General features: G+C 42.9%; 1 protein-coding gene across 1 annotated transcript; it reads right to left on the bottom strand.

The window, feature by feature from the left end:
* Positions 1-21,666: 21,666 nt before the first annotated feature.
* Positions 21,667-68,362, bottom strand: LOC126267811 (glucose dehydrogenase [FAD, quinone]-like). Its single transcript, XM_049973116.1, is given in 3 exon segments — positions 21,667-23,328; positions 41,757-42,106; positions 67,945-68,362. Coding segments are annotated over 3 exon segments (2,430 nt in total).
* Positions 68,363-72,089: the final 3,727 nt, after the last annotated feature.

Here is a 72,089-nt window from a genome sequence, read left to right as displayed (position 1 = left end):
GAGGGCTCTCTCTCTCTCTCTCACGTAGTCATATGTATTACGCAAGCTAGTAATCAGTTTAAGGTGCACTGTGGGAGGTACTTCATATCAGTATTAGCAGATCTTTCCACCGTCCGACGACCAGCGGCTATAGGGCTGCATAAGGCCAGCAAAAGTATTCTGATCACCATTAAAATTTGAACACCGTAATGATGGCAAGCAAAAGTGTTACATGAGCATAAAATTTATGTGTTTGGATATGCAAATGATTAATATAATTGCAATATTTGTTGAAGACATGAAATCAAATACTTAAAAATCGCAAAAAAAGCCGAAACCTGGGTTGTACTTAAATAAACAATGAAACAGTCAAATGATGTTCTCCTTTAACAAATATTGTATGATTTTTGCCCAGTAACATTAAAAACTGTTCATTAACGTATCAGTTCAGCCTCTTGGAGTAGGCACCTAAACTACGAAAACAAAACTGCAGGTTTCTTATTCAAAAACTGTGATTGAATGTTGTCTGTTTTTGAGAAATTCGTATTAGACCTCAGGGATCCCCGTGCGACTAGTCCCTGAGAGGACACACATATAGTTCACTCGGACGTTCAGGTTCTTGCAGGCACATCACGAATCTGGGATCGTGGAAGTGGCTTTTTTCCAGTGAGACAAGCCTCCACATGGACAGTGTTATGAGTCCCGAAATACCGTGGACTAACAACACGGCGACCATTGTCACTTGTGGTGCGTCAAAATATTTATCACCATTGCGTCATGGTTTCTCTGCTCTACCTCCCTTATTACGAATTATAATTTTCGTTAGGTTGCTTTACTCTGTGTGTTTATTGTGCTTTTTACATATGCCATACAGATGTTCGTATGCAAACAATTGTTATAGGTGTATAGTGAGTAATCTGGCTGGCCGCTGAGACGTGTAGGCATTCTCCTTCCTAAGCAGATATGGTGGCCTCAAAGAATAGCGAATGAGAAACAGCTGGCCATCTTATCAGCGACCAAGGGCTTCGATCAAAACTGCACTTATAAGGACGGAAAGCAAAGCTCTTTTTGTTTAATGGTCCACTGATGAGTTCTACATTAGCGTAATAGAATGGCTATTCGTGCACGTCCACCGCTGTGTCTGGTCTGTATTATTGCCTGGGGGTTGCGTTCTATATTTACCTGGTTAGAAGAATACCAATAGTACACCGAAAATCGAAAGTGAATGGAAAAATGCGGTGAGTAAAACTTTAGATCTGAACATAACAAATTCGTGAGATCGTTTTTAATGGCAAATGACCAAGTATACTGTGTTCAAAGACGTGTGGATACTTTTATGAGTCCATGTGTAGATGTTGTCAAGTCTGGTTTAATGTTATTGAAGATCTGACATTTCAGTGTTTGACACTGATGACTGTGAGTGGATAGCACAACCTATTTTCTAAGAGTCCTTTGATGGAAGGCATTCTTGAGAGAATTTGTGATTATTGACAATTAATCGAACAGACAAGCATTTCCTGGACCTTCATCCGACTTTATCAGGAGTGTCTTTTCTTCAGTAGTAACAGAGGAATTTTAAATAGCATAGTTCCCACCACCCGATGAAAGAAAATGAGTGTCACTGTCATAATTAACTTAAGTGTAAAAGTGGCGTTGGCACCAGTTTAAGTTTTGAATAGGCGAGGTGTATGACTAGGTTTGTGAATACTACGGTTTTTGACGTTCTTATACAGCTACAGTTTCTGTAAGATACAGCCAAAGAAAGTAAGAAATCAATAAAGGCTGAAAAGAAAGAAAGAAGGAAAAAAGATATAAGTGGAAGCCGAAAGAAAATTTTAGTTCCCATTATTTACTTATTTTTGTATCAAAAGAGAATTGCCTATTTTACGGCGAACAGGCACCTAATAAATGTCATCACAAAAGTGTCTGTAATCCTCATGTAGTATTTGAGGGAGTATTTCAAGAGGGATAGCATCAACTATTCATTTATTAAAGAGTCAACTACCATTAGCGAATTAATGCTGAATGAAGTGATCTCAAAAGGACTGATATTGCTTCGAGCGGGAAAGAATATTGATAATTCACATTTTGCTAAATAACTTGAATTTTGAAAGAGAAACTATCAATACGTTTGTCACCTCAGTACGTAGTGACAGATTAGTGAATTTTCGTAATACCTCTGAATCAGCTGTTGCGACATAATCGCATCTGTGGTTGTCAGTAGTTTGTCGAATAATAAGACAGCCACGCGATGTATCAATGCGATTTATGTATCAGAAACGCAGAACAATAACGTTCAAGAGTATATGAAAGTTACTATTTACTTATTATGAAACGTCCCCTTAGAAAAATTAATGGACTACTGTGCTGGTAAACCCCTTACGTTATTAGCTTTTCAAACAGCTGAGCAAAACTCAACGTACTCAGACATTTCTCTCTTTACTTATTCTGGTAAACCCTAAACTGACAAACAATATTTTTACCGCAACGCAATCTGACTTTCAAAAATCCCTACAAAAGAATGGCCCTGACTAACAATAACCTATACCTTTCATGAATCACCTACCTCACAAAAATCTTCGTTACTCGAACTACTGGAGTACATCGAGCGCCACTACTGCCATCTAAATAAAAGATTCAAACTACTGAAGGCACTAACTACTGATAGGCATAGTTAGCAAATGAAATATTTTGATAGAGAACAACAATGTATTTACCTTAATAGTGTTCAAAAGTCAGAATATATATAATCAGTTCATGACATCCAGTCTTACAAACTTACTCTCTCTGATGGAGACACGTCCAGATCATCCGCTCTCAAAACTCCGCCATCTCCCTCCCCACATCCATCACTGCTGGCGGCTCACATCCAACTGCACAACGTTACACGCTCTTCACATCCAACTGCCCAACACTACAATAGGGAATTTTACAACAACGCCAAACGGCCACAGACTGCACACAGCACAGCCAGTGATTTTCATACAGAGCGCTACGTGGCGTTATCAATATAAAAACCTGAACAGCCTACTTACACCTAAACAGCCTACTTACAATTCCCTTAACGTAATTACCTGAATATACTCCATTTATTTTACAGTGAGTTAATAGCTCTACTCAGATATTGCGATTGAGTCTCACGCCATTGCACCTAATTAGATTAAGATGAGTTTAAGTTCGAGAAATAACGGCTGGCGGAAACAAAAACCTAAATAATTTAAAATTTATTTGGAGATTATTTTAGGATACGAATTAGTGGTAAATTAAAATGAGTAAATAATTTCTTGAATTCAAACGAGACATTGGCTTAAAAAATCGAGCTCTAACATGTCTGATAGTGGTTCCTATACTGATTTAGTCAATTATCAGGTGAGTTATTTTCTCTTTGATTAATCCTTTTAAGATGCAGAACGGAAAATACATGTAGGGAAGTAATTAAAGGCAATAGCTATTGAAATACTGAAAAGCATATGTAATATTTAATTATTTGGTTTTGTTTACATGTTATTAATACAATTAAAATCTTTATATAGCCACTCAGTTGGGTTACATAAGCGTAGTGGCTCTGAACAATTCGTAGGAGGTCTTCTTTTTTTTAAAAAAAAGTCTTGAACGCTAATCTTTGGAGTTTTATGAGCCATTCTTTATGAAGCCAATATAGCAGCGCAAAAATTGCTCATTATCTAGGTAAAACTGACCAAAAATAAAATAGATAATGGGAGAAGAACAGCAATCGATCGCGAAATCCATCGTTTTATTACAGCCGATCTAGATTTCAACTATTGCATAGTCATCTGCAGTGCTAAAGATTATAAAACATTACAGTACTATTTTCAGCTATTTATTTTAAGATGATTTATGCGCAACTGGCTAGCTTCACACTTTTCCTATGCGCCGCTGGCTAGCTTCATACCTTTCGACACTGAAATGATACTGTTTATACTGTAAGTACAGAGATGGTGCTAGTGTACTTTTACGAGTCGGACGATGAAGTTTAGGCCCTGAAAGTGCATAGCTTGGTTTATTGCGCTCTCTTAATTTCTTTTATATTCTAATTGTATTGTTGCATTACTTTCACACTGTACTTTTGGTATTATACGGAACAGTAAATGGACCCTCTTCCATTACTTTGTAATGCAAAGTACGTGGCATTCTATCCTGCACTTAGTGTCACTGAATGGGTTATACTTGACTCCTCATACGTGCTTTGTTTCCCATGTTTAACCCTTATTTGTCGTTTTATTGTTCAACACATTAAAGAAAACTACATAGGTTTACTGTCAAGTAACTATTCATCGGTACCTCGACAGAGGCACCACATTAATCTGTTCGTCACTTTTTCTTACTGTTCGACAAGGTAAGCAATGGCTTCAGTTCATATAAGGCTCCTCCAACGTCTACACCAATTTCATTTACTACATGACAATTTGGACTAATGTAACCTGTTGTTGTATGGTATGTGACTGTGTGGTACTTATGTTTCCATTTATGATATGGTGTGGACTATCTTATATTTTTCTCTGGTTTTCCGCTTTTGTAAATTTTGCTCTGGACTATGAAATAGTTGAAACCTAAATCTGCTGTAATTGAACGAAGGGTTTCGCTATCGATTGCTATTCCTTCTCCATTGTCTATGTTCGACGATCGCTGCGCACAACGGGATCACATATATTCCAAACTGACTGAAAAATAAAGCAGTCTGCGGCAGAGTCAAGAAGGGTTTTATACACAGATTACACCTGGCAGATTGTTGTAAACAATGTTGAACAGAGTTAGTTGCATGGCTGGTGAACTTTAACATATCCTGAGGGAGACACTTTATTGCAGATTTCAATAATTCTGTCAGTTCACATACTGCGATTCCCTGATTTGCACCATTATAGGCTTCCCTGAGTGCTGACAGTGTTACATACAACGTCAACATTGTGTACAGGACTCTCGATTCCTGCGTACAGAATCACGATGGTCGCCTCCGTGTGTCAATGCTTCGACGACTATAAATGTTGACAGACTGCGCTGGTTCTCTTCATATGGGCCGGCCGGGATGGCCGAGCGGTTCTAGGCACTACAGACTGGAACTGTGCTACCGCTACGGTCGCAGGTTCGAATCCTGCCTCGGGCATGGATGTGTGTGATGTCATTAGGTTAGTTAGGTTTATGTAGTTCTAAGTTCTAGGGGACTTAAGTCCACTAGTGTTCAGAGCCATTTGAACCATTTTTTATTCATATGGGCGCAGCACTTTGCATCACATAAAGGGTGCCATCTGATACACGATCACCTCTGGTTGTCACAGCTGGTAGTATGGAGAGCAGGCGTTACAGTCCTGACGTGCTAAGGCCGGTGGCTGTGCCCTGCCGTCGAGGTTTACGTAAAAGTATTATTCAACAAGATAAAGGAAGAACCCTTGTTGCCCGACCTATGTTCACGTAGGTCGACACAGACGTCGAAACAGACGTCGACACAGACAGTGTGTCATTGTTTCCCTGGTGAGAACGTTACCCAGCTCTCTGACGTCTACATGACCTGCAGCAGCATGGAATGAATGACGTAGCAGATCAGATGTCCAAGTTCACTTCGACTCGATGCTAACACTGGAAAGAGCCATTGTCAGAAATGGCAGCACTGTGTATCGAATTTCACACCCTGTTTGCTCCCAAACCACATACATATGTAATCATGTTTTCTTTCTACCACACTGTACATATTCAATAAGTAAAATTTTCGTCATTACTATCCATCCCGGCCCAGATATTTTAATGGTCAGCAGAACCATCATCCTTTTAGTAATAGCACGTGGAAGAGAGATAGCAGATATCTCATACCCAGATGACAAAAGTCATTGAATATCTCCTAATAACATGTCGGACCTCCTTTTTCCCAACGTATTGGATTAACTTGAAGTCGCAAGGACACAAAAGTCTGGAAGTACTCTGCAAAAATATTGAGCCATGCTGCCTCTACAGTCGTCCATAATAGCACAAGTGTTGCCGTTACAGGATTTTATGCACGAACTGACCACATAATTATGTCCCATAAATTTTCGATGGGCAAGCTGGGTAACCAAAATGATTTGCTCGAATTTTCCCGAATGTCCTTAAACCAACCCCGAGCAATTATGACCCGTGACATGGCACAGTGTCCTTCATAAAAATTCCATCGTTGTTTGGAAACATGAAGTCCATGAATGGCCGCATAATTGCCTCCAGGTAGCCGAATCTAACCATATTCAGTCAATTACCGGTTCAGTTCGACCATAGGACCCAGCCCATTCCATTTAAACACGGCCCACACCATTATGGAGTCACCATCAGCTTGTATCGCCCTTCGGACTCCAACGTTTCGCTGTGTAAGCGCGAACACCGATGCTTGGGAGGACAGAGACGCAGTATCCAACAATTGCTGAAAACGTTGCGGTATAACCATCTATGACCTGCTGGATAACATCGCTGGAATAACAACACCAAACATGTGCCTACACTTCGTTGGAAATATCGATGACTGCTAGAGAAACATACCTGCAGCATGACGAACTTCGCCACTTCTAACAGTACCGATTCTTACTAAATAAGCAGTACATTTTTAATGTTACTCCTGCGAAAAGATTTGAGAATGACCGTCACTGTGCATAATAAATAAGGTATCGGACTGAATTTCGTTCGTCGAAAAGATTACTATTGAAAGAAATCAATAACAGAACAATTGAGATCCGAAAGAAGGTTCTATTAATTTTTACGTAAACTGTAATTACGCAAAGAAAACTATCGATAGCCTACTTAGGCAGATTTGTACTATGCTCTGCTCATAAAAAATTAACTATAGGTATTTACTTTACTTGATACTGAAATATTAGTTTTGCTGAAGTGACCCGAGACAGTAGTAAAAGTTAGTAAGTGATAATTTATTGTAAGTTAGTGGTTTGACGTGAATTGCTCAGGAGTAGAATTGCATCGATTTGTCAACAAGTGGCTCAGAATAGCACTTAACCTGTACAATGAATCAGCAAAGAATTGATACTTATGATTTACTTACGATGGAGCACTACTAACTTGGACATGAAGTTCTTTTTTCATTCTAATTATTATTGAAAAATACTGTCACCAAATTGGTTTTGAATGTTTGTACTGATTGTTATTTGTATTCTCTAGGAGCATTCACTTATTTATGATATTTCGTTCCAATGGAACACGTGACACCTGGATCTAGTTTAGTTTCAATAGTTTTAATTATTTAATTATACGGTGCTTGGAACTTTAACAGTGGTAACTATTAATTTACAGCTCGTACAAAATAGATACGTGTTTAAAAGTTTTACTGACATTCAAAGTAGTCACCAACACTGTGTATAACCCGTTGCCAGTGATGTGGAAGTCGTAGGATACTCTTATTAGTGCCAGTTGTGTTGATAGTTCTAACGGCGCGGTCTATTGCCCCACGAGCGAATGCAGTGAAGTGTTTCCTTTAGTTTAGAAATAGAGTTGAACTCACGAGGCCTTAAGTTAGGGGAGTGCAGTAGGTGGTATAGCACTTAGCAGCCCCATCAGTCAAACAAATCAGTAACAGCTTACACTGTCCGTGCTTGAGCATTGTCCTGCAAAATGATGGTCAGGTCCTCCAGAAAGTGTCATCACCTCTGTCTCTAAACTGGTCGTAAGTTGTGTTCCAAAAATGAACAGCATAGAGACATTCCTTCCACATCCGAGGCTAAATTATACAGTTTTGCTGTTTTCTTGTCTAGTTCAGTTCACACTTTGTCTGCTAGACACCAGATATCTCTGGACGCAAAGGAGCCTTGCAGTTAGACAGCCATATCCATCTCCTCTATTCCCATCAATCCAGTTTTGATTCGGAGAGAGTTCCCTCCAAGTTTTTTATGAGTATAAACGTACTTTCCCTATACATAATCCAGTATAACAAGAAAAGTTTTAACATTTCCATTCTGTTACAGAACACTGTTTTTAAAATTACATCCAAGGATTAATTGCACTGACATAAACTGAAATAAACAGTGAATAAAACATTTATATGGATTTTACATCAAAGAGTTCGATGATACAAATGTCACATAAGTATAAACACACAAAGAAGTTAGGTAAGACAAATATACGTAATATCGATAATAATGTTACACACTGTATTGGCTGCATAATTCTGGAGGGGGGCGGAAATTCCCGTGCAAGTACAGTCGCCAGGTCATGAATGGGAGAACCCGATGTCTTCTTAACACCATCTCAGTCTATCTCCCCAGGCGTGGTAGAGAAATTTGTGTTATTTAAGCAATATGTAATTGTCTCCGAAGTGAGCTACCTAATAACTAGCACAAACAATTCTCACTCATTCAGGGACCGGAGATCCCACTACAGTGAAACCTGTCGTAATTCACCAACAGCTTTACAGCTAAACGTTGGTAACAACTTAAGCTCCACTTGGGTAGACATAGGTAAAGCTCTGTGACACTGATATAAAATGATTTATGGTTGAACGACACTGTCGTACACAGGGCGTTGTCACAGCTCTTACTGCTCTGACACAAAAGAGACACACGAGAGACAATCGAGGAGGATTCTATGTAAATCATGACATTCAGCATTTGCAACAGGCCTATTTTATTGCGATAAAGGGAAACCAGGAGGAGCCGGAAGTCGAGCATGGTTATGTATGAAGGCAGTTCACCTGTCGTCACAAATTATCTGCCTCATACAAACACCTAAAGGAATTTCATGCAATCCTACTACACTACACTATTGGTAAATGAGCCTGCGTAACATGCGTACGAGTATACTATAATCCTGCAGTATCAGACGCCCTAATGCAACCTTATCGTGATGTAAACAACACACTAATGATTCAAATGGCTCTGAGCACTATGCGACTTAACGTCTGAGGTCATAGGTCGCTTAGAACTTAGAACTAATTAAACCTAACTAACCTAAGGACATCACACACATCCATGCCCGAGGCAGGATTCGAACCTGTGACCGTAGTGGTCGCTCGGCTCCAGACTGTAGCGCCTAACACACTAATGGTGCTGGGACTAGATTGGTACGTATTTTTCAGAGTGGATTAATCGGTATAGTCTAGTATTTAGCTATGCTTTTCTCAAATGATCATTTTCTCAACTGATTGTAAGAACTTTCAGAGAACGGTGGCAACAACGCGCTTGAACTGATGCAAGAAAGATTGTCAACAGCCGCTCACGGAACTGCTCCAGACTAGATGTCTCCAACAGTTGTCTTAGGAAAACCAAGTCACGTTTCCAATAGCGTACACGCTTTATTTCTGGCCCTTATGTGGACGACTTCTTAAGTGGCTCAGCAACCAAAGCTGAATCTCAGAACCTTCAGGCGCAAATGAATCAGCTACAAGATTATGGAACAAATTACCGTGCAAGACACAGAAGACTCATTGCTATGGCATCCCATTGGCTATGAAAACGTTAGAAGTATTATCGCATCCTAGCACTGAGTCATTTCAGCGTCATATCCAGATGAAGAGTAATTAATTCTCAAATGATAGCAAGCACAATGTGCTGTCTATAATAGCAACTAATTTTGACTAGTACGGCTTCTGGCCCCAGTTGTCATAAGATACATGCTGTTCTTACAGCGGTTGTGGTAACTAAGCCTTGATTGGAATGGCGTCCTTCCATAAAACCCAACTGATGAATGGAATACTCTTCCTTGTTTGACAGCAATATCATTGCTTGACCTCAATACGTGAAAATGGAAACTTATGGTTCTTGTTGTACTTCACAGTTTGCATATGGTGATTGTGTGAACATCAGATGTGCTCTTTCTAATAAGAATATTGTAGACCCATTGGCTGCAGAAAAATCTCAATCCACAGTCTCTTCCGCGACCGGAATTATATGGTGATGTGCTTCTTGTTAGACTCATTCAGATGGTGACGAAGACCGTAGACATTGTAAACAATAGCGATATGACTCCATTGACGGACTCCACAACAGTTCTTCGCTGGGTGAAAAACAATCAAAAATGTTCAAATGTGTGCGAAATATTATGGGACTTAACTGCTAAGGTCATCAGTCGCTAAGCTTACACACTACTTAACCTAAATTATCCTAAGGACAAACACACACACACCCATGCCCGAGGGAGGACTCGAAACTTCGCCGGGACCAGCCACACAGTCCATGACTGCAGCGCCTCAGACCGCTCGGGTAATCCTGCGCGGCTGCATAGTAATCGTTATCTTTGGAAAACCTTCTTGCCAACAGTCTCAGTAATTCATGAAATGAAATCAGTTCCCAACCAGAGACATGTCAGATCAGAAGGTAGTTCTTCTGAACGCCTTTCACGTGATATTCATACAGCATCTTTGAGCTCACTGATGGTGTAGGCATTGATGGCTATCTAGCTACGACCCGGATTGCAACACTTGTCCTGCACTTACTGTAGAAGATGCACAGGGAAGAAGGTGCCTGCAAATATCTATTGTTAGTCATTGAATTTGATGTTGAACTGTTTTGTAAGTATTCTTCACTCAAGTAAACTTACAGGGTTTTGGCCTACACAAGGTACTTCCATTAGAGCGTGGAAAAGTTTAACAGGACACAGAGGATGCTCCACTGAGCAGTTTGGGGTAGGGAACTTGGACACAGAGAAGCCAGGTTAAGGCGATAATAGGACTAAAATCACATCACTGTGCACTTTTTTATCTATGTTAGTTCCAATTAAATGCATATACCATCATTGACACAATGAACGAACCATTTGTACAGTATCTTACATAATGTGCTGAAACTTACGGCCATCAACCTCAATGCAAGCGTGATATCGGCGAACAATATTCTGACGCACTATGACAAATATTCCTGGTGTGTTTCGAATAATATGAGAGACAGCTACAATTCTGGCAGCTAATACCATCTCCGTGTCCACTGGGGTCTCATGCGCAAGTGACCTTAGATATCCCCGTAGGAAATAATCCACCGCGTTCAGGTCAGGTGAAGTTCATTGAATGGGACTTCCCCTTCCTATCCAACGACCAGGACATACAGCACTGAAACGGTTGCGGACATCCACACTGAATTGAGGCGATGCACTATCATGTTGTATCCACATCACCTCACGAACATGCAAGGATATGTTCAACAAAGCAGGTAGAGCTCTTAGAGAGTGATCCTCAAGTAAAGGCGGCCATTCAGACAGACAGGTAGATGATACGGCCCAGTTAGACTGTCGCCTACAGTCCCGGCCGAGATGTTCACAGCAAAACATATTTGATGGTGTGACTCTACTACAGCGTGACAGTTTTCCTCGCCCCACATGTGGCTACTCCTTCTGTTCGAAGTACTGTAACGATCAAATGAGACTTCGTCAGTAAATAGTACTATTTGGAGGAAATATAGTCGATCGATTCATTGTTGGGGCAACCGCTGATACAATGGGATCCTTGGTGCAAGGTCAGTTACAAGCATTGCATGGACTCGTTGTGAATGATACGAGTGTAATTGGTGTTCGTGGAGTAATCGCCACACGCTAGTGTAAGCAACGCACATTTCACATGCAATACGACAAGTACTTGTAGTGGTGTGCGCTGCAACACTTTCCAGAACCTCCTCTTCAAAATGGGGTGTGCGAGTGGTCATCATGTTGCCAGGTTCCTCATCACTTCTCACCAGTGGACCAGTCTCCCGCATTCCTCGATCGAGAGGAATGAACTCTCGTCGTGACGAATGATTCCTGTCTTGAAATCGTTCCCTGTACAGCCTTTGAGCAGCGAGGGCATTGCATAGTACTTCTCCATACACAAGGTGCATGTCGGTGAATTCTGCGAAACTGTGCCGGTACTGCTCCACCCTTACGTCTCTGAACAACCCTGAGTAGTTAATGGGGTGGTAGTTGATTAATAAAATATTATGTCATGAGACAATGTAAATACGTTACAACAAAGCCACCTTATGGAGAAGTAAAGTAAACAAATCTCCACATGAGTTCCTAGTAATCATGGTCGTTCTCCTTGTGTTCTTGAGCGAAATAAAGAATCTACATGTAAATAAACAGCACAGTGCGTGTGAACTGGTAGGCATGTGAGTTGTAAATAAGCTGGGAAACAGTAATGGTAGACAAAGTTGTAGACAATTTTACTTCCATACCTCCTTAAGCAGGCTTCTCCAACACCAGGTTTCCTACCTCAAATTCTTCAGTGGAGCATATTCTGTGTCCTGTTACATTTTTGCACGCTCTTACGGAAACACCCTATATACTGAGGTTTGTTAAGCTACGACTCACCCCATAAGAATGCAAAAATGCTATCAAAAGGGACTTTGGTACGGCTCAATATAGTGAGTATTCTAATGAGATCGTTTCGTTAAAGACCAGTTCCTCTGAACCACATAATATTAAATTACGCCAATTTGCACCCGTTTGTTGACGTGGATTGTATTTTACGAAAGGGAGGTAGGTTAATCAATACTGAAGTACTGTATGATGAGCGATATTCAAGAAAGGTAGGAGTAAGCCACTAAATTAAGGGCCCATATCGTTAACGTCGATATGCAGCAGGATTCTAGAACATATATTGTGTTCGAACATTATGAATTACCTCGAAGGAAACGGTCTATTGACACACAGTCAACATGGGTTTAGAAAACATCGTTTTTATTAAACGCAACTAGCTCTTTATTCACATGAAGTGTTGAGTGCTATTGAATAGGGATTTCAGATCGATTCCGTGTTTCTGGATTTCCGGAAGGCTTTTGACACTGCTCCACACAAGCGGCTCGTAGTGAAATTGTGTGCTTATGGAATATCCTCTCAGTTATGTGACTGGATTTGTGATTTCCTATCAGAGAGATCACAGTTCGTTGTAAATGACGGAATGTCATCGAGTAAAACAGAAGTGATTTCTGGCGTTCCCCAAGGTAGTGTTGTAGGCCCTTTGCTGTTCCTTATCTATATAAACGATTTGGGAGACTATCTGAGCAGCCGTCTTCGGTTGTTTGCAGATGACACTGTCGTTTATAGACTAATAAAGTCATCAGAAGATGAAAAAACTACAAAACGATTTAGAAAAGATATCTAAATGGTGCGAAAAGTGGTAGTTGATCCTAAATAACGAAAAGTGTGAGGTCATCCACATGAGCGCTAAAGGGTACTCGTTACGATAAATCAGTCTAATCTAAAAGCCGTAAGTTCAACTAAATACCTAGGTATTACAATTACGAACAACTTAAATTGGAAAAAACTCATAGAAAAATGTTGTAGAGAAGGCTAACCAAAGACTGCGTTTTATTGGCAGGACAGTTAGAAAATGTAACAGACCTACTAAGGAGACTGCCTACACTACCCTTGTCCGTCCTCTTTTAGAGTACTGCTACACGGTGTGGGATCCTTAATAGTTAGGACTGGCGGAGTACATCGAAAAAGTTCAAAGAAGGGGAGCACGTTTTGTATTATCGCGAAATATGGGAGAGACCTTCACATAAATGATGCAGGATTTGGGCTGTAAATCATTAAAAGAAAGGAGTTGCTCGTTGCGACGGAACCTTCTCACGAAATCCCAATCTCCAACTTTCTCCTCCGAATGCGAAAACATTTTGTTGACACCGACCTACGTAGGGAAGGGAAATCAGTACGGAAATATATAGGTGTTCATTCTCTCCGCGCGCTATACGAGATTGGACGAGATTCGATGAACTCTCTGCGAGGCACTTGAATGTGATTTGCAGAGTATCCATGTAGATGTAGATATCCTATTACTAAACCACCAAAGCATCATTTGAATAAAATTATCATTACGTGTGAACAGGAAAAATTGTTGCAAGCTGAGACACAGCTATTGCATTGTTATGGAGAAAGTTTTGGATTCAGAACGAGTGCAGTACAGTTAAGGGAGATACTGGAAAACGTTTAAAAAATGCTGAAGCTATAGACTACAATTCAAGCTATGTGTCAACTTCGAGCATTTAGAGTAAACCAGTCTAGTCCTTTCCAGTACTATGCAGAGGACTAAGCTGGCCGTGTTATTCTGTTGCATGGTGTAAGACAGAGTAAGGTTACTGCCAAGAATGAAATTGCTTTATTTATTTGCATGGCAACCGAGGCCATCTACGTAGAGTTAGTGACTTAGTGGCATTGTCCTTTCTGGCTACCTTAAGCAATTCACTGCGTGAAGAGGAAAACTAACTCGAATGTACGGTGATTGTGGCACTGCGTTTGATGGCTTTGCTGTCGCTTCAGACGGAGTGACTCTCAACGATATCTTGATGGTTGACCTCACTATCCAACCAGATCTATTTTCCATTATTATGAAATTTCATTCCCTTATCTGAATAGAGAACAGTGCGGCCTCTAGCAGTATACAATTAGAGCCTGAGTGTAAGAATGCAGGAGCCGGCGGCCTCCAGGTGAAACTGCGAGCAAAGGCTGTTTATTCCTAGGCCTGCTTGAGGTTATGCTAGTGGTGATATGAAGATGTAACATTCATCGAGGGAGGCTGTGATATTTACTATCTGAATCATCGTCGCTGTATATCTTAACAACTGAAACTAGTTTATCTTAGCAGTTAACACTCTCTGAAATGATGTAAACACCTGAATGTAAAAGTGTCAAGCTGTGATCGATTTGTTACTGTATTCTGTGTGCCAGACAAGTAAGTGGTTCAAATGGCTCTGAGCACTATGGAACTTAACATCTGAGGTCATCAGTCTCCTAGAACTTAAAACTCTTTAAACCTAACTAACCTAAGGACATCACACACATCCATGCCCGAGGCAGGATTCGAACATGCGACCGTAGAAACAGCGCGGTTCCAGACTGAACCGCGTAGAACCGCTCGCCCACAGCGGCCGTCTGAACTTAATCACACGTCAGAGTAATGTAATGCACATGTGATTGTAACGCACCTGATGATGGCAGCAAGCTCTGAAATATTACTTCCCTGCTAGCGACTCTATTCGCAAAACTCTTTGCAGTCAGTATCCTCATATACCGTTGAATGTACCTGCAAACTTATATAGTTGTAGGACGCAGATTGCAAGAGACATGTTTTCATAACATCTAAATGCGTGAAAAACTGTTTTCTGGTTAAAAAGGCGCGCAGTGATACTCCAAGATCAGACATCACGTTTTAATTTACTGCTTCTTTATTACTAACTGTACTCGCAAAGCACATTTTAGACAACTGAGAAGGTATGACATCATAAACATTGATATGCATGAAAAGCTTTTGTTCAAAGTGGAGCGCAGAGTACCCAGATTACATTAATCCCGTGTTTTATGATGAGAGCACGTTGCGACTGCCAACAAACTTTAGGCGTAAGTTCAACCTGTTCCTAAGCTTTTTCGCGCTTACATGCTAGAAGGCAATATTTAACACGTTAACTCTTTCATAATCAGACGTTGGAAGCTGTCTTATACAGATGACATCGGTTGTTCAAACAATGAAGGGTTTACTGGTTTATTGAGAACTTACTTACAAGTCGTTTGCGTGAAGACATAATTAAGATATCCTAATGGGTTCAGAAATTATTTCGGATGAAAATCTTAACTAAGTAAATATAACTTCAGTGTTCTGTTGTGCTGTAAGAAGCTGTTTAGTACATTCTTCAACATAAGCATTTACATTAGCAAAATTAGTAAATTAGTGTATACAATCCCATTGTAATATGGCAGGGAGTTAGTGTGTAGTGGGAGGGTACTAGTCCACAAATTTATTCCGAAATTTATTAAAAACACAAACCATTTTATTAAAATACAGAAAAATGATGCAAGACAATCCGAGCAGGAACCGCGGAATTAATTAAATTAATTTCCACAGCAACAACTGTTATTAGTTATTACATAACTTTCAGAAACGACTAAATGAAGTTAAAAAATTATTTTTGAGACCAACATGAAGTTTAAATAATTTAAAAGATGTTTAGTACAGAGTTATAATCAGATTACAAGGCTATTAAATTAACCTGCGTATTCCACATTATGAGTATTGAAAATAGCTAACACGTGTTAAATATTAGTCATCCACTATCACATGACCGTTTGCAAACCACTGGTTCCAAGCATGCGGAATAACCTGAAAACATTAAATTCAAAGTATGATACAAGTAGGAGTTGCAGAGTCAAATAATTTCTCTTTCTTCATGTTAAGTATGGATAGCGATCGCCGCTGGAAAGACAGACACTCTCCGTAAATGTGTTTATCGTACCCAGGCCTCTTTAGCTGGACCCATGATATCAATAATAGGTACATGAATCTATGCTGTAACATACGAACCACTAACTAACAATTTGCATTTACAACACAAGTATACGCTTTACATACACTTCAAAAAAGACGAACATTGCGCATGAAGCACGTGATTCCAAAGTAAAAAACAAATTTTAATTATAAGTGCCTCCTAACATAGCCAGCTCGAGCACCACTAGTTTACGTCACACACATTCACAGAAACGTAACTTGAGTGAGATCATTTAAAGTATTCGTGAATGAAGGTGTTTACATGTCACAACGGATAACCAGGATATCGAGTTAGAACAGCCATTGTGCGACATAACCCAATCATGCACACCGTAATCGGACGCTCACCGTAATTTATTGCAGAGCGAAGCGTAAGTTGAGAATCGCTCGACTAAGGGCTGCCGTCATGTAGGTGTTGCGACGAGTTTGCTAAGAATCAGCAACCAATGGATGCCATTTACATCATGCCCCTGCATCCGGTTCCTGAAACTGGCAGACAGGAACCCAACCTACAATACAATGGACACAGGCTTCTTACAAGCTCAAACGCCCAAAACAAGTTGGACTCCGTACATAGTGCAGAGATAGCTTTATCAAGATCAGTCTTCACGTCACCATCCGACACTCACTCCAACCGAAACCGCGGTTGAAACGAAGCTCTTCTTGCAGAAGGCCAAGGATACTGTCTGCCACAACGTCACAGCGTTATTTCTTTTTCCAGCCGCTGTCAAACACACCGCTGTCAAACACACCGCTCATCCGCCCGTCTCTTGGTGAGCGCCTCCTGGCTGTGACAGAGCTTAAATGCCGGCGCACAGATCTGCCCTCTTCCAGCTACAGGCCGCTCGAGAAGCTATTTACATCAGGATGGATAGCCAGAGAGGCTAATACCGAGTGGGAACTAGCGATATCAAAACGTGGCCGCACTGCACATTCATGTTATGCACATATAAATACAATTCTCATCTTTATTATTACAGTTTTTTTAAAGAAATTACCCAACAAATGTATTTCCGTGTGGCGCTTCAGCTCGTATTATTTTTCACGGCAGACTGAAACTTGGTGAAGAGTTAAAATACTGTCGGTGGCTTTTACAAAAGTGTCAATCTCCTTTTAAATCAACATCTTCACTTTAGCCTGTCCTTTTAAAACATGATATCAAGATCCATGCACTATATTTATATAATTTGGAAGAGGATGTATTACGAATAATCACATAACATACTTTCACAGCAATCGAGCTAACCCTGTTAAGCTTACCCTTGCGTGAACATGAGTCCCTGACTTGACGCAGTGATGTAAACGTCAGCGCAGACGGCGGTTCACATTCCAGTCTACTATAGACACCATTATTCATTCTGGATGTAGAGATGACTTTGTACAATTGGTACATTATTCTGCAATGTTACTGCTTTTTTATTTAATGGGAAAGTGCGATCAGATTTTACGTTAATATTCATGTTTGTACAACTGTTACAAGTTTTTAATCTTAGACATTTATGAAGAAGAGAAATTTATTAACATAGAGTATAGATTTAAGTGTTGGGAAGTCGTTTCTGAAAGTATTTGTATGGAGTGTAGCCATGTATGGAACACGGAAGATAAATAGTTTGGACAAGAAGAGAATAGAAGCTTTCGAAATGTGGTGCTACAGAAGAATGCTGAAGATTAGATGGGTAGACCACATAACTAATGAGGAGGTACTGAATAGAATTGGGGAGAAGAGGTGTTTGTGGCACAACTTGACAAGAAGAAGGCACCGGTTGGTAGGACATGTGTTGAAGCATCAAGGGATCACAAATTTAGCATTGGAGGGCAGGGTGGAGGGTAAAAATCGTAGAGGGAGACCAAGAGATGAATACACTAAGCAGATTCAGAAGGATGTAGGTTGCAGTAAGTACTGGGAGACGAAGAATCTTGCACAGGATAGAGTACCATGGAGAGCTGCATCAAACCAGTCTCAGGACTGAAGACAACAACAACAACATTGTCTGTTATAGTTGACGTTTTCTTCGTACACAGTACATTGTGGTATCTGTATATCCTAGTCCACCTAGCATGCACGTTTCCGTTCTTCAGTCAGCTGGAGAAAGTTGCTGTTGGTACATATTTAAGGACGTTTACTGTCAGTCTTTATGTTCTCTCATTTCTACATTCTCTGGTCCAGCTGTCATCCAGCATGGCTGGAGTGTTCCAGAATTCTAGTTTTACCTTCTTCCTCCGGTCCGTTATGGTCATTCTTCCCTGATGTGGCCCTGCAGAAGATAGCCAGTGTTGTTATCTGATTTTCTCCATGAGGTATGTCTTCTTCGTGAGTTTCTACGTCAGTCTGAATGGCGTTGTTTATCCTAGTACACACTTCACAAATATAGCTTTGACTTTTTCTATTCTTTTCATATGCAGATCTTCAGTGCATTTGTAATGTTATCGAATATCGATAGAAAATAGACCATACGCCATTTTCAGTCTCCAATGCAGGTACTCTGCAGTGACACGCGTTCATACAGTAAGAAATACCAGGCGTAAGTCGCTCGCAGTTTCCTCAGTGTTGGCACGCACACACAAACACACAGCTGTCTCTCCTACGTGTATAGTGGCACAACCAGACAGCAGGAAATCCAAAAAATCTTCTCTGTACGTTGATAACTAATTTTATAATCAGAAATTTGTTGTGAGCAATTAGAGTGTCGTAGCGTTACACAAATAATTAAATCAAATTTGGTACTTATAAGGTACGTCCAACTTAAAAGCAGACCTTTTCCTTGGTGGGTTTGTAATTCTATGTAATCCCATTGGACGAATGTGTTTGCCGGGAGATATCGTGGTGATTTTCCCACCTGGAGGGTTGTTTGCGCAGTTCGCTGTAGGAGGAAATTGAGAAAAAATGGTTCACACGAGGGTATGTACACACTGGAAGGAAATTTTGGTACATTTTTTGTTACATCCACCGTTGGTACTTGCCCTAACATGATTACAGGGGAAACACTCTTCCTATGCCAGTTTTTCAATAATAATTGTTTTTTCGACGTGGTTTTCGAACTATATTTGAACCAGCATGCTCAATAACATCTTTGGCAGTGATGTCAGATAGTGAGCAAACCAGTGTAAGTAGGCTGTTTAGGTTTTTATGTTGATAACGCCACGAAGCGGTCTGTATGAAAATCACTGACTATGCTGTGTGCAGTCTGTGGCTGGTTGGCATTGTTGAAATATTCTCTATTGTAGTGTTGGGCAGTTGGATGTGAACAGCGCGTAGCGTTGCGCAGTTGGAGGAGAGCCGCCAGCAGTGGCGGATGTGGGGAGAGAGATGGCGGAGTTTTGAGATCGGATGATCTGGACGTGTGTCCACCCGAAAAAGTAAATTTGTAAGACTGTATGCCGGCCGCGGTGGCCGTGCGGTTCTGGTGCTGCAGTCCGGAACCGCGGGGCTACTACGGTCGCAGGTTCCAATCCTGCCTCGGGCATTAGTGTGTGTGATGTCCTTAGGTTAGTTAGGTTTAAGTAGTTCTAAGTTCTAGGGGACTTATGACCTAAGATGTTGAGTCCCATAGTGCTCAGAGCCATTTGAACCATTTTTTTGTAAGACTGTATGTCATGAACTGATATACACTCCTGGAAATGGAAAAAAGAACACATTGACACCGGTGTGTCAGACCCACCATACTTGCTCCGGACACTGCGAGAGGGCTGTACAAGCAATGATCACACGCACGGCACAGCGGACACACCAGGAACCGCGGTGTTGGCCGTCGAATGGCGCTAGCTGCGCAGCATTTGTGCACCGCCGCCGTCAGTGTCAGCCAGTTTGCCGTGGCATGCGGAGCTCCATCGCAGTCTTTAACACTGGTAGCATGCCGCGACAGCGTGGACGTGAACCGTACGTGCAGTTGATGGACTTTGAGCGAGGGCGTATAGTGGGCATGCGGGAGGCCGGGTGGACGTACCGCCGAATTGCTCAACACGTGGGGCGTGAGGTCTCCACAGCACATCGATGTTGTCGCCAGTGGTCGGCGGAAGGTGCACTTGCCCGTCGACCTGGGACCGGACCGCAGCGACGCACGGATGCACGCCAAGACCGTAGGATCCTACGCAGTGCCGTACGGGACCGCACCGCCACTTCCCAGCAAATTAGGGACACTGTTGCTCCTGGGGTATCGGCGAGGACCATTCGGAACCGTCTCCATGAAGCTGGGCTACGGTCCCGCACACCGTTAGGCCGTCTTCCGCTCACGTCCCAACATCGTGCAGCCCGCCTCCAGTGGTGTCGCGACAGGCGTGAATGGAGGGACGAATGGAGACGTGTCGTCTTCAGCGATGAGAGTCGCTTCTGCCTTGGTGCCAATGATGGTCGTATGCGTGTTTGGCGCCGTGCAGGTGAGCGCCACAATCATGACTGCATACGACCGAGGCACACAGGGCCAACACCCGGCATCATGGTGTGGGGAGCGATCTCCTACACTGGCCGTACACCTCTGGTGATCGTCGAGGGGACACTGAATAGTGCACGGTACATCCAAACCGTCATCGAACCCATCGTTCTACCATTCCTAGACCGGCAAGGGAAGTTGCTGTTCCAACAGGACAATGCACGTCCGCATGTATCCCGTGCCACCCAACGTGCTCTAGAAGGTGTAAGTCAACTACCCTGGCCAGCAAGGTCTCCGGATCTGTCCCCCATTGAGCATGTTTGGGACTGGATGAAGCGTCGTCTCACGCGGTCTGCACGTCCAGCACGAACGCTGGTCCAACTGAGGCGCCAGGTGGAAATGACATGGCAAGCCGTTCCACAGGACTACATCCAGCATCTCCACGATTGTCTCCATGGGAGAATAGCAGCCTGCATTGCTGCGAAAGGTGGATATACACTGTACTAGTGCCGACATTGTGCATGCTCTGTTGCCTGTGTCTATGTGCCTGTGGTTCTGTCAGTGTGATCATGTGATGTATCTGACCCTAGTAATGTGTCAATAAAGTTTCCCCTTCCTGGGACAATGAATTCACGGTGTTCTTATTTCAATTTCCAGGAGTGTATATTTTTTATGACTTTTGAACACTATTAAGGTAAGTACATTGTTTGTTCTCTACCAAAATCTTTAATTTGCTAACTATGCCTATCAGTAGTTCGTGCCTTCAGTAGTTATTTGCTGGCGGCTCACCTCCAACTGCGCAATGCTATGCGCTGTTCACATCCAACTGCCCAACACTACAATAGAGAATATTTCAACGATGCCAACCAGCCACAGACTGCACACAGCACAGTCAGTGATTTTCATACAGAGCGTTAAGTGGCGTTACCAACATAAACACCTAAACAAAAATGGTTCAAATGGTTCTGAGCACTATGGGACTTAACATCTGAGGTCATCAGTCCCCGAGAACTTAGAACTACTTAAACCTAGCTAACCTAAGGACATCACACACATCCATGCCCGAGGCAGGATTCGAAACTGGGACTGTAGCGGTTGCGCGGTTCCAGACTGAAGCACCTAGAACCGCTCGGCCACACTGGCCAGCAAAACCCTAAACAGCCTACTTACACCAGTCGTTATAAGCTGCCCCAAGACCAAGGGACCTGCATCCCAGCTCTGTGCTGCTTAGTGCCCCCAGTCTTGGGCTACCATGTGGGCGCACTTCTCGCCGATCATGATTGTCGGCACGTTGGTGTTGCAGCGGACAATGAGCGGCATGACGGACGCGTCGGCCACGCGCAGGTTGCGCACGCCGTGGACTCTCAGCCTGGCGTCGACGACTGCGTCAACGTCCCTCGAGGGGCCCATTTTGGCGGTGCCCACGGGGTGGAAGGCCGGGCTGACCACAGAGGGCGCAGCGCAGCGCCAGTAATCCGGGGTCAGCCGCCTCCGGTGGCTGCACGCCTCCAGTGGGTGGTCCTCGACGGCGAAGCCTGCGCGCCGCATCGCCTCCGTGGAGCCCATGCGGTAGGCGAACGCCACGCCGGACAGCAGGTTTTCGAGATCGCGCGGGTCTTCCAGGTAGCCGGAATCGATCAGCGGCGGCTGCATCGGGTCTGCGCTCCTCAGCCTTATGCGCCCCCGACTTCTCGGTGCCACGAGCGCCGTCATCGGTATAATTGCATCATTTCGTGCTATCAGTTTGACCACAGGGTCCATCGCTTCTTCCTCGTAGTTGAATATTTTGGCCACTCTATCGCCACTGCCACTCGGCACCATTTCAAAGAATAACTGTATGTCTGGGTGGTTACTCCTGTCGGCTTCAACAATCCCAGGAGCATCACGCGACGCTGCATCTGTCCGTATAAATCCTACGTACGAAGTGATTCCGGTAGTTGAAAGAGGACCTGTCCTGTTCATTAGGTACTGAAATATGCCCTCTTCAGGCACCATTTTCAGCAGTGGCTTCCTTGTGAAATACATACCGACATATGTTACGTGATCCTGAAGATTGTAACCCACTTTGAGGTCCGCTACCACAGGTATACCAATTCCCTCCAAATGAGCTTTTGGTCCAATGCCGGAATGCATTAACAAGTGAGGTGTATTGACAGCCCCTGCTGAAAGAATTATTTCCTTTGTCGCTCTAACTTCGTGCATCTTCCCCTGCTTCAGGAACTGTACACCGTAAGCTACCTTTTTCGTGCATTCGACCAGCACTTTGGTTACGAGCGCAAACTTAACGACATGTAGGTTCGCTCTCTCTTTAGCTGGCACTAAGTATCCACGGGCTGTACTCCACCTCGACCCATTCTTGATGGATGCGTACGCCTGACCGAACCCGATGTTTGGCTCGGTGCTGAAATCTTCGACGAGCTTGTAGCCTAATTCCTCGGCTGCAGAGTCCAGTGCATCGGCAGCAGGGTCCAGACGCCGAGTCTTTGACACCTGGATGGGGCCGTCGCACCCGTGCAGAGCTGCCGTCTGCGGTCTCCTCCGCAGTTCCTCCCCGTCGAAGGCCTCCAGCTTCTTGAAGAAGGGCAGCACCTCCCGGTAGGACCAGCCGGGGTTGCCCAGCGCCGCCCACGAGTCGTAATCCTGCGGGCTGCCCCTGAAGTAGGCCATGCCGTTGATGGAGCTGCTGCCCCCCAGGACCTTGCCGCGGGGGCAGGCGCATCTCCTACCAGGTTGCAGTTGGCAGACACGACTGTTTACTTCCGTCAAATACGACCAGTCCACCTGGAACAAGGTCTTTTATCTCAATTTTTAGTTTGAAGAAAAAAGTTGAGGCTCAGGAACATGAGGCCTTAGAGCTAAAAGATCGACAACTCATCACATTTTTTGGCAAGAGCAAATAAGCAACAGAAAATGCTCCAAGCACAGCCTCCTTGCCTATCATTACGTACTTTCAGCAAATTCGTCGGCTTTAGAAAATGTGTAGGTGAATAAAAATAAACACAGCTTAAATGTAACATCAAAAATCGGAACTGACGAATTTTTAACGCTCGGATTTCGTTTTACAAAATGATTACGCCTAGGTTGTTGTATTTTACATACATTACCGCCAGAACAATATGGTGGCCAATAAATGATTATACACTCCTGGAAATGGAAAAAAGAACACATTGACACCGGTGTCTCAGACCCACCATACTTGCTCCGGACACTGCGAGAGGGCTGTACAAGCAATGATCACACGCACGGCACAGCGGACACACCAGGAACCGCGGTGTTGGCCGTCGAATGGCGCTAGCTGCGCAGCATTTGTGCACCGCCGCCGTCAGTGTCAGCCAGTTTGCCGTGGCATGCGGAGCTCCATCGCAGTCTTTAACACTGGTAGCATGCCGCGACAGCGTGGACGTGAACCGTACGTGCAGTTGATGGACTTTGAGCGAGGGCGTATAGTGGGCATGCGGGAGGCCGGGTGGACGTACCGCCGAATTGCTCAACACGTGGGGCGTGAGGTCTCCACAGCACATCGATGTTGTCGCCAGTGGTCGGCGGAAGGTGCACTTGCCCGTCGACCTGGGACCGGACCGCAGCGACGCACGGATGCACGCCAAGACCGTAGGATCCTACGCAGTGCCGTACGGGACCGCACCGCCACTTCCCAGCAAATTAGGGACACTGTTACTCCTGGGGTATCGGCGAGGACCATTCGCATTCTCCATGAAGCTGGGCTACGGTCCCGCACACCGTTAGGCCGCCTTCCGCTCACGCCCCAACATCGTGCAGCCCGCCTCCAGTGGTGTCGCGACAGGCGTGAATGGAGGGACGAATGGAGACGTGTCGTCTTCAGCGATGAGAGTCGCTTCTGCCTTGGTGCCAATGATGGTCGTATGCGTGTTTGGCGCCGTGCAGGTGAGCGCCACAATCATGACTGCATACGACCGAGGCACACAGGGCCAACACCCAGCAACATGGTGTGGGGAGCGATCTCCTACACTGGCCGTACACCTCTGGTGATCGTCGAGGGGACACTGAATAGTGCACGGTACATCCAAACCGTCATCGAACCCATCGTTCTACCATTCCTAGACCGGCAAGGGAAGTTGCTGTTCCAACAGGACAATGCACGTCCGCATGTATCCCGTGCCACCCAACGTGCTCTAGAAGGTGTAAGTCAACTACCCTGGCCAGCAAGATCTCCGGATCTGTCCCCCATTGAGCATGTTTGGGACTGGATGAAGCGTCGTCTCACGCGGTCTGCACGTCCAGCACGAACGCTGGTCCAACTGAGGCGCCAGGTGGAAATGGCATGGCAAGCCGTTCCACAGGACTACATCCAGCATCTCTACGATCGTCTTCATGGGAGAATATCAGCCTGCATTGCTGCGAAAGGTGGATATACACTGTACTAGTGCCGACATTGTGCATGCTCTGTTGCCTGTGTCTATGTGCCTGTCGTTCTGTCAGTGTGATCATGTGATGTATCTGACCCCAGGAATGTGCCAATAAAGTTTCCCCTTCCTGGGACAATGAATTCACGGTGTTCTTATTTCAATTTCCAGGAGTGTACATTATACTCACCGTGATTTGCAAAAGACCAGTCTAAAACTACCTCTACGTTTATACTCCGCAAGCCACCCAACGGTGTGTGGCGCAGGGCACTTTACGTGCACTGTCATTACTTCCCATTCCAGTTCCAGTCGCGTATGGTTCGCGGAAAGTACAACTGCCGGAAAGCCTCCGTGCGCGCTCGAATCTCTCTAATTTTACATTCGTGATCTCCTCTGGAGGATAAGTACGGGGAAGCAATATATTCGATACCTCATCCGGAAACGCACCCTCTCGAAACCTGGCGAGCAAGTTACACCGCGATGCAGAGCGCCTCTCTTGCAGAGTCTGCCACTTGAGTTTGCTAAATATCTCCGTAACGCTATCACCGTTAGCAAAGAAAGAAGACGAAACGCGCCGCTCTTCTTTGGATCTTCTCTATCTCCTCCGCCAACCCGATATGGTACGGATCCCACACTGATGAGCAATACTCAAGTATAGGTCGAACGAGTGTTTTGTAAGCCACCTCCTTTGTTGATGGACTACATTTTCTAAGGACTCTCCCAATGAATCTCAACCTGGCACCCGCCTTACCAACAATTAATTTTATATGATCATTCCACTTCAAATCATTCCGTACGCATACTCTCAGATATTTTACGGAAGTAAATGCTACCAGTGTTTGTTCCGCTATCATCTAATCATACAACAAAGGATCCTTCTTTCTATGTATTCGCAATACATTACATTTGTCTATGTTAAGGGTCAGTTGCCACTCCCTACAACAAGTGCCTATCCGCTGCAGATCTTCCTGCATTTCGCTACAATTTTCTAATGCTGCAACTTCTCTGTATACTACAGCACCATCCGCGAAAAGCCGCATTGAACTTCAGACACTATCTACTAGGTCATTTATATATATTGTGAAAAGCAATGTTCCCAGAACACTCTCCTGTGGCGCGCCAGAGGTTACTTTAACGTCTGTAGACGTCTCTCCATTGAGAAAAACATGCTGCGTTCTGCTTGCTAAAAACTCATCAATCCAGCCACCAAGGTGGTTTGATATTCCGTAGGCTCTTACTTTATCAGGCGACAGTGCGGAAGTGTATCGAACGCCTTCCGGAAGTCAAGGAAAATGACATCTACCTGGGAGCCTGTATCTAATATTTTCTGGATCTCATGAACAAATAAAGCGAGTTAGGTCTCACACGATCGTTGTTTCCGGAATCCATGCTGATTCCTACAGAGTAGATTCTGGGTTTCCAGAAATGACATGATACGCGAGCAGAAAATATGTTCTAAAATTCTGCAACAGATCGATGTCAGAGATATAGGCCTATAGTTTTGCTCATCTGCTCGACGACCCTTCTTGAAAACTGGAACTACCTGTCCTCTTTTCCAATCATTTGGAACCTTCAGTTCCTCTAGAGACGTACGGTATACTGCTGTTACAAAGGGGGGGGGGGGGGGGGGCAAGTTCTTTCGCTTACTCTGTGTAGAATCGAATTGGTATCCCGTCAGCTCCCGTGGACTTTCCTGTGTTGAGTGATTCCAGTTGCTTTTCTATTCCTTGGACACTTATTTCGATGTCAGCCAGTGCGAGGATTTAGAGAAGGGACTGCAGTGCGGTCTTCCTCTGTGAATCAGCTTAGGGGAAATAGGTGTTTAGTATTTCAGCTTTCAGCGTGTCATCCTCTGTTTCAATGCCATTATCATCCCAGAGTGTCTGGAGATATGCTGTTTCGATCCACTTACTGATTTAACGTAAGGCCAGAACTTCCTAGGATTTTCTGTCAAGTCGGTACATAGAATTTTACTTTCGAACTCACTGAACGCTTCACGCATAGCCCTCCTTACGCTAACTTTGACATCGTTTAGCTTCTGTTTGTCTGAGGGGTTTTGGCTGCGTTTAAATTTGCAGTGAAGCTCTCTTTGCTTTCGCAGCAGTTTCCTAACATTGTTGTTGAACCACGGTGGGTTTTTCCCGTCCCTCACAGTTTTACTCGGCACATCCTGTGGAGATGTAGAGTATGTAACCAGAATATTTAACAAGCAGATTAAAATTCGAATGAGATACTTGGTGATCGGTGAAAAAACTGAAGCTGTAATGGTAGAAGATGGGATAACAATACTGGCAGCTACTGACACACAGGAAAATGTAGGGGGAAATTATAAACGATGAGGAAAAAGACAGGGAAAAAATTAGGGAGATAACTATTCCTTCATTAAATTGAATTTATGTTAAAGGCATGGTAATGACAGATGGATCTTTTGGAATGTGGTGCTACAGAAGAACTAATGAAGAGATATGGAACAGAATTGGGGAGACAAGAAATTTTGGTACAACTTGATTAAAACAAGGGGTCAGTTAATAAGAAACGCTATGAGATATCTAAGGATCATTAATTGGGTACTAGACGAAAGTGTGTGAGTGTGTGTGTGTGTGGGGGGGGTGAGGGGGGGGGGGAGATGGGTGTAAAAGTTGTATAGGGAAACCAAGACATGAATACAGTAAGTAGATCTGGAACGATGTAGGTTGCAGAAGTTGTTCAGAGACGAATGCACAGGATACAGTAGCATGGAGAGCTGCATCAAACCTGTCTTTCGACTCAAGCCCACATCACTGCGACACACGACACCACATGGTAAGAAAACTTGTAATATTCAATAAAAATCAAGAATAGTAAAACAAACAGTTAGGAGTGTTATTACTTGTGGTTCAGAAGTTTGGATAACTAAGTTGTTCATAATTTCAAATTTACTAGATGCTGATGTAAATTTCTGAAGACATCAGAAAATATATATTAAAAAACAAAGTAATCAGAGTCAGAATACAGTAAGTAGATCTGGAACGATGTAGGTTGCAGAAGTTGTTCAGAGACGAATGCACAGGATACAGTAGCATGGAGAGCTGCATCAAACCTGTCTTTCGACTCAAGCCCACATCACTGCGACACACGACACCACATGGTAAGAAAACTTGTAATATTCAATAAAAATCAAGAATAGTAAAACAAACAGTTAGGAGTGTTATTACTTGTGGTTCAGAAGTTTGGATAACTAAGTTGTTCATAATTTCAAATTTACTAGATGCTGATGTAAATTTCTGAAGACATCAGAAAATATATATTAAAAAACAAAGTAATCAGAGTCAGAATGTATGTTAAAAACGGAATTACTGATTTTATTCGATAGAAACAATGCAGTATTATGAGAAAATTATGAGTATATCAAATCGATGCAAGGAGAAGTCTCTAACGTATGTTTTGGACTGGGTACCATCTGGAAGTAGAAAAAGGGCGGCAAGTAAATTCTTAGATTTATGAGATCCAGTCGTTAATAACGCAGAAGAGCATTTCTGAAGACCTATGGAAGATTGGAGGAGAGTGCAAATAGAGGATTTGACATGCTCTGTAAACAAAAATGATGGTAATATATGTAAATATTGTTAAACAAAAAATATATATTTTATATTTTGAAATGATATCCCAAACATATTTACACAGATGTCATTCACTCTGAAACAGGACTTAATAACAGGAATATAAAATAAGATTTTCCACTTGACTTATCTGCTGTGACGGGATGAAGAACTATGTTTCTACATCTACAAGCTACTCTTCAAACCATTGCAAATCGCATGGCGGACACTACTGTCACTTTACCTGTTATTAGGATTACTCTCGCTCAAGTATGGCAAAAAGCCACTGTTTAAACGCCTCTTCTCGTCGCCATCCCTAAGGGAGAGGTACTTAGCCGTATATATAGTATCGTCCTAGATTCATTATATAAATCTGGTTCTACAAACTTTCTAGTATGCTTTCTCGGAATAGTTTCGGTATACCTTAAACGCCTGCGAGTTCAGTTTCTTGAGCATCTCTGTGACACTCTCTCATGGATCACACAAATATGTGACCTCTTGTGGTGCCCGTTCTGTATCTCTTGCAATGCGTATTTGGTGCGGGTCTCACATACGTGAACAATATTCCAGGATGGATCTCACTGGTATTTTGTAAACAGTCTACTATGTTGGCTGGTTGTATTTCCATACTCTCCTATCACTGATCTGCAGTTCTACTATCGGCTTTACTTTGACTGCACCTGTGTGATCGCATCATTTCGTACCCCTGTAATTTGTTACTGTTGCTGTTGTGATGTTGAATCCGAAGACTTGTTTGACACAGCTCTCCGTGCTAGTCTATCCTGTGTAAGCCTCTTCATCTTCGCGTAATTACCACAATTTACATCCTGTTCAATTTCAAGCATTTTTCTCGCTTTACCATTCTTACCACCCACACTTACTTATATTTGCAAGTTCACAATTCCCTGATGCTTGAGCCACTGATGCTTTCATGTAGTCAAGTTGTGCCATCAATTTATTTTCTCTCCAGTTCTATTCATCACCTGCTCTTCTGTTATACTGTCCAGCCATCTATTCTTCAGCATTCTTCTTTAGTGCCAGATTTCAAAGCTTCTATTCTCTTCTTTTCAGAAAGACTTACCATCCACACTTCACTTCCGTGCAAGGCTACACTCTAGACAAATACGCCTAGAAAAGTTTTGCTAACAATTAGATTTATATTAGATGTTAATAAATTCCTCTAATTCTGAAATGCTTTTCTTACTACATGTTGTATGCAAGTATCCTCTCTACTTCGGCCATCGTCAGTTGCTGAACTGTCCAAATAAAAAATTCAGCTACTAATTTTGGTTTCTCATTCCGTGATTAATACCCTCAGCATTGTTCTGATTAGGTTCGATTACAGTCCATTACCTTTCTTTCAGCTTCGTTTACATTCATCTCACAATCTCTTTTCCATTCCGTTCAACAGTTCAACCGAATCCTTTGCCCTCTGTTTCAGAATTACAATGCTATCGGCTACCCTTAATTTTTTTTCCGTCATGAAATTTAATTTCCGTTCCATATTTCTCGTCTACTGGTTGTTCAATGTGCAGAGTGCTTCCCTTTCACATCCTTCTTCTCTTATGACTGCACTCTAGTTTCTAAATAAGTTGCAGGTATCATTTCCTTTCCTGTGTTGTATTTTTCTTGCTACCTTCAGAATTTGCAATAATGTACTCCAGTAAATATTGTCAAAATGGTTCTCTAAATCTGCAACTTTTATATTTGTAGGTTTGCCTTTCTTCAACCTGTGTTCTAGGATACGTCGCTAAAGTCAGTATTACTTGCGTGTTTCTGTATTTCTCTGGAATCGAAACTGATCTTCCCACAGGCTGGCTTGTGCTACTTTTTCAATTCTTCTATAAATAATTCGTGCCAATATATTACAGCCATGACTTATTAAACCGATGGTGCGTTAGTATTCACACCCATCAGCAACTGCCTTCTTTAGAGTCGGAACTATTATTTTCTTCTAGTGTTTCGAATCCCGTATATATAGTGCTACTCATATAGTGCAGCCTCAGCAATTCTCTCACCATCCTGTGTCAATGCCTTATATCTCACAGTTTGTCCTTATCAGTTGAATAATCTCGATGTAGAGAAATGTGGAAAGTGTGGTAATTATGACTATGAAGGATAGGTAAAACACATCCTTGCCTGATGCGAACCGGGGTGCGAATATATTCCAGCAGAAGGCAAACCGCTCTCCCTGCGGCTTCACTGCTAGCACTCTTTATTAGCACATGCATTCTGGGCGAAACCTTCAGCCTCACTACGTCTTTTATGGTATTAACGAAGATGGGAGGAGTTGGTCAGCCCCTACATCACTGAATTTGTCTTTTTGAGGTTCTGGAGGTAAAAACAGCATTTGTTTCTCTAAGATTATCAAAATTGTCGTCTGACTACCATTTTCGGCCTGTGGTGTCCTCCTTCGTCTACATCTACATCTACGTAGATACTCCTCAAGCCACCGTACGGTGCGCGGTGGAGGGTACCCTGTACCGCTACTAGTCATTTCCTTTCCTGTTCCACTCGCAAATAGGACAAGGGAAAAACGACTGTGTATATGGTCCCGTATGAGCCCCAATTTCTTGTATCTTATTTTCATGGTCCTTACGCGCAATGTTGGTGGCAGTTAGAATCTTTTGGTAGTCGGCTTCAACATATCCAAATAGAAGAAAACCAGAGTGGCGTCGCTAACAAATATAAACGAAATTAACTAGGCATCATCGAACAGAATTAATAATATTGTGCCAACTAGAAAATAGTCTTTTCAGAATCCGAATGTGAACTTTGCTGGCAGTGTGTCTTCGTTCGGACTATATTGCGAGACTGCCAATCGTCATCACCATAAGGCGCCAACACCTGGCGTAATGGTACTGGGTAGCACACGGCACACAACACGATCCCCTCTGGTTCTCATTGTTGGAAAGCTGGATGGGTTCCACACATTTCTGACGTGTTAGGACTGGCGGATGTGTCCTATCTTTAAGACCTACGACATGTTTCCATTCAACTAAATAACGCCAAACCACATCTTGCCTGTGCTGTACCGACTTACCTCTATGCAGAGCATGTTGGACTGTTTTGTGGCCAGGAAGCTCTCAAATCTCTCACTCAGTGAAAACACCTGGCCTCGTGATGACTGGGTGTTGTGTGCTGTCCTTAGGTTAGTTAGGTTTAAGTAGTTTTAAGTTCTAGGGGACTGATGGCCATAGATGTTAAGTCCCATAGTGCTCAGAGCCATTTAAACCATTTGAAAACACCTGTTCATGGGTTGCCAAGGGACTGGCATGCTACCAGTCATCAGCCACTAAAAGTGTTGAAACTGACATAAAATCGAAGCAGCATGCTGTCACATACCTGTATCATTAATCCATGTTTAGTTTCACTGGATGTCAAGTCAGGTTACGAGCATTTGTGCTGCTAGGTATGGCAGTTCTACATACTAAATTTTGCACTTTGTGTACCACCAAATCACATACAAATTTAACCATGCATTCTCGCTACTGTACTGTCTATATAGTATATACTACCTTGGCGAACGCTGCTTCGCTCGCGTGCTCTGTATGACCCGCATAGATTTTTTTTTATTTCATCGAATTCTTATGTTGTTCACAAATTGTAAAAATTTCTAAGCTTTCCATTCTAATTAAGGCCGTATAAACGTGGTATTTTCCGAATACACTTCCGACCAAAAACGATTCTGGTAGCTGGAGTCCAAAGTTTCCGTTAATCATGCCTTTTGCGTTCTTGTAGAGACATTTCCAAAGCAATTTCCATCGACTACCAAGTATTTCTTTAATCTACCAGAGAAGTGAAATACTAGTTTTCATTGGTTTAGTTTTTAATTTTTTTAATGAAACGAAATATTTTCTTAAAAATTTTCATCCTCTATTGCGCTGCCTTGGTGACTGAATTTCCAAAACCAAGGAAAGATGTTTTAAATTTCTAACAAAGAAGTCAAATACCAGTTGTCAAAGATGAAGGATTAAAAATCATTTAGTAGTTCTTTAGTAATTACTTATTTTCCAACAATCTTTCACCCACTATTTTACCCCCTTAGTGGTTGAATTTCCAAAAATGCTGAAACAAGTATTTCTTTTTCTTACTGAGAAACCAAATACCAATTTTGGTAGATGTAGCTTCAAAATTACCTTAACAGCAACGAATTTTCTAAAAGCCTTTCATCCCCTATTTCATCCCCTTAGGAATGGAATTTCGGACTGTCGCTTCTTAAACGATGCCTACAGTATAAAGTCCACACACCGCCCAAACTTCAAGTATCTATCCATGGGGTGGATGATGATGAGTCAGTGAATCAGGGTTTTTCACCCCCTTAGGGATTGAATTTCCAAAGAAGTGAAACACAATTTTTTTAATGTGTAACTGAGAAGCCAAATTTAAATTTTCGTTGTTTTACCTTTAAAAATACTTTCCTAATAAAATATTTTCATATAAAAATCTTATCCCCTATTTACCCCCTCAGGGTTCAATTTCCAAAAACATGGAAACTTGGTATTTTTTCTATTTGTGCGGGAAGTCAAAAACCAATGTTCATAAATTTACCTTTACAAATACTTTGGAAGTTCTTTAATAATGATACATTTTCAAAAATGTTTCAGCCACTGTTTCGTCGCCTTAGGTTTAGATCCGCAAAAATTCTGAATTCCGTATTTCTTCATTTCTGACCAATAAACCAAACACCAATTTTCGTAGGTCTAGCCTCTAAACTGCCTTAATACCGACATTTTTCTAAAAAACCTTTCATCTCCTATTTAACCCCCTTAGGGTTGGAATTTCAAAAAATCCATTCTTAAACTACGCCTACAGTATAACGTCCAACCAATGGCACGTTGCGAGGATAGGACAGGCAAGTATTTCATACTTTGTAATGGGCAACCCTCCCCCCCCTCGCAATGCCGTATTCCTCCGACATATCAACATATCGACTACCGAACGCGCCACTGTGGCCATGGCTTGAGGCGAAGGCTATTTTACTTTTCCTGTTATAATAAGTCCTAAAACGTAGTACTGCCAACGTCAATAGACTTAGTGATCTGCTTTCCAAACGAACATACACAGGACAGAAGCACATCTGCAGGACTGAAAGCACAAGCGTTTCTGATACGGATGACCACGTCTTCACGGCCTTTTGGCCCTTGCTGGTACATCTTATCTTTTAAGCATCACCACACCAAGAAATCCGGCTACGTCATATCCTGCGACATAGCGGGCCGATCCGGTTTAATACCACCTGCACTTCAATTGTGTAAAGCGCTGGGCTACCGTCATGCTGATACCACATACGTTTTCGAACGTCCAGGGCAGCATGCTGCAATGGAACCCGTACTTCCTATTCCAAGAACGTTCGATATTTGCTTCCATTCAACATGCTGTCGATAAAATATGAACCAATGAGTTTGTTCAACATGCTGTCACACCAGATGTTAATCAACTAAGGATGTTGATAGGTAGCGTGCCGTAACTAGTAGGGATTGTCTACACTCCAGTAATGCTTGTTGTGCCGGTTAGTGCTACCATGGTTTATGAATGTAGACACAGCGGAAAATAGTACCTCAGCAAAGAACGTGGGAGTCGTTTGCGTTTGTTGACATGCCCAGTCACAAAACACTAATTGGTTATGGAAATCGTTGCCATGAAGTTCTTGATGCAGTGACACATAGTTTGATTGAAACTTATTGACAATGAAGTATTGTGACAATACTACCTACGGACATACCGGATTCGCTGCCGCTGCCGCTAGTACAGCTATTTCATCAGCTTCCCCTTTAACACGTTTGTTTTGTTTCCTTTTGCCGGTCTGTACGCTGCTACCACACCTAAAGGCGCTCGCAACCTGGTAAAAGAACGAACGAGAGCGAGCTTTCTCCGAAAACGAGAGACATCAAGGCAACAGCAGCTTCAACATTTCGCCTACATTCCACGTAAATCAAGACCACTTCAATCTTTTCTTCTGTTGTTGCAACATTTATCGTCCACTTGCACGTCTTTTCTCAAATAATAGCTAGGTCTTGAGGCAATAAACACTGCGAAAGTATTGTAATGTTTATAGCTGCTATCTGCTCTGAATCTGCACGATACGTGAACTCCAGTCACAGTTATGATACGTGGCAGATTGCAGATACATGGCCACAGTGCCACTTTGCATAGTCCCCTGTTAGATATTTCCGAGAAATACAACGTTGCGAATGGAGTTTCCAATTGTAGGTTACGAAATACTGGTGTCTCACCATCGTGGTATGGGGGTGAGTTTCCGCTTACCACTGGATATTCAAGGGCCATCGAGTAGTACATCTTAAATTACGATTGTGTACCCATTTCTGTTCCATCTGTGACGAAACGAAGAAAATGCTTTAGACAAAACAAAAATGCTTTAGACAAAACATGTCGACTTTGCCATAAAATTGTAATATACAAACATGGGGTTTCCCATTGAAGATTTCAAAGTTGGCCCCCATCACCGACGCGTGAGGTAGGGTGAAGGCTCGTGTGTGGTATTGTGGAATGTCCCCTTCAGTGACAAACAAATTGGAATTATAGCATTTTTTGGTCCAATGTGTAGTTTTCGAGATATTTCAGTGTTTCTACCCTGTGTACATAAAATCAATTAACAATGCAGTAGGAAGCATTTCAATCAAATCTGGGACAAAATCAGCACTGCAGGTTTTATGATGCCCTAGTTCCAATAGGACTGGAGCTTTGGGCAAAAAAGTGTTTTTCCTGCCTTTGGTATATAGGCTGCTCTGCATTATAGGCACGTTCTGAGGGAACAGTATCGGCCTGCTAAGTAACTCTTCCTGTAGAGCAGCCTGCGTGTCAGGGGCAGGAAATGTTTCTGTAAACTGGTTGGATGGAGATAAGCTACATATTTTTTACATATCTATCGCATATGAATGTATATCTGAAAACATGTAAATGGGAAAAGTTGTTAGCAGAAACCTCGAAAAATTCATGAGAAATTAGCTTCAAATTTTTATATGATATATCTGATAAATGTTCAGTTGGGCATAGGGTACATTTTCTAAAAATATATCTGATAAACATAAATAAATGATCTACACTACTATATAAAGGCCAGTAATTGATTAATATTGTTACCAAAAATGCCAGGAAGTTCTTGACTGCTTTTTTGAGGAACATAGGTTATATATTTTTTAATCTTTATGTGGTATGTGATTTGGAAAAGCATATGTGTATGGAGCCTGTTAACCCCAGAGTGATCGCAACAACACTATTGTGATAAAATGTAAAATATTTAAACAGAATTAATAACAACTTAGTGTGAAATCCATAGACATCGTTAAAATTAAAGTTAAATTTTTTTATGTTATAATCAACTTACGCATAAGTTGTAATTATGTATTACCTATGTATGAAATATGAAAACATATACAGGATGTAATGGAGATAAATGCAGACGTCTGTATTGATGACTCAGGATGGTGTACTGAACAACATTACACCAGTTTTTACGTAATTTTCAGATTAATAGCTGTAGCTATCACTAATTGTATGTTTGTAATTTGTGTAGTACCTCAAAACACATGTGCACATGGACGCCACTAATGTTCATTTTTTCCCACAGTGGCAGGTCAGATATTGAGGTGTGGACAAAAGAATGAAAAATTGTCATACTACACTACCAGGTATCACTCACTGATGGCCCAGTTACTGCCATGCAGAAAACATGAGGTTGTAAACATCAGGTTGTGGGAATACTGTTTAACACAGAAAAAAACAGCCAACTCACTAATGTTTGTACATATTATGCTACCGCATAAAATACGTGCACTTACCCCTGTTACACCCTGTGTATATTTTAGTTTGTTTACTTGCAAAAGGCATTCTAACACTAAAATATTCGTTTACCACTCACAATGTAACCATGTTATAATTAGTTATCACTTACAAAGAGGTGTGTTACAAATCAATTTCTACTCGATCTCCATCTCATATGATGACACCTATTACAAAAAACTCTGAATCTGCATTGTTCCTTACTGACAACCTGGTAACACTCGTCGCATTGTTCATTCACTCTCCTGTCCTTTGACCCTGGACAGGAATCAGATCTTTTTTCCTTTTAGATTTGAGACATCATCCTGATTACCATGTTGCTTGCCCTTCACAACAAGTAAAATTGTGAGATGTGGAATAATCGGGTCTACTGCCAGATGTTTGTGTCGCTCTGGCACAATATTTCGGCCACGTAACTCGTTGCCTTCTTCAGGTGCTACCTGAGACTGCCATATTGGAGGACCTTGTCCAGTATTTATGCTTAGAGGGCGCTGGGTGCCCTCTCTGTCGTCCGCGCCTGCCTGGCGCTGCATGTAATGTGTTGTCTCTTCCCCGGTGCTTCTTCGGACGTCCGCACCCGACTTGGTCGCCAACTGTGGCAGCTGTCTGAGGCCCGTCCTGTGTTGGGCGTTCCGTTCGCGGTCCTCAGGAGCAGCATCAGGCGGGCGCGGACCGCGAACGGAACTCCCGACACAGGACGGGCCTCAGACAGCTGACACAGACGGCGACCAAGTCGGGTGCGGACGTCCGAGTAAGCACTGGGGAAGAGACAACACATTACAGGCAGCGCCAGGCAGGCGCGGACGGCAGAAAGAGCACCCAGCGCCCTCTGAGCATAAATACTGGACAAGGTCCTCCAATATGGCAGTCACGCACGCACGCGTCGCAGTTAGCGTTGAGATGTCGGAGCGAGAGGATGACGGTACAGCGAAGGGTGTGGCAGATCGCCGTCCGGCAAAGCCCCCCCACCACCCCACCTACGACGATCATGGAAATGAATATGGATATGGGAGTGGAATACGTTTCGGGTTCACTGCAAGTTCCGCTGCCCGATTCGGACGACGAGACGTTACCGCCGCCGCCAGGACAACGAAAAGGCTCGCGAGTACTGCCACAGGAACCACCCGTGCCCCTCCTAAGGGCAAAAAGGCGAAACAGACCGATGTTGCCGTCGATGACGAAGGGTTTCAACTCGTCAAACTGCCAGCCAGGAATGCTCAACTCTCCTCAGCGCCGCCGGTTCAGACGACAAATGCCTTTGAGGAGCTCGCTGACGGTGTGGAGATGCCTGCTCAGAAGAGAGAACCCAAACAGCCGCCCATTGCGGTCCAACACAAGAAGGACTACGACGGCCTCTACAGGATGCTACTTCGCCTTGTCGGCCAAGATAACGACATTATCAAGCCGACTAGCTCCTACCCATATAAGGTCATCTTAAAAACGACAGAAGATTACAGAAAGGTTACGGCTACGTTCGGGCAACACGAGAAGCCATTCTACACTTACCCGTCTGCAATGGACAAGGCACTCAAGATCATCTTTCGGGGCCTCCCTCGAAACTACAGCCTGGATCACGTCCGGCAACAACTGGAGGACATGGGCTATGGATTTGGTCTCTGGTCGATAACCCGCCTACCCTCGCGCCACGCCAGAAAGGGGACTCCGCTGGTCCTCGTGGTCACCTGTGATATCCCACAGAACTGCGGCTGTGGCAGGTCACGAAGATCGCGGCGACACCTGTCACTACGGAAAAACTGCGCTCGAAGAGGGGCCAATCGCAATGCTTCAACTGGCAAATGGTTGGGCATGTGGCATGGTTCTGCACGCTGTGTTAAGTGTGTGGGGGAGCACGCCAGTCGAGACTGCCCAAATGCACTGGATGTGGTGGGGAACATGTGGCCTCCTACCACGACTGTTCCAGCTTCCGACGGGCTGTGGCACGGAGCTGTGGTCAACGACCTGGCTCCATAAAGCGGCCTGCACCAGTCCGACCTGACGTCAGTTTTGCTGCTGCTACTACCTCTTGCTCCTCACTGCAGGCCTCCGTACCTGCGCCAAGGCGGCCACTCTTGCGCCAGATACCAACACCGAGATGGACCGCCGTCCACGGGCCACATCGCGACCAACAGCATCAAGGTGAAGATCAGGGCCAAAACGACCGTTCCCACCAGGGACGACAGGCTGACGTTGTGGCGACCCCAGCTCAACACTCACGAACTGCAACTGTCCCATCCCAGGCAGCCGATTCCAGCATGGCCGAAATGCAGGTCCTCTTGCAAGAACTTCGGGAGCTTCTCAAAGATATCCCACGGTAACTCATTGCCGCTGTCAGTGCAGCCATTCAGGCAATCTCCACAGGACCACTGGCCTCCCAGCATGGCCCATAGTCAACGAGGCGTCACTGTCTGCGTGTGGAATTCCCAGGGCATTCGCACCCAAGATGGTGAATTTCGACAGCTGCTGCGGGATGAAGCCATCGACATTTGCCTGGTTTCCGAGACTTTTCTCTAGCCTGGTGTCCATGTCCGGGCGGCCAAATGCGTGTGTTATCGGACCGACAGACCAACTCATGGCGGTCGCACTGCAGTCTACATCTGGACTTCCCTTGCGCACCATCAAGTTTCTCTTCTGCAGCTACAAGTGATGGAGGGCACTGCTGCAGCTTTCGACACCTCGCATGGGCGCATCATGTTTGTTGCTGTCTACCATCTGCCTGGCCGATAGTTACTCCTACAGGACGTTGAAGCATTGCTGGCATTACCTGGAAAGGTCTTTGCTGGTGGTGACTTTAACGCTAAGCACACCGAATGGCATTCCCTGTCACCAACAACCACAGACGCAAACTTCTCCAAGAGGCCCAGTGGTGGAACGCCATCATCCTTGGACCTCACGAACCTACCCACTTTCCCAAAAAACGGTGGGCCTCCAGACGTGCCGACATTGCGGTGGCCAAGGGTGTGCCCTGTGTTATATCCGCCAGTACCTTATCTTTGGACCATGTCCCAGTTATATTTGACATCGACATCAATGCCCAGCTAGTGACGTGGAGAGGCATCCCAACCAGGAACACCAACTGGAACCGGTGTCAGCAGCTGTTGGAAGAGGGTCTCCGTGAAGCACCTGACGCAGACAATGTTGGGGTTGATGGCTGTGCCCAACTGTACTCTACAAGCGGTGCCCCGGGCCACGCCGCGGCCGTGATCTGGCCCATCTGACCGATCCTGGCAACTAGCACCGCCTTTCATGGAGGCGACAACTGCCAAAAACCACCTCTTTCGTGAATAGCAGCTGACGCACAACGCAGCGACGAAGAGGGCTCTCAACAGAATGAAGAGGGACATAAGAGTTGCCATTGCAAACCACCGCCATCAGGAATGGTCCAACCGCCTGGCCACTCTTCGGGTTGACGACGGTACTGCCTGGAAAGCCACACAGCTCTTCCTCCGCCAGCGTCAGAAGATTCCGCCGTTACAAGTTGGTCGAAACATTGTCAGCAGCCCAGTGGACAAAGCCAACGCGATTGCTGACGTTTTTGAACAAAATTTCCAGCCCATCATGGACCTCATTGATCCGGATCACGTTCGTCTGGTTGCTCAACATCTCCTGATGTTCCTCGCTGTCCGTACAGGTGACGAACGTATCGAAGAGGTGGATGCTGATGAAGTCTCCGATAAACTTCGATGGCTCAGCAAACGCAAAGCAGAAGGCTCTGACCAGCTCTGAATGAAATGCTGCAACAGATGCCACTGACATCCGCTTAACACCTGGCTCGCCTTTTCAACAGCATCCTCTGCACTGGCTGCTATTCTTAGGAGTGGAAACACGCCAAGGTCATCCCCATCCGGAAGCCTAGGATGGACCCTCGTCTCCCGAGCAGCTACAGGCCCATCAGTTTGCTACCAGCAGTCGGCAATGTCTTTGGAAGGCTGTATCTCTGCCGCCTCCTGCATCACATCCGGGAAGAACGTCTCCTCCCAGACGAACAATGTGGTTTTCGCCCAGGACACGCAACAATGCACCAATTGCTTCGACTCGTTGAAGAGGTCCTTGATGCCATCGGATGGCGGGCGTATTTCGGAGCCATCTTCCTGGATGTTTCACAGGCGTTCGATTATGTATGGCATGAGGGGCTTCTCTTAAGGCTCCTGGACCTCGGTGTGCCCCTGCCACATGTCTGTCTCTTAAAATCTTACCTCGCCGACAGAAGCTTTCATGTACACATGGAGAACCTGTCGACGCACTGCCGGGTCAGGGCTGGAGTTCCCCAAGGCTCTGTCCTCGGCCCCATACTGTACATCCTGTATACCACAGACATCCGTGAATGGAGAGAGTCCACCTCGCCCTCTACGCGGATGTACTCGCGCACCATGAATGCAGTTCTGCTCCAACGATGCATGCAGCCAGCAGAAGATACACTGTCAGTGGGCCAGGAGGTGGCGCCTCAGCTTCAATTGGGCTAAGAAGCAAGCCCTCCTCATCACCAAGAAGCATATCCCAGCCAACGTACTGCAGATCACCATCAGGGGAACCGCCGTACCTTGGAGCAATACCGTTAAGTACCTGGGTGTGATGCTGGATAGACGGCTCATATCGACGACATCGTCAAAAAGGTCAGGGGTAGAATGACTCAACTCTACCCCTTTCTCAATCCGACATCTGCGCTCCCGTCAGAACTGGGTGTTGCGCTCTATCTTACACTCATACGCCTGCTTATCGACTACGCCGCTGTGGTTTGGGGCAATGCTGCAGCGACCCACGTCGACCGACTACAGCGCCTTCAGAACCAGATTCTACGTCTGGTATTACACCTCCCTCGGGACTTCCCGTCGGACGGCCTTAACCGAATCTCTAACATCCCTACTCTTCGAGACAAGTTTCGTCAGGCTGCATGGCTGTTTTACGAGAAGAATGCGCAGTCCGAAAATCCGCTCCTTCGAGCCCTCGGCCACTGGGTGCAGCGTCTTAACGCAACCAGATGGCCCCACCTGCTTCGCGACTACTGAGTTGCCAGCACGTCCAGAACACCATCCCAGCAGATTGTCCGGACATCAAACACGAAGTCAGGCCACATCACACGCTCCGTCAGTTTGTAGGAATAGCCTTCCAGCTTAGACTCCACAGGGGCTCATCTGTCCCTGTCAGGCAGCAACAGCAGCAATATGGCAGTCTCAGGCAAGAGACCTGAAGAAGGCAACGAGTTACGTGGCCGAAATATTGTGCCAGAGCGACACAAACATCCGGCAGTAGACCCTATTATTCCACAAGTCAAGATCTCGTTAGGAAAGCCTGAAGAGTTACATCAAGTAAAATTGTGTTATTACTCGATGATGCAATTTTATTGCAAGCAGTGTATCTGCTGGTGAAGTCCATGCTGAATGGTGTGAGACACACAGCACTGAGTGTTCAAGAACCTGTAGATGTGAGTAGCTCTCTGGGCCTCACGTACCTCCGTCCTTGCCAGCGAGGGGAAGAGTCCTGGGATGTCTGAGGTGGGCGGCGGGTCCCCGCCTGCCTCGAGCAGCAGCACCCTCCAGTCGGGGTTCTCCGAGAGGCGAGCTGCCACCGCGGACCCGGCCGACCCGGCGCCGACCACCACGAAGTCGTACTCCGGCAGTGGGCTCAGGGTGTCAGGCGGGTAGGCGCCGCGGTCCGACAGCAGGCACTGCGCCTGCGCCAGGGTTGCCAACAGCTGCGCGAACAGCGCGCCGGCGCTGCAGCCCAGGTTGCACGTGTCCGTCACCGCCGCCCACTGCGGGGCGGCTGCAGGGCCAGTGCACGCATGCATCAGAGGCGAGGCTGCACCGAGAGCAAGCATTCGCAAACTTTGCACACAACCGCCTCACAGATGTCAACAACTACAAAGAAACATCATTTTCACGAAACACGTTTTATTGAGTTATCTAAATAGTATACATTGTTGATGTCTTACATATTTATTGTGTTGGTGCACAGATTCGTTACGTTTATCAGATGACAGAGAGTTTAGTCATCAGTAATATATCCTCCTTCACTATTTACAACAGTCTGCCAACATTGGGTTAACTTTTCGATACCGTGACTGTAGAAATCACATGGAGGTGAGAAAGGGTTGATCCATACTCGGGCCGCATTTTCATCCGGATAGGAAGTTCCTTAAAGGTAGAGAGCGGAGAAGATGAACCTTTGACGGCACAAGATAGGGGAAAAGAGACGGTTGCGGAATGATTTTGTAACCCATCTCCGGTATAGCGCTTTTTGTCAGTCTATCAGAATGCGACCGGGCGTTATCGTGGTGTAGCATCACTTCAAGTAATCTTGCTGTTCGTCGCTCTTGGATTGCGTATGAAAGACATCAGAGTTGTTGGCAATAACTGTCAGCAGTGATGGTTACACCTCGAGGAAGTAATACGTAATGTATCACACCTTCGCGATTCCACAAGATGCATAACATTATCTTTTGTGGATGCGCGCAGGTCTTTTAGGGGGGAGTTGCTGTTTTTTTCTTATTTTTACGTTAGCATAAAGACGCCGATTGTTGTTACCAGTAACGATACGGGAAGCGAGTGGTCGGTGATAATCACGAACTAATTGATGACGAGGGAGCAGAATTGCACATATTGATACCCCCATACAATATGCGGTGCTCATACATCCGTCTTTTGAACCTTTCCCAGTGCATGCAAATGTCGCACGATGGTGCAATGATCACAGTTCATGACATTTGTCGCTTCTCGAATACACTGATATGGATCATAGTGCATTAATGCGTTTAAACGATCTTTATGAAACCCCGAAGGCCTTCCTAAACGTGGAGAGTCACTAATGTAAAAATGATCCTCCTGAAGACGAGAAAACCATTTTCTTGCCGTGCTCTGTCCAATGGTATTGTCCCCATGCACGGCGCAAATGTTTCTGGCTGCCTCTGCTGCTGTCACGTCTCTATTGAACTAAAACAAAAGAATATGTCGGAAATGTTCAGATTTCTCCACTTCGCACTCCACTTTCTAGCGTCCATTTCTCCCTTCAATATCTCCAAAAGACTAAATGACAGTATGTATACGCAAATAGCTACAGTGAACCACAAATGCAAAATGACAATCGATAAATAAACCGATAGCAAGCGAAATACCAACACGCAAAACCAAAATGCTACAAACGTATGCACCAACTTAAAGTATTTGACAAATGAACATCACATATGTGATACAAGGCTGGAAAAACATTTTTATCAGCATTCAGCTGCAAATAAAGAACATCTAAAAGTCATGAATCTTTCCCAAAACTGAACATCTACAGATTAGTTATTTTATAGCAGTAATTTCCAGTTTATTTTAACCTACTGAACAAATAAGATTTTAATAAACCAGCTCAATCAGGTACTGTGCTTCATTATTTTCTTTCTCATGCTCATCAGAACACTCCATGGCGTGCCCATTGAACTCTGGGTATCTTCTGATGATGATTTTTTTTATACACTGGCTTGGCTTCTAGGTTCTTTTACAGGTGATCGATTATTGTCCTTGAAATTGTGTTAGTCCTCTTCTCTTAAAAATGATTGTATTGCAAAATATCTTGTTTCGACATTGTAGACGGAATTATCTTCGTATTTTTGCTTTCAAATAATTCAGCTTCAGGGATTTTGAATGGCAGCTTCTTTTTCATTAATTAGCTCTTTTTCATTAATCTAATAGCAGTGGTCTTGAAATTGGACATATGCCAGTTGTTGCTCGAACCATGTAAGTGCCACTGTGACTCCGAAACTCATAGTAGTTATATGGTATTGTTACAGAGTAGCACTAGCAACCTACGTCCTCAATTATTTCCTTGCTCTCTACAGCTCCCTCTAGTACCATGGAAGTCATTCCCTCATGTCTAAGCACATGTCCTACCATCCTGTCCCTTCTCCTTATCAGTATTTTCCACATATTTCTTTCCTCTCCGATTCTGCGTAGAACCTCCTCATTCCTTACCTTATCAGTCCACCTAATTTTCAACATTCGTCTATAGCAACACACCTCTAATGCTTCGATTCACTTCTGTTCCGGTTTTCTCACAGTCCATGTTTCACTACCATACAATGCTATACTCCAGACGTACATCCTCAGAAATTTCTTCCTCAAATTAAGGCCGGTATTTGATATTAGTAGACTTCTCTTGGCCAGAAATGCCTTTTTTGCCATAGCGAGTCTGCTTTTGATGTCCTCCTTGCTCCGTCCGTCATTGGTTATTTTACTGCCTAGGTAGCAGAATTCCTTAACTTCATTGACTTCGTGATCATTAATAGTGATGTTAAGTATCTCGCTGTTCTCATTTCTACTACTTTACCTTCGTCTTTCTCCGATTTACTCTCAAACCATACTGTCTACTCATTAGACTGTTCATTCCGTTCAGCAGATCATTTAATTCTTCTTCACTTTCACTCAGGATAGCAATGTCATCAGCGAATCGAATCATTGATATCCTTTCACCTTGTATTTTAATTCCACTCATGAACCTTTCTTTTATTTCCATCATTGCTTCCTCGATGTACAGATTGAAGAGTATGGGCGAAGGGCTACAGCCTTGTCTTACACCCTTCTTAATACGAGCACTTCGTTCTTCATCGTCCACTCTTATTATTCCCTCTTGGTTGTTGTAAATGTTGTATATGACCCGTCTCTCCCTATAGCTTACCCATAGTTTTTTCAGAATCTTGAAGAGCTTGCACCATTTTATATTGTCGAACGCTTTTTCCAGGTCGACAAATCCTATGAACGTGTCTTGATTTTTCTTTAGCCTTGCTTCCATTATTAGCCGTAACGTCAGAATTGCCTCTCTCGTGCCTTTACTTTTCCTAAAGCCAAACTGATCGTCACTTAGCGCATTCTCAATTTTCTTTTCCATTCTTCTGTATATTATTCTTGTAAGCAGCTTCGATGCATGAGCTGTTAAGCTGATTGTGCGATAATTCTCGCACTTGTCAGCTCTTGCCATCTTCGGAATTGTGTGGGTGATGCTTTTCCGAAAGTCAGATGGTATGTCGCCAGACTCATATATTCTACACACCAACGTGAATAGTCGTTTTGTTGCCACTTCCTCCAATGATTATAGAAATTCTGATGGAATGTTATCTATCCCTTCTGCCTTATGTGACCGTAAGTCCTCCAAAGCTCTTTAAAATTCCGATTATAATATTGGATCCCCTATCTCTTCTAAATCGACTCCTGTTTCTTCTTCTATCACATCAGACAAATCTTCCCCCTCATAGAGGCTTTCAATGTATTCTTTCCACATATCTGCTCTCTCCTCTGCATTTAACAGTGAAATTCCCGTTGCACTCTTAATGTTACCTCCGTTACTTTTAATGTCACCAAAGGTTGTTTTGACTTTCCTGTATGCTGAGTCTGTCCTTCCGACAATCATATCTTTTTCGATGTCTTCACATTTTTCCTGGAGCCATTTCGTCTTAGTTTCCCTGCACTTCCTATTTATTTCATTCCTCAGCGACTTGTATTTTTGTATTCCAGATTTTCCCGGAACATGTTTGTACTTTCTCCTTTCATCAATCAACTGAAGTATTGCTTCTGTTACCCATGGTTTCTTCACAGCTACCTTCTTTGTACCTATGTTTTCCTTCTCAACTTCTGTGATGGCCCTTTTTAGAGACGTCCATTCCTCTTCAACTGTGTTGCCTACTGCGCTATTCCTTATTGCTGTATCTATAGCGTTAGAGAACTTCAAACGTATCTCGTCATTCCTTAGAACTTCCGTATACCACTTCTTAGCGTATTGATTCTTCCTGACTAATGTCTTGAACATCAATCTCTTCTTCATCACTACTATATTGTGATCTGAGTCTATATCTGCTCCTGGGTAAGCCTTACAGAGAGAGTCCCTTTAGTCAGCCATAGTGCCAGTAGTGTCAGTGTCGCCCTAACCGCCGTCTGCTTCACGTCTGCTGTGCAGCGAGCTACCTTAATTTAAGTATTATCTGTATTTTTCTTACTTGTCACTTCTTCTTCTGCGTGTTTTTGCTTTTAGGAAGCTTTAATAGTCGAGTGCTATTAAGTGTTCCATAGATCTCGTGTTTGTTTTGAATACAGTCAGGGAGAGTCCCTTTAGTCAGCCATAGTGCCAGTAGTGTCAGTGTCGCCGTAACCGCCGTCTGCTTCACGTCTGCTGTGCAGCGAGCTACCTTAATTTAAGTATTATCTGTATTTTTCTTACTTGTCACTTCTTCTTCTGCGTGTTTTTGCTTTTAGGAAGCTTTAATAGTAGAGTGCTATTAAGTGTTCCATAGATCTCGTGTTTGGTTTGAATACAGTCAGAGAGTCCCTTTAGTCAGCCGTAGTGCTAGTAGTGCTAGTGTTTGTTTTCAATACCGTCCAGAGACAGGTAGTGCTATTTTCCTTGTTTCTACAAGAAGTGGTTAGCAATCACAGTTTAGTCAATAATCAACCGCCTTTAGTGAATTAGCAGTCTAGTTAAAAGCTGATTAACACTCTATAGTAAATTGATTTCTTAGGATGGCTAGGATGTGTGGCTGCTGTGTACGGACGCAGGAGGAGCTGGCCACTCTTCGCGAACAGCTGAGCGTGTTGATGGCCGCGGTCAGCCGTCTTCAGGCTGCTGCCTCGGAGTGTAGCGGCAGTGGGGAGTCTGGTGCGTCGCATGGTGCACCCCAGGTGTTAGATGCTTCACCCACTGTCCCTGCTGTCGAGACATCTTCGAGGGGACCGGGCGCGGTTGGGCCACCCTCTCCCCAAGGGGAGTGGCGGGTTCAGCGGCGTTCGCGGCGCACGAGGCGGAGGGTCAATGTGGAGGCTGGCCGTGTGGCATCGCCCGCTCTGCCTGTGAGTGGACATGTGGCTGCTCCTTCAGCAAGGTCCGAGCAGGCACACGGGGGGAGGGGTTTATTAGTTATTGGGAGCTCCAACGTTAGGCGGGTGATAGAGCCCCTTAGGGAAATAGCGGAAAGGTCGGGGAAGAAGGCCAGTGTTCACTCTGTCTGCTTGCCGGGGGGTCTCATCCGAGATGTGGAGGAGGCCCTACCGGCGGCGATAGAGAGCACTGGGTGCACCCGACTGCAAATTGTTGCTCATGTCGGCAAGATCGTAAGAGATGGAAAAGAGCCACCGTGGTACAACAACCGAGTTAGAAAACTGCTGCGGAAGCAAAGGGAACTTCACAGCAAACATAAACATAGCCAAAGCCTTGCAGACAAACAAAAATTACGCGAAGCGAAATGTAGTGTGAGGAGGGCTATGCGAGAGGCTTTCAATGAATTCGAAAGTCAAGTTCTATGTACTGACTTGGCAGAAAATCCTAAGAAATTTTGGTCCTATGTCAAAGAGGTAGGTGGATCAAAACAAAATGTCCAGACACTCTGTGACCAAAATGGTACTGAAACAGAGGATGACAGACTAAAGGCCGAATTACTAAATGTCTTCTTCCAAAGCTGTTTCACAGAGGAAGACTGCACTGTGCTTCCTTCTCTAGATTGTCGCACAGTTGACAAAATGGTAGATATCGAAGTAGACGACAGAAGGATAGAGAAACAATTAAAATCGCTCAAAAGAGGAAAGGCCGCTGGTCCTGATGGGATACCAGTTCGATTTTACACAGAGTACGCGAAGGAACTTGCCCCCTTTCTTGCAGCGGTGTACCGTAGGTCTCTAGAAGAGCGAAGCGTTCCAAAGGATTGGAAAAGGGCACAGGTCATCCCCGTTCTCAAGAAGGGACGTCGAACAGATGTGCAGAACTATAGACCTATATCTCTAACGTCGATCAGTTGTAGAATTTTGGAACACGTATTGTGTTCGAGTATAATGTCTTTTCTGGAGACTAGAAATCTACTCTGTAGGAATCAGCATGGGTTTCGAAAAAGACGATCGTGTGAAACCCAGCTCGCGCTATTCGTCCACGAGACTCAGAGGGCCTTAGACACGGGTTCACAGGTAGATGCCGTGTTTCTTGACTTCCGCAAGGCGTTTGACACAGTTCCCCACAGTCGTTTAATGAACAAAGTAAGAGCATACGGACTATCAGATCAATTGTGTGATTGGATTGAGGAGTTCCTAGATAACAGAACGCAGCACGTCATTCTCAATGGAGAGAAGTCTTCCGAAGTAAGAGTGATTTCAGGTGTGCCGCAGGGGAGTGTCATAGGACCGTTGCTATTCACAATATACATGAATGACCTGGTGGATGACATCGGAAGTTCACTGAGGCTTTTTGCAGATGATGCTGTGGTGTATCGAAAGGTTGCAACAATGGAAAATTGTACTGAAATGCAGGAGGATCTGCAGCGAATTGACGCATGGTGCACGGAATGGCAATTGAATCTCAATGTAGCGAAGTGTAATGTGATGCGAATACATAGAAAGATAGGTCCCTTATCATTTAGCTACAAAATAGCAGGTCAGCAACTGGAAGCAGTTAATTCCATAAATTATCTGGGAGTACGCATTAGGAGTGATTTAAAATGGAATGATCATATGAAGTTGATAGTCGGTAAAGCAGATGCCAGACTGAGATTCATTGGAAGAATCCTAAGGAAATGCAATCCGACAACAAAGGAAGTAGGTTACAGTACGCTTGTTCGCCCAATGCTTGAATACTGCTCAGCAGTGTGGGATCCGCACCAGGTAGGGTTGATAGAAGAGATAGAGAAGATCCAACGGAGAGCAGCGCGCTTCGTTACAGGATCATTTAGTAATTGCGAAAGCGTTACGGAGATGATAGATAAACTCCAGTGGAAGACTCTGCAGGAGAGACGCTCAGTAGCTCGGTACGGGCTTTTGTTAAAGTTTCGAGAACATACCTTCACCGAAGAGTCAAGCAGTATATTGCTCCCTCCTACGTATATCTCGCGAAGAGACCATGAGGATAAAATCAGAGAGATTAGAGCCCACACAGAAGCATACCGACAATCCTTCTTTCCACGTACAATACGAGACTGGAATAGAAGGGAGAACCGATAGAGGTACTCAGGGTACCCTCCGCCACACACCGTCAGGTGGCTTGCGGAGTACGGATGTAGATGTAGATGTAGATACAATCCAGTATCTGATTTCGGAATCTCTGTCTAACCATGATGTAATCTAATTGAAATCTTCCTGTATCTACCGGCCTTTTCCAAGTATACCTCCTCCTCTTGTGATACTTGAACAGGGTATTTGCTATTACTAGCTGAAACTTGTTACAGAACTCAATTAGTCTTTCTCCTCTTTCATTCCTTGTCCCAAGCCCATATTCTCCTGTAACGTTTTTTTCTACTCCTTCCCCTACAACTGCATTCCAGTCGCCCATGACTATTAGATTTTCGTCCCCCTTTACATACTGTATTACCCTTTAAATATCCTCATACACTTTCTCTATCTGTTCATCATCAGCTTGCGACGTCGGCATGTATACCTGAACTATCGTTGTCGGTGTTGGTCTAGTGTCGATTCTGATTAGAACAACCCAGTCACTGAACTGTTCACAGTAACAGACCCTCTGCCCTACCTTCCTATTCATAACGAATCCTACACCTGTTATACCATTTTCTGCTGCTGTTGATATTACCCGATCCTCATCTGACCAGAAATCCTTGTCTTCCTTCCACTTCACTCCACTGACCCCTACTATATCTAGATTGAGCCTTTGAATTTCCCTTTACACTAACCTAAGGAACACACACCCATGCCCAAGGCAGGATTCGAACCTGTGACCGTAGTGGTCGCGCGGTTCCAGACTGTAGCGCCTAGAACAGCTCGGCCACACAGGGCCGGCTTACTATTTTAGTTGTAGCACACCAGCAAGCAGTGAATGTTGAAAGAAAGTGTGTAGGAACTGCGTATAAAACTCTTCGTTTTGTTTACTTCTTGACTTAAGAAGTTTACAATTTATATTATTTCATTGTTAGGTATCCTATTTTTATAATCCATTAATAATTTCTGACTCAACAATTTTGTGATGGTAAGAAACATTCCAATTGTTTGGTACACAAAATTTTTGTTGCTTTAAGGTATTTATTCAGGAAGAAAGTAAAGAAAATTCGGACCTGGGAACACTGGAGCTTAGTTCGTGAGTACGCCTGACGATGGCGACATGTTTGATCATCAAATGTTTGTGCCCGGTGGACACTATAAACCGGCTGTGTACCCACGAAATGTTCCATCAACAGATACACTGGAGAAACTGAAAAATCACGTCATACAGGTATACCTTGTTAGAGTCCTGGTCGATTTGACTCTGACTTACGTTTTTCAGTCATATATGATGAATCTAACTATATCTTTAATTTACTCCGTGTATTGAGCAACCAGTCTCAATATTCAGACACTGAATTTAGACATTCAATTTGGAATTTAATGCCTGAAAGTGAAAGCTGGAAGCGTTAGAGTTTTTCCACATACCTCTAAAGGGAATGAAGTATTACTCCTCGGCAGCTGTAACTTTTTAGGTTTACATTACATTACTTGTCCGACAGTGCAGCGTAAGGGTGTAGAATGGTGCCTTACAAACTAAGATGTAGGTTAACCTGAATGTAATACACACACCCCATAATAATAGTCAGTCTGTCTGTGTTTCCAGGCGGTTCGTCGCCATCGTGTGCGATGTGGGAAAAGCTGTCTGTGTTCCAAAGTGTCACACGCGGACAAGAATTAGGTAAATTGAAGGGGGAGAGGCATAAAGGAAGAGAAGGAACTAATTTTGTAAGTTTCATCGGGGGTTAGTGAGGAACCAGCGGCGACGAATTAAAATGTATGGTAGACTGGAATTCCAACTACTACGCAGTTGTGTTAACAATTGTGTTACACAGGTGTTCACTGCAAATCCTCTCCAACCATCCCACATTCCCTCCTAGCGTCACCTACCCACAGTTCCTGTCCATGTGCTCCGTGCTCGCTAATTTGAGTTTCCTGCTGGAGATCCAACGTAATTGTGCATCTCACTGAAGCTTTAGGATTCATTGCTCATCGAGGTCAATCGGATATATGAATGCTTGGTGCCTGTTCTTTTGGACGTTTCCGAAAAGACAGACACCGCGAACTCATATAATTCATACACGGAAAAGTCCCTAGACGATTTACATGCAGACGCCAGAAGTCAAATTAAGGCTATATTTTGGGGGAAGGACGCCCTGCATTCTGCTGCATTGCACCATTTGCATATCCCAGATTCTGGATCTGACACACACTGTTAGTAGGATTTGAGTCTCTGCTGTTTTGCGCCAAATAACAACTTTAAAATGTTGTATAAACTCCCCAGAAGCTGGACCTGCTGTGCAGCAACATTTTCAAATGTGAGAGACTGAAGTCTGTTAGACGCCATTCACAGTATTTCAAAACAACAGGGTGCTTTTCGTACAATACAAGCATTATGTCTAGGTTTGCTTGAATTATTGAACGTTACCTCTCCTAACAAACCGTAACTTCCAGTTGGTATATGAATAATATACTATACTGCAACCTTTTTTCTCTGACTACCAATAACTAAGCGAATCACCTATGTTTACTCCACACACGAAAGTGCAAGTGAACACGCCAGTGTGTCTGAGACAGTATAACGAGGTATTTTACATGCAGGAACTTGGATACGGCAGCGTTACCGGTAACCGCAGCCTGCATTCCTGGCAACAGTTCCTCGCCCAAATACAGGCTCAGGAGTTGCGTCGGTCATGGAAGACTCGTACAAAAACCATGAACCTCTCAAATGAAATGCAGGAAATTAATTCACTGACCAGTTGGATAAATACCAAATGCTTTGTATCTGTGAACACATTAAATATACTTGGTTCTTTTATGGTTATGTAGTTTTTTAAATGCAGTTGAAGAAGGAAAGAGAAAATTAAGGCTGTTTCTTAACCTAAGAAAGTACCAGCTTGTGAGCCTGATCTCTGTTCACATAGTTTTTCCAAATCACACTTATTATACCACTCTGAACTTGTTTTTTTAATGTTTTATACTTCGCACTTTTCAAAATAAAAAAAGCTGAACCTAGACTGATTTACCATCTTATGGTTCAAGTGGCTCAGAGCACTATGGGCCTTAACATCTGAGGTCATCAGTCCCCTAAAACTCAGAACCACTTAAACCTAACTAACCTAAAGAGTGGCGCAGTGGTTATACACTGGACTCGCATTCGGGAGGACGACGGTTCAATCCCGCGTTCGGCCATCCTGATTTAGGTTTTCCGTGATTTCCCTAAATCACTCCAGGTAAATGCCGGGATGGTTCCTCTGAAAGGGCACGGCCGACGTCCTTCCCCATCCTTCCCTACTCCGATGAGACTGATGACCACGCTGTCTGGTCTCCTTCCCGAAACAACCAACCAACCAACCTAAGGACATCACATACATCCATGCCCGAGGCAGGATTTCCACCTGCGACCGTATCAGTCGCGTGGTTCCGGACTGTAGCGCCTACAACTGCTCGGCCACCGCGGCCGGTTTCCTATCTTAAAAGTCCTATGTCGGTCTTAACATTGCAAATGGTGTACTTGCGGAAGCGTTATCTAATTAAATGAGTGTGAAACTGTGTAACTGTATTTGAACAGGCCTTTACCAATGTCATCAGAAAACTTAAAACTTTGCTACGGAAACTGTCCTGTGAAATTCTGTATTGTGCATTGTAGTAAGCAGTGCTGCAATGCGTGACGTCACAAGCCATGACCTGGAATTCCGGTAAATAAAACTAACGGAATGAAATATGCTACATAAAATTACAAATAAGATTTTGAAATAATAAATAACCAAACCCGTGCTGATTAGCAGTGCGGTCTCAGGCGCCTCGCCACGGTTCGCGCGGCTCCCCCCGTCAGAGGTTCGAGTCCTCCCTCGGGCATGGGTGTGTGTGTTGTCCTTAGTGTAAGTTAGTTTAAGGTGGATTAAGTAGTATGTAAGCCTAGGGACCGATGACTTCAGCAGTTTGATCCCACAGAAGTTGCCACAAATTTCCAAAATAACCAAATGTTGCTATTAAAATGCCCTATGAATTTACGTTCACCAGCTAATTGAAGAAAATTCCATACATTAGATAATACACAAGCACATTATGACTAACACCACTGTAAGAAAGACCATCTGACAAAGATATCTATTCTCGGTTGAATTCTATCTAAACTGAACCTGATAATTTTGAAGTAAAATATTTCACTATGAATGATTTTTTTATGTTCTCACTGTGTTGTAAAATTGACCCTAACAAATTTTTATGGAGAGCCTGTGGCAACTCTGTACTACTCCAAAAGCTGCACATAAAAAAAAGAGCAGCAGCAAAATAGGTAAAAGGAGAGAAAACCTTGTGCAGTGCAGTGCAGTGCAAATAGATGCAACTTTTCTAAGTAGATTATGCCATTTAATTCCGCAGAGTGTAGTACATAGACACATATAAACGCAAAAATGAATTTTTCGTGAGGAAATGGTGGTGGAATTTGAACTTCCTAAATGTATGAAAAGAATCTCATTAATAAAACTATCGTGGAAACTAAAACTCATATTTTGACAGTCACAGTGATCTTAGGAAAAATTACCACTAAAACATTGTTGTGTGCTGCCCATTAAAAGGAGAAAAATTAATAAACAAATATTAATAAAATGAATGGGCAAGTGTACGCTATCGCTAACTGCTGCATTTCATGGCCGAAAATTCCGTGTTTCGAGGGACATTTTCACTCTGGAGTACCAAGAGGCCACAGCGCAATTCCGCCGCAGCATAGTTTGTTAAACCAGATACTAAGCGATAAGATCAAGTGCTTAAGGAACGTAAAAAATAGTGTAATGAAAACAAAGTAGCGGCACTTGTCTAATGCATCTCTGTACATCTAAATGCTGATTCCATAGATATACCTTATCTCTGCTCATAGATAACAAATATTACTCTGCATTGGTAAAGGGGTGGTAAATCTGTAAGCTCTGAGAGCAAGCCATGTGAAGTGATAACTTTATTTAGTCTCGTCTGAACAAAGAAATAAAGTAACCCAAAACAATGAGGAAAAATTCTGCTGAAACACTTCATTATTCTAACACAGCGTAACTACGTGCAAGAAAGCAGTGTAGAAGCGACATTACCTCAAATCTTCACTCGTCAAATTAATTTTGTACCAAATCATATTTCTATCATTCATTATCCTCTGTATCTTTATCTCTGTGCTCTCACGTTCTTTCCAGATCGTTCAGTAGCATGACCAACACCCGAATTCCTCGCAAGTTTCCCATAGAATGCTATAGTAACGACAACACTTCTAGCAACCAAAGATCACATTTCGTGAACTCAGAAAGTCTGTGGTGTAACGTGTTGACTATTGAAAATCTATGTTTGGAAAAATATCCAGTATCATATGGAGTACGCAACATCGAATGAAAATAGGGCTTGCATCACTTTCCTTGAATACCAAAAATAAACTAGAAACCTTATAATATGTTATGACGTATTCTGTGAACGGAAGAGAAAAGATTGTTACCTTTAAGATATCTCTCACACAACCGACGCTTAACTGGTTGTCACCGCGAGGAGCTCTCTTCAAAGCAGTGAATCGGTTGCACGCAGACCGCTCATTCCTTAGGTCGGGCGTGCACAGTTTGTCACAGAGCCGCTATCACGGTTCTTGGTTCCGTCATGCACGTCGGCAACAAGTTTACGTCTCGCTTCGTCGTTGTTCCTAGTCGCTTCTGCAAACTGTTGCCTTATCAGGCCTTGTTTTGTCTCAGTATATGCTGCGCACGCTCCAGCCAGGTGCAGCTGCAGCCAAAATCACCACGCGATTCGAGTGAACCTGCATTCAACTTGAGCAACTTGTGTTCCCAGAAAACTAATCACAGCGTTTTTACACAATTGTTTGTCCTGGCAGCATCAGAAGATTCTTTTACATAGATAAAGTTAACACAGGACAATGTACTACAGCTTTTCTTTCTACTAACTTTGTATTTATTTCCTGCTTTTACATCCGTTAATACGAAACAGACAATGATTTGTGAAATTGTTTCATGTTATCTGTTTTAATAATAATATTTTTCACGTCATTAAAACTACCAGCTTCCAACCTCTCATCCCAACAAAAAGACTGAAAAGTAAAGGAAATTTATCTTTATTCTTTTATTCATCTCTTTTTCCATGCAGAATTTACACCAAACTACTTCGAAGATTCCACAATGTGAAATGTGTCTACTTTTTCTTATTTAACTGCACATAGTCATTCATTTACGCTATGATTGCGAAAACACCAGCAAGAAGTCAACTATATTTTATGTGTATTATTTACAGCGTTTCTAAAACATTTGGAACATTTTACGTTGTAGACATGTGTTCTGAACGTGCGTATATGTTAGACTTTCTGTTCGTTAAAGGTTAAACGACATTTTGAAGTTTCTGTCCTAAGTTGTGTTTTTGACAAATATTCGCTTCATTAAGTTTCTGTCCTCAGTTGCGTTTTTGACAAATACTCGCTTCATTACGTGTAGCAAGCACAATTTGTCAATTACGGCCTTACAGATCATTTTCAAATGCAATAGGTGTCTTTGTCTTGTACAACACATCAACTGTGCTTGCAAACTGCCTGTGATGCCGAAACTGAGCAATCGTGCAAGATGTAGTAAACTGCATATCTCTAAAACAGTAGAGATGGAAAACTTAAAAATAAGCATATAGTACGTGAATGTGGTATCCCACATGAAGAAAATGATTGTTAAGGGATGATAATCACTTATGGCTATTTAAATGCGAGTGCAGGATATTCAAAACAAGATTACTGTAGTGGTAGGGGACGGGAAGGCAGGTGTTGGGTGGAAATTAAATGATTCATTTTGACAAAGATTTTATTACACTCAGTTTCAAAACACAATAAAGAGATTATGAAAACTGACAGCTTTAAACATGTGCATAATATGATCAAAGACTCTGCTCAAAACCATTGACCTGCTATTTTCTTTACAAAGCTATTTTCTTTACGAAGTAAAACTTTGACAATCTACTCTGAAATTAGTTGAGAAAGTAAATTAAAACAATGTAATGTAGCCAAGCACAGAGTGGAGCTCGGGGCCACAGCATGGGCAGCTAATGATCCATCAATACAACCTCAAATTCACTTAAAATTTAAACATGTTTCTATAAAGCCAATCGTAATTAATTGTAACGATAGTTACGTAAATTTTCTAGATTTCACAGTTTTTAGTAAAAACCTGAACTAGTACTAATACAAACATTTTCTGTTCAAATGTACCAAATTTAAATATCCACACTTTGCATAAAACACAGTAACATATAATGGGAGTAGCTCGCATTAGCTTATACAGCCTGTAACATAAGTCTGCTTCCCAAAGCAGAATTTTAATGCTTAAAGAAAATATCAAGACTCAGTCAATGTTAATGGCTAGAATTACGTAAATAAATAAGGCGACTCTACAGTATAAATAAAGTTAATAAGAAACTTCGCAATTTATGCGGAAGGTGTCGTATTCAGCCTTTAATAATACGCGAGTCACACTATGTCAGCGTGGCCAACGTCATGTGAGGTAGTTACTTCCTGTAGTTCAGGATGAACTTGCAAGATTTTCAACAGAGCACATCAACTTCGCAACAATTGCTTTAACATAAAGCGGTTACTACAAGCAGCTAACCGCACACAAAAACGCGCAAGGTATATCATTTACATGTTTAAAACGGAATCTTTAGATATCAGTACTAATGCTTTCACAACAATTCAATTTCTACTAGAACAAAAATATACGTGACCAGCTGCGAGCTCACTGTAAAGTTAAGCATAACTTAGAACGCTGCAGGTTACATAAGTACGTAATAAACCTTTCTGAGGCTTCACATAAATGAACACTCTGTAACCAGGACGCAATGCACTGATCTACCAACTAGAACAGTCCCTCAGCCCTTTTGGGTGGATCCGAATATTACACTATTACTGACTGTAACGACAATATCAAGGAGACAGACTACCGGAACCAGGAAGTACGATTACGATTCCTGTGATGAGCGTATCACAATGCTCAGAACGTGCCATAGTACTGATGAGATTTCAGATCTGAACTACACTACTGGCCATTAAAATTGCTACGCCAAGAAGAAATGCAGATGATAGACGGGTATTCATTGGCGAGGTATATTATACCATAACTGACATGTGATTACATTTTCACGCAATTTGGGTGCATAGATCCTGAGAGATCAGTACCCAGAACAACCACCTCTGGCCGTACTAACGGGCTTGATAGGCCTGGGCACTGAGTCAAACAGAGCTTGGATGGCGTGTACAGGTACAGCTGCCCATGCAGCTTCAACACGATACCACAGTTCATCGAGAGTAGTGACTGGCGTATTGTGACGAGCCAGTTGCTCGGCCACCATTGACCAGACGTTTTCAATTGGTGAGAGATCTGGAGAATGTGCTGGCCAGGGCAGCAGTTGAACATTTTCTGTATCCAGACCTGCAACCTGTGGCGGTGCATTATACTGCTGAAATGTAGGGTTTCGCAGGGATCGAATGAAGGGTAGAGCCACGGGTCGTAACACATCTGAAATGTAACGTCCACTGTTCAAAGTGCCGTCAGTGCGAACAAGAGGTGACCGAGACGTGTAACCAATGGCACCGTACCATCACGTCGGGTGATCCTCCCGTATGGCGATAACGAATACACACTTCCAATGTGCGTTCACCGCGATGTCGCCAAACACGGATGCGACCATCACGATGCTGTAAACAGAACCTGGATTCATCCGAAAAAATGAAGATTTTCCATTCGTGCACCCAGGTTCGTCGTTGAGTACACCATCGCAGACGATCCTGCCTGTGATGCAGCGTCAAGGGTAACCGCTGCCATGGTCTCCGAGCTGACAGTGCATGCTGCTGCAAATGTCGTCGAACTGTTCGTGCAGATGGTTGCTCTCTTGCAAACGTCCCCATCTGTTGACTCAGAGATCGAAACGTGGCTGCACGATCCGTTGCAGCCGTGCGGATACGATGCCTGTCATCTCGACTGCTAGTGATACTGTGGGGCGGCGGGTGGAATTTTTTTTGTTGAATAATAAATATGGAATATATGTCTTTCCCAACGACGCACCATATGTGGGGCGGCGGGTGGAAATTTGTTTGTTGAATAATAAATGTGAGATATATGTCTTTCCCAACGATGCACCATATGTGGGGCGGTGGGTGGAAATTTGTTTGTTGAATAATAAATGTGGAATATATGTCTTTCCTAACGATGCACCATATGTGGCGCGGCGGGTGGAATTTTGTTTGTTGAATAATAAATGTGGAATATATGTCTTTCCCAACGATGCACCATATGTGGCGCGGCGGGTGGAATTTTGTTTGTTGAATAATAAATGTGGAATATGTCTTTCCCAACGATGCACCATATGTGGCGCGGCGGGTGGAATTTTGTTTGTTGAATAATAAATGTGGAATATGTCTTTCCCAACGATGCACCATATGTGGGGCGGCGGGTGGAATTTTGTTTGTTGAATAATAAATGTGGAATATATGTCTTTCCCAACGATGCACCATATGTGGCGCGGCGGGTGGAATTTTGTTTGTTGAATAATAAATGTGGAATATGTCTTTCCCAACGATGCACCATATGTGGGGCGGCGGGTGGAAATTTGTTTGTTGAATAATAAATGTGGAATATATGTCTTTCCCAACGATGCACCATATGTGGGGCGGCGGGTGGAATTTTGTTGTTATTAAAATGTTCCTATGATTTATTTAATGCTGTTGTTTGCCGTTCTTAACACTGGCTCTCTAACTACGATATTGGCAACCAGAAAGTGATTAACAAAACGTGAAGCCTGTAGTTAGAATTCCTAGTGCCCATTTCAACTGAGAAATACACTTATAGCCACAGCTTATAGCTCTGAGGAATTAGGAGATTGTCCGGATTCATAATCAAAAAACAATTCTTTCAAAAATGTTCACTATATTCTGAAAGTCACAGACCAAAAAGAATCCACACAATCCAACTACCAGCGCAGTTCAGAGTCTAATGCGCTGATGCAACTATAACCACGCTAAAGAAAGGTAGAATGTCTGTCCCGCGGTGGCACGTGAAAATACGACATACGCGAACTGAAGAAAGATCATTAAAGTCATCCCAGAATTAACACTTCACTCGAAAATGATTTCATGGTTACACGTATCGCGAGTAACTTATTACGGCACCCAAGGGTGTTTATAGCAATGATACCGAAGCCGCGCAACTCCCGGCACAGGTGGTGCGCTGATCAGCATCTGGAGAGAACTGGGGCCTTTTTTCCCCCGCGCAGCGTTCTTATATATAAAGCCGCGGTGCGGCCGGCTAAGGGAACGCTTGATTAAATTCGCTGTCCCGACTAGCCGCTGGGCTAGTAATGCACCACTTTAAGTTATTAAATAAATCATTGCTTCCTTTTCTGATGTCCAATGAAGCCCTCAATTTAAATGTGCAATCAGCACACAGGTAAGTTATCATAATGAATGTATGACGTTGCTAAGTCCAATATTTTGGGCGAGAGAATTAATTTAATTACACTACACGCAGTAGACGAGCTCTGAACTTGCCCTTTGGAGATACGCTATCGCTATAGTTTTATAGTTATTCAGTTGAAACTTCTTACATCGTTATGATTATAGCCGATCTCCCTTCTACTTAAATTTAAACATCCTAGCTTTAGTTATTCGCCTACTTAATCTATGTTGCTTCCTTAATTTTTAAGCCAAAACCAGAAAATTATGAATTTCAACTAAAATTTTAATTTGTGGGATGCAGAATATTGTTGCTACGAAATTATTATGCAAACGGAATCTAAATATGAATTTTTAAGTTTCTAGCTCTTTTCTGTTGCGCCAATGATTTTTACAGAAAAACGTCCAAATTTCGAAAATGGTAAAGTTATTGAACTGATATTCAACACATAATGATATAGTATTACTCCTGACATGCTAGAAACGTTTCAGGTTATTTATTTTATTTTAAAGAACTGTGCAACATTTATTACGTCAGAGCTAGTTACAGCGGACTGGTGGCACACAATGGAAAGACTGCTGTGAATTTTATACGGCGTGAGTAGGCTGCTTCCCTACATCACCCTCTACTTAATTTTTTTGAATATAAATGAAAAAATTAATTACAATAAGGGAAGCGAGAGTACAGCTTAACTCCCTATGAAAATTAAAATTTAAATATAAACATGTAGAAATATTAACAGAAAACTTATTACCTACTTAAATTATTTAAAATGCTGACATATTCACTGCCTCTTAAGCAACATTATCACTCAAAATTTAAGCAAAATCAATGAAACACTTTGGCATACATATTACCTTAGACAAACACACAAAATGTGTAAAACTATGAAAATCTTAAATCCATTAAATTGTCTGTAAATATTTTTACATACACAAATTCAAGGAAAATAACGCAGTTATTCATGATACATAAACAGATAATTGTATCTTAGCAGTCTTTTCTAAATCTGAAAGAGAATTTCAAAATCATGACAATTTCATTTTTACACACGTGTTTGTAGCCGCTTTGCCTGGCGTTCTACACTTCCATTCACAAGGGTAGAGGAGGGGAAGTTGCTATGGTGTGCTTCCTTCACGTTCACTCTAAATTACATGGGGAAGGGGAGGCGTCACTGTGAGTTGCGTCCAAGTCACTCCACGCTTTCACGCAGACTCTGTTCATTTAAAATCTAAAGGTGGGTCACAATGAAATGGGGATATATATACATTTTATCTTTCAATATGTTGCTGGAAAAAGTTAACAGAACTTTTTTCAATTTTACTCTCGCGGTTACTTAATTGTCATAAAATCGGTAAACAAATGGCTCAAAACGCCGTTAGTCACGTACTAGAGAAAATTTATGCTCAAGGCATAGAATAAAAAATCCTATTTAATCTCAATTTATTATTTCTGGGTCGGAACACTGAAGCAATGCTCGGTACATTCCTAACAAATCTCTCTTTTATTTACTTAACTGACTCGTCTTCGATTACCTTATTCTTAGAGATAGTATGAGTATATTTGATTAGTAGTTGTCTTTTCAGGTTCTTTGTACATGTGAGTAACTTGTGGTAATAGTACAGTTCTGAGTGTTCAAAACACACTATGTTTAGTTGACTACTAAATCCAATTATTGGTCCTCTGCTGCTATGTCAGTTCCACATCTGCAATTATGTACTTACGTCATCGAAGTGTATTTATGCTGAACTATAAATAATGTTTTACGTCTGCCATTATGATACTCAATTATGTTGCTAGTGTATGTACTTATTTAACACTCACTCTATTAACATTTCAAGCATAGGATAGCACATTTATTTCATATCTATAGTGTATTGCAGCTGATTAGTCTGCTCACGTGCCAATCCATTTCCACTCGATCGGACGCTGAAACCACAAGTGCGTTAAGTAATTACGGCCAAGCGTAATGCTAAATTCCTTAAACCTATAGAACACCATGAGCTGCTCTGTCTCATCTAACATAACGGTACCTATGGTCGCATTCACGCCTCCAACTCATAACCTCAACACGTGTAGGCGTGTCCTGTCACACACTACACCAAATAACGAGCAGCTCAAACCTTATAAATATTTCAGGGACGTGTCCTTCACGTCTCAACCACAAACACTACTCAGTTCTATTACAATGCCATTCCTTGCTACACAAGATGAGTTCATTCTTACAACTTATCTGCATATTTTTCATAACGCTAAGCACTCTCTTTTACTATTTATTAGTTAACTCTACAGCATACAATAGGTTTCACTGCCACTTCAGATCCTGCTTGTACACGAATTTGTATATCATTTTAAATTACTGTTGGTGGACCATTTCCAATAAATCAACACTTTGTACTTACAATAATACGAGGGTTCTATGCATACTTGTTACTCAAATACATTTGTATCTTAATTACGTCATACTTCTCTATGTTTATGTCACTGTTAGGTTTGTCACATTAGGTATTTTCTTCCCTAATCGGTGGATAGAATGGTTACAGAACTCATGGCTTGATAGCCATGACGGAAAATTTAATGTGTTGGAAAGAAGAAGTCGAAACTTTAGATGGATAGAAAAGATGAAGAGAGAGTGAAATCTGAAAAGTAAATAAGAGCTGACACAGCTGGGACTGCGCAGCTGCCACACTGTGTAGAGGTTACAGTACAACCTCCTCCCTACAGAATTCATTCGCTTCAGAAAATTTTCATATTGGAAAGAAGGAGTCTATTTTTTTATATGGGAAAGATTAAGAATGAGTGAGACCTGAAAAGGAAAGAAAATCTCACACAGCTGGGACTGCACAGCTGCCACACTGTGTCCAGGTTACAGAACAACCTCCTCCCTACAGAAATAATTAGCTTAATCCTGCCTTGATAGTCATACCGGAAGATTTTAGTATTTGAGAGTAATAGCCGAAATTTTGGTAGATAGGAAAGATGAAGAATGAGTGAGACCTGAAAAGGAAAGAAGATCTCACACAGCTGGGACTGCACAGCTGCCACACTGTGTAGAGGTTACAAAACAACCTCCTCCCTACAGAATTCGTTCACTACCTATGAACTTCTTTAGGTCGATCACGTTCCTGAGACCTAATATCTTTTTACTCTTAGGGTACTCTAGCCTATATGCATTGACATGTGGTTTTCCTATGATCCTGAAAGGTCCTTGGTATACGAACATGAATTTTTTTGTTTCTGCATTTATTTTCTTTGATTTTTCCTTCGTTTTGACAAGGACTAACTGACCTATTTCAAAACTGGTGAGTACAGCTTTTGCGTCATGACGCCTCTTCCTTTCCAATGCTCTTTTTCTTATATTTGCCCTAGCCTTTAACTTCTTTTTGTCTGTGGATATTTGCGTTAGAATAGCTAATTCTACCATATCTGCAATCACATTGTGTGGTTCTTGGCCAGACATCAATTCGCAAGGCGCAAAACCAGTTGCATCATGTCTTAAGTTATTAATTACATTCTCAAAATACTTCATGTGCTCTGCCCAACTTGAGTGTTTCCGAGCACAGTAAGTCCTGCAAAGCCTATTCAATTCTCTCATAATACGTTCACTCATATTTCCTTGGGGGAAATACGCAGATGTTTTCAGATGTTTCACTCCGGCCTTATCCAGAAATTCTTTAAATCTATCAGAAGTAAATTGAGGCCCATTGTCGGACAGTAAATTCTTCGGAACGCCAACGTTCACGAAGAAATCTTTTTCTAACTTTTCTACCAACGTTTTTGCATTTGCTCTTTTAATTGGGTATAGCTTAACATACTTACTAAATCTATCCACAACAACAAAAACATGGGTGCACCCACCTCTCGAAGCAGGAAGAGGGCCAAACAAATCACAAGCCAGTAATTCTAGCGTTTCAGTTGGCTCTACTGAATGCATATCCCCTTATATTCTGATATTAACAGCACGGACTTTCTGGCACACTACACAAGTTGCTAGACGCTTGGCAACATGGCGGACATGTTGTCAAACACAACTTTCTCTTTTAATTTTGCAAATGCACTTCTTTGCACCATAGTGCCCATACCTCAGGTGTACATAGTCGATTAGTAAGTCTACATGTTGTGATGGAAAGCATAGCTTCCACTCAGAAACACCTACCTTTTTCCTCCTAAACAGAATACCTTTATCCAGACAGTAGTATTGCGAAACCTTACGATAGTTCGCATCTCCCAAATAGCTCATTACTAACCTCAGCTGGTCATCTGCATTCTGCTCACGTCTCAAGTTCTTAATCACCCTCTTTAATGCACTTTCTTCCTTTACTTCGTGCAACGCAAACATTCGTTCATCACTTAGGTCTGTTGCTGTAATTCCCGCGTCATCAAAGAGCTCCGCACTTCTAGATAACCCATCAGCTACCAAATTATCTTTCCCTTGAATATATCTAACCTCAAGGACAAACTGCTGGAGATACAATGACCATCTTACCAAACGAGCATTCCTCAACTTACAGGTCTTTAGAAAGGTCAACGCCTTATGGTCACTGTAAACAATTATCTTGTGACCTAATAGATACTGCTCAAATTTCTGTACCCCAAAAACAATTGCCAACGCTTCCAGTTCTGAGATGCCATAATTTCTCTCTGCTGCCTGTAAAGATCGATTTGCGAAAGCTATAGTCTTGTGCACTTCTTGTTCGTTCTCTATTTCTACTTGGAATACCTCCACAGCTATACCATAGCCACTAGCATCAACATACATACAGAATGGTTTTTCAAAATCAGGATGATGTAAAATAGGACTATTAATTAAAGATTGTTTAAGCACCTTGAACGCCTGTTGGCATTCTGCTGTCCAAATCCAAGGGGTATTCTTTTTCAGCAGGAGGTGAAGACAGGGCGCATTAAAAGCCTGATCACTAACAAAACGCCTCTAGAAGCCGAAAAGACCGAACATCGATCTCAACTGCTTCTTGTTTCTGGGAGCCTCAAATTTTTCAATGTCTGCTAGCTTGCCCGGGTCAGGCAGAATACCTTTTCCACTTATCATATATCCCAAGAAACCTATTTCCTCTTTAACGCACTCTGTCTTTTCAACTTCAGTTTCATGCCACCTCTCTCAATAGCCTCTAACGCTTCCTCTAATAAAACTATGTGTTCTTCCCAGGTAGGAGTTGCTATTAACAAATCATCTACGTAGTCTGTGATTTTATTACTTAAGGCTGGTCCTAAAACATGGCACATCACACGTGCGAAGGCACAAACAGAGATACTAAGTCCGAAAGGTACCACACGGTATTGGTAACAAACTAATTCGTACAAGAAAACTGTGTACTTCCTTGAACTTTCCGCCAGTGGCAAATTCCAATATCCACACGTGATGTCCACAGAGGTTAAGAATTTTACCCCCCAGAACTTTTGCAATAACTCGTTCATGTTCTGCAGTCTATCACTTTCCCTAACCACTATTTCATTCAACCAACGAGCGTCCAAGTCCGATCTGACACTCCCGTCTCTTTTTGGTACAACAACAAGAGGATTATTGTACTCACTGACCGCTTTTTCAATCACACCCCACTCTAGCATTCTCTGTATATCCTTTCGAACCACCTCCTTCCAAGCTACATATATTTGGTATGGCTTCGTGAGAAACACTTGGCCAGGTTTCACCTTTAATTGACATTCATAACATCTGACCACTCCAGGTCTATTTGAAAATACCTTATGACGCCTTTTTAAAACGTGTCTCAGTTCTTCCTTCTGATTAGCTGATATTTTATCGATTTCCTGCAATTTAGCTTCTATTTTGTCCAAAATAATTGCTTCTTCTTCTTCTTCTGTGTTTAGCTTACTTTTACTAAGATTAACAAATTCGTCCCAATATATCCTATTTTTCAGAACTCGTATAGGCAGCTCCCAAGTTTCATCATTAGTTACTACATATTTATCAATAAAAGGTACCGTAATTACTCCGGTTATCGGCAAGGCCATTTTTAACTGGCTTCTTTCAAAGTCAACAACACTCTGATATTTCGACAAGAAATCTATGCCAATTAAAACCTCAATATTGAGATTATTTACAATTAAGCATTGATGATCAATTAAATTACCAATAATGTTAAAGGGCAGCAAAGCTTCTTGTTTTACCGTTTTTGACACATTGCCAGTAGCACCAATTATTCTTAGTCCTGATACCCTCATTACTGTAAACTTGTCTTTACCAGGTAATGCATCAAAGAAGGACTGAGATATCGCACTCACCTCACTTCCACTGTCTAAGAGACAACGTACATTGATACCCAACATATTCACTATTATTATAGAGTGGCTTATTCTAGTTTGTACAGGTGGTTCCTCAAACTCATCCAATAGTTCCTTTTTGATCTGTCTCCAACTAAAGTGATCGACATCTGTCTTCATTACATTTAGGTCAAAGTGTGTAGGGGATTCCTGAATTACATTTTCAGCTGCCTTTTCCAGTCGGTCTATTAATTTCAAATCGAAACACCGCACGACTTCATTACATATAGCTTGTTGAACATGACCCAAATTACTGTAGTCTGAGCGATTCTGCGTCTCCAGACCGGGCGTAACACTAGTTACAGCTGAACCACTTTCACCATTATCGTCGGGTTCCTTCTCAAGTGACAACTGGTCACAGCTACTGGGTTCATCGACCCCCAACAGCCTATCCTCTACATTCTCACTTACCTCCTGTCCTAAATCTATTAGTACAGTATCAACATCCTGCACAGACACTTTAGATAAGAGCACATCATCCTCATCGTAAATATAAGCATGAATTTCTTCTGCTTCTTCACCTGACAATTCAGTATTTTGTAGCTCTTCCCTACCGTTACACTGCTGCACCTTCTCTTCCTCTTCACACTTAGAAAGCGTCTCTAATACGGTATCTATCAAATACTGTGAGTGATCTAATATTTCTGCTGTATCCTTAGAAGCTACCGACCCCTCATCCACATGTTCAGTCTGAGTATTTTGATCTGTCTTACCAATTACTGTAATTACTGGCTTAGGAAAAGTAACCGCCTGGTGAGCGCCAGTGTTCTCATAGACGGGAACTAGTTTTCCTGCCTCGGCCTACTACTGTTTCCTTTATTTCCACTATAGTTAACTGGCACAGCATTGCTTTCCGCACTGTTGCTTACCTTCATAATTTTGTTCGGAACAAAATTACTATCATTTGGATGCCATTGTTGGTTCTGATAATTATTTCTCCAATTCCTACCTATCTTAGGATGGCGAACACCTACTGTTCTGTTGTTTACATTGCCATTCTGCTCGTTCTTAAAATTACTACTAGTGTTATTACCATTTCTGTTATTACGTGCTTGATCCACATTGGCAGCCACACGCTCTACACGTTCCAAATACTCAATGAAACGATCCAGATTGCCTGTAGGAGCAGATATAATTTTAGTTTGCCAATACCATGGCAGTTTGGCTTCAAGACCTAGTATTATCATTTCAGGTTTTAGCTTTTCGGCCAAATGTGACAAACGTGAGATCCATGACCTAGCAAATTCTTTAATAGATTCCTTGCCTACATTGAAGCGTTTTCCACTCCAAAATTCTCTCAACACTTCATTTTGCTTATTACTAGACCGATACTCATTAATGAAAGCTGTTTTAAATTCCGCTAATGTTTTACACTTCAACATAACATCAGCTGACCAACACATGGCGTCACCTGCAAAAGGGCTTCTAATAAAAGAGATTTTCTCTCGTTCAGACCAAGTTGGTGGAATCACATCTTCAAAATCGTTCCAGAAATCTAGCGGGTGGATATTTGTATCTGGATCGAACCGCAAAAACTGCCGACACCCGATAAAAGCTACAATTTGTTGCATACTACCATTACCAGAAGTTACTCAAGCTACTTTACTCTCAATGTCAGCGATGTTAGTACTCATATTTTCTACTCTCATTTCAACATTATCTACTCTTTGCTCAATATGAGTAGTATCAGTTTTGATTGCGTCTACTTCTGCTTGACATATGTTTACTTTTATATTAACATCTTTAAACCTATCTGAGCACAGTCCAGATTCCGCCTCGATCTTTTCTGTTAACTTGTGCTCCAGCTTCGCATCTTCCATTTGGAAGTCTTTACGAACCTCAGCAGCTTCGTATTTTACTGTTTTATACATTTCAGAAAATTGTTGAGCAACCTTCTCCTTAATATCCTCATGGTTGTAATCAATTTTATAGTTCAAACTGCCCAGATCCTCTTTCAGCTTATTGCAACCAGCCTTGAAGGTATTGTCCATTACCTCCAATCGCTTATTAAAATTAGTCTGGCTGGCCACAATCTCATACTTCAATTCAGCATTAATGTTTTTGACCTCAGTTATTTCAGACTTTAATTCAGCCGTCATTTTAGCAGTACTGGCTGACATTTCCGCATTACTGCTTTTGACCTCAGTTATTTCAGACTTTAATTCAGCATTACTGGTAACTATTGCTTGTAATATAACATTTAAATCAATAGCCCCAGTAGCTTTGGGTTGCTCACTAGCTGGCTTTTTATCACACTCAGGTGACGAAAAACTAGCTCCAACACCAGAATCATCAAAACTAAATGAAACTTCTGATTGGTCAGTCATATCTAATTTCTCCTTCTTAAGCTCTACCATCTCTGATGACTGTTTCATTTTTAATTCATCAGAGAAACTATCATCCAATAAATTAACAATTTCTGATTTCTGCTTTACTACAGAGGTCTCTACTGTTGAATCGTTGCCCTATTTCACACTACAGTCAGGAGACACTAGTTCAGATTTCACTTTAACATTACTATTTTCATGCATATTTACACTTGAACCGTTGTCTGGATTTACAGTTCCTTTAACAGACATAAGTCCTGATTTAGGTTTAACTTCTGTTTCTTTTTTGCGGTTCCATCGCTGACAGTCTTTTAGTGCAGGTTAGTAAAAGTTTTAACAGCTTTTCACTTAACTTATTTCCTTCTGCACGGCGTATGTCGTTGCCGACGCGCCGTACCAGGATTACTGATGCGACGCGGCGCGTTGAACTGCAGACTGCACTTCGATGGCTGCTGTGTGTTTGCGTGGCCCGCAACTGCAGGCGCTGCTCCGGTTGCTGCGGTGAGGCGATGCCGGCAGCGCCGCTAGACTCAGTGCCAGCTCCGTCAATCCAGATGCGTTGTTAATCCAGTTGCGTCGTCCACATACACACGTAACACTATCACTGTTCCATTACTCAGTTGCGTGTCGCATTTCACTCCCGAATCCGAATATTTAAAAATCACTTTCACTTTTACTCTGTTTCTTTCCGTTTCATTTCTCGGCCGATGCACCATATGTGGGGCGGCGGGTGGAAATTGGTTTGTTGAATAATAAATGTGGAATATATGTCTTTCCCAATGATGCACCATATGTGGGACGGCGGGTGGAATTTTGTTGTTATTAAAATGTTCCTATGATTTATTTAATGCTGTTGTTTGACGTTCTCAACACTGGCTCTCTAACTACAATTTATTGGCAACCAGAAAGCGATTAACAAAACGTGAAGCATGTAATTAGAATTCCTAGTGCCCACTTCAACTGAGAAAAACACTTATAGCCACAGCTTATAGCTCTGAGGAATTAGGAGATTGTCTGGGATTCATAATCAAAAAACGATTCCTTTAAAAATGTTCACTATATTCTGAAAGTCACAGACCAAAAAGAATCCACACAATCCAACTACCAGCGCAATTCAGAGTATAATGCGCTGATGCAACTATAACTGTTCCAATTAAATGTTTAAGTGAATGCTCGTCATAATTTGATGATAATGTTCATCAAACGCCACGCTAAAGAAAGGTAGAATGTCTGTCCCGCGGCGGCACGTGAAAATGCGACATACGCGAACTGAAGAAAGATCATTAAAGTCATCCCAGAATTAACACTTCACTCGAAAATGATTTCATGGTTACACGTATCGCGAGTAACTTATTACGGCACCCAAGGGTGTTTATAGCAATGATACCGAAGCCGCGCAACTCCCGGCACAGGTGGTGCGCTGATCAGCGTCTGGAGAGAACTGGGGCCTTTTTTCCCCGCGCAGCGTTCTTATATATAAAGCCACGGTGCGGACGGCTAAGGGAACGCTTGATTAAATTCGCTGTCCCGACTAGCCGCTGGGCTAGTAATGCACCACTTTAAGTTATTAAATAAATCATAGGAACAATTAATATTCCAAGAATTTCCACACGCCGCCCCACATATGGTGCATCGGCCGGGAAAGACATATATTCCACATTTATTATTCAACAAACAGATTTCCACCCGCCGCCCCACATATGGTGCATCGTTGGGAAAGACATATATTCCACATTTATTATTCAACAAACAAATTTTCACACGCCGCCCCACATATGGTGCATCGACCGGGAAAGACATATATTCCACATTTATTATTCAACAAACAAATTTCCACCTGCCGCCTCACAATACGATGCCTTTGGGATCCAGCACAGCGTTCCGTATTACGCTCCTGGACCCACCGATTCCATATTCTGCTAATAGTCATTGGATCTCTACCGCCGCGAGCAGCAATGTCGCTATACGATAAACCGCAATCGCGATAGGCTAAAATCCGTCCTTTATCAAAGTCGGAAACGTGATGGTACACGTTTCTCCTCCTTACACGAGGCATCACAACAACGTTTCACCAGGCAACGCCGGTCATCTGCTGGTCGGGTATGAGAAATCGGCTGGTAACTTTCCTCATGTCAGCACATTGTAGGTGTCGCCACCGGCGCCAACCTTGTGTGAGTGCTATGAAAAGCTAATCAGCATCTTCTTCCTGTCGGTTAAATTTCGCGTCTGTAGCACGCCGTCTTCGTAGTGCAGCAATTTAAATGGCCAGTAGTGTACATTCCAGAGTGATGGGTGAACCGCATAAATGCAACTCCCTGCATCAGCAGGGTACCACCAAGATACGCCCACTATTCAAACAATTGTAGACTGCCCTCGCTACCACAACTGATTCCCGCAGGTACCGCCCTTTACTTGACACACAAACGGCGAGCCGGCTGTCCCGACACCTGTAGTAGACATGAGGCCTCAGCCGCCGGGAACACGACTTCGTGCCGCTGGTCAGCTGACTGCCTACAACTCGGCGAGTCTACGGCGTCACCGTGCACGCGCGTAAACAGCAGATCTCTCTGTCCCCCATACCCTCCGGAGGCAAAACTAAAAACCACAACCTAACAAACGAAGAAGGGGCGAGGCATGGCAAGTGCGACAAGGACGAATGGATGCCAAAATTGCTGGCGCACGGTTCGTTTGCTATCTGGCCTCTGTCCACTCATACATCCTTCGTTCATTTCTCGCTCTTACGGCTCAGAAAACAAGCATTTATAACTTAAATAAAGTTCGCAATGTTGCCTGCTGCCTCCTTAACTTTAGCAGCCTTATTAAGATTTTTAGCCGAAAACGAATGCAGGGTGCTGTAGCGACTTTCAACACGTTTTGTTTTACTTGTTAACATATTCTCTTTTCCCGAACACCCTAATCATGTTAAGACAAGTGCTGGTACATCGAACATCAAGGTTCATTAGGGTCCTTGACACAATCGTCAAAAATGAAAACAAATGTTTGTAACTTAATAACTACGTTCGATGGTAACTTAGTTGAAAAAATCACCCACTCTATCTTTTACAATCACGCACCCAGACAGAGATGGAAATATGACCGTCTCTAAAATATGACAAAAATATCCAGGTCAACAATGCAAACTACTCATTTGCTACCTTCGCTACAATACATTGGGTCAAAAGTGACGAGATGGCATTGATATTGATGAAATCTCTGTTTTTGCGACGTTGGTAGATATTAGGCAACAACTAGACGTTAAGGTTGTCGTTTATCTATGAGCAGAAATCAGGTATATCTACGGAATCAGCATTTACATGTGTAGAGATGCATTAGACAAGTGCCGCTACTTTGTTATCATTAAAGGAAAGAAAGGGGTAGTCATTAGCCAACACTGTTTTTTACGTTTCTTACCTTAGTATCTGCTTTAACAAACTATGCTGCGGCGGAATTGCGCAGTGGCCTCGCAGTACTCCAAAGTGAAAATGCCCCGCGAAACACGGAATTTTCGACAATGAAGTGCACCAGTTAGCGATACCGTACACTTGCCCATTCATTTTGTTAATATTTGTTTATTAATTTTTCTCTGTTAAATGGGCAGCCCACAACAATGTTTTAGAGGTTTTATCTGGCGCATTTTATTTATAAGTGTGCACTACATTACAGAATAAATATTACCTGGTAAAAAGGGAAATAAAAATTCAACTAGATGCTAGATACTAGAAGTACTGCCTCGTTTGGGCACTACTTTAAGACAGCC

Source organism: Schistocerca gregaria, chromosome 4 (assembly GCF_023897955.1).
Source record: "Schistocerca gregaria isolate iqSchGreg1 chromosome 4, iqSchGreg1.2, whole genome shotgun sequence".
Lineage (NCBI taxonomy): Eukaryota > Metazoa > Arthropoda > Insecta > Orthoptera > Acrididae > Schistocerca > Schistocerca gregaria.
This window is presented reverse-complemented; position numbering and strand designations above follow the sequence as displayed.